The sequence below is a fragment of the Canis aureus genome, chromosome 2, assembly GCF_053574225.1.
Source record: "Canis aureus isolate CA01 chromosome 2, VMU_Caureus_v.1.0, whole genome shotgun sequence".
Taxonomy (NCBI): domain Eukaryota; kingdom Metazoa; phylum Chordata; class Mammalia; order Carnivora; family Canidae; genus Canis; species Canis aureus.
This window is the reverse complement of record NC_135612.1, coordinates 46138011-46210099: the sequence shown is the minus strand read 5'-3', so window position 1 is coordinate 46210099 and position 72089 is coordinate 46138011.

Sequence of the window (72089 nt, the reverse complement as noted above, 5' to 3'; positions counted from 1 at the left end):
ACTAACCTGTCTGCAGTTACTCTCACGTAAACAGATCCAGAATTCATATAGATTATGAATCTCTTCCTGATTCCAAACTATCCATCCTTCCTATAGTCTAGATGGTCTGCTGAACTTTCTAACATCGTGTTGCCTAAAAACACTTATTTTCATTCAGACCAAGTAGACTGTAACAGTGCACGTATAATTCAGAAGACCTTTGGGACAGTAAAAATGGTGAAGTGGTTTCTCCTAAAGCAAGACTGGGAGATGTGTTTTCCAAAAAGCTCGTCTCCAAAACTTTTCTCCTGTCTTGAGCACTTGGTGACCTGAAAGCACCCAGATAATGTTAGTAGAGTGATCGCTGAATGGAATTAACACAGAGTGACTCATCCCCTACTTAAGGAGGGATTTAATTGCTCTGCTTATGGGCTCCATAAATTATTACTTAGTACATTTTCTGGAATGTAATGGCCAACAGAAGGATAGACCATCTCATGACAAAATTTGGCTTATTCATCCAGAAACGTGGTCTCCTGCTGATATGCATATGTAATGTCCCTGGGGTTTGGGTGTTTTCTATTGATTTACTGGATGGACTTGAGGGGGAAAAAATCTGTTCATGTCTAAATGTCTCCTTCACATAAACTGGAAACAATGTCTTCTCAAAAGACAGCTAACATTTATAAAATAACTAAAAAGTCTCCTTAAGAGAATTGTGATAAAAAGACCTATTTGTCCATGCCCAACTATTTTTGAAACATGTATGGAGACTCCAGGAAGTTACCAAAACAATTAAGAATTGATGTAATTAACCTTTGTATTTTAGTTTTGACCCAGGCTTTATAACTGCTTCTTAAACTCTGGAATACACTGAGTCCTGAGTGTAGGCATGTTTGTTTGTACACACACACACACACACACACACACACAGACATATATACTCTTGCACAGATACACCAAATGCAATAGCATTTTTAATTGAAAAACATAAATTTGGACTGCTAAATCTATTAACGATTTGTTTTAATTAGGAACCCAGCTGCTTCCTGAGATTTTGCAGTCTGGGTTTCAGAACTTTTGCCATACTGAAAATGAGTCTCAAGTGGGTTGCTTTAGTCTTTCAGATCAGCATTTTTAAAGACTTGTTGGAAGGGGGAACTGCAAATGCTTCTCTGCTGTAAAATTACAGCTGCCTTTGTCCTTGGGTGAGGACGGGGTTGCTTTGTTAGTGTAGCCTGCGCCCTGCCCCTGACCTTTCGCTTGGGCATGTTAAGTCTAGCAAGCTGCCTGATCCCTGGATCATCTTGCTTCTAGACCTTGCCAACTTGGCTCACAGATATGCAGCATCATGGTTGATTTTGACGTCCCTACTTATCCCACTATCGGTAGGGGGAGCTGTTACTTAATTGAAATCTAAAGCATCAAAAATACCTTTTAAAAAACCCTAACACTTTGCTAGCTAAAAAAATAGCTCTATGCAATTCAGTTCGATGAAGTAGGGTCTGAGGAGCAACGGCGTTTTTTAATTCCTCTTTTCTGATGTTCAGCTAATGCCAGTGACATAACTCGTTATTTGGGTAACGTTAAATGGAGTATAACACATTCTGTTCATCAGTGAGTATGGAAGGCATTCATTAGTCTATTCATGCACTCGCTCATTTACTCATTTATTCATTTAATCCATATTGATTGCCTACTATGGAAAAATGCATAGAGCGAGGAATATGAAGATGGCTAAAACACTGCTTCTGCCTTTTAGGAGTTTATAGTCTAATGAATGGAACACAGAAGCAGAAAAAAATACTGTAAAGTGTGATAAATGCTAATGGAGGTGTATAAAATATGCAGTAGAAACATGGGGCAAGAATTAGCATGACTGGAATGGAGGGACAGGGCTCAGGTCAGGAGGGACTTTGTGTGTGTGGTACAGGAATAGGCTCATGAAATGTTTGTTGCATACATACTGATATGATGGTGAATGAATGATTAAAAGAACAAATGAATGGATGGAGAGAAAAATGAGTTGGTTGGAAGGTGTGGTGGAGGAGACCACATAGTAGAGAGCAAGTGGTATGAAGAAAAGCTTCATAGAAGGACCTGGTAACATTGGAAACTATGAGAAACTTGATATGATTAGAATAGTTAGAACAGCATACCATGGCAAGAAGCTTACATGATGCCAAGAGGTGAAGCTTGAAAGAGAAAAAGAAAACTTCATGGAAGGCTTTCTGTGCCAAGGTAAGGAACTTCAACTTGATTATCAAGAAACTTCTAGATCAGAGGAAAGATGGAGTCAGATCTATATTGGGAAATGATTTACATGATGTAAGAGTATGGGTGGAACAGAAAAGCACAACTGAAGATATGTGCAATAATACAAAAATTATGTAGAGGTCTGAACTAAAGATTGTGACAAATTAAAAAGATATTTAGAAATAAATCAGCAGGACCTAGCAGCTCACTCAGTGTGGGTCGTTAGCAATGTTTAAGGGAAAAATAATCCATTCCTTGTATTCCTTGATAAGTACAGATCCACTTTTCCTTGGAGAAGCATTTTCTGAAACATTGATGGATATATATCAATTGCAGTGGATTGTTTGCTAGCTATTTGAAGAAGTCACCTGAAGAAGTCATACAGCAATTAAAAACAAACAAAAGAATAACAACAGAAACAACAACAAAACCCCAAGGAGCCGTTAGAGTATAAAGCTTGGGCCTGCCAGTGTCAGTATATGTAGAAGTCCTCAATTCTGGATGGGATATTTAGAAATACTGTAAAGGATGTAAAGAGACATTTATCAATTTATTCAAGTATATTTATTTATCACTTAATTTATCAAGACATTAGCATTGATAGAATAGGAAATAACTATGGAATAGGAGTTGGTAAATGACAACCTGTGGGGCATATTTTGTGCCCATCCTTTCCCTTCTGTTTTTGTAAATAAAGTTTTCTGAGTAAAGTTTTATTGGAACACAGCTGAGGTCATGAATATATCCTCTGTGACTGCTTTTATGTGATAATGGCAGAGCTGAGTAGTTGCTATAAAGACTGTATAGTCCCCAAAAAACTAAAGTATTTACTATCTGGCTTTTTAATAGTAAGAATTTGCCAATTCTTTAAGTGGAATAACAGCTTTTACTCTGGAGAGAATTGAAAGCAGGAAAATCAAAGAGAAGAATGTATCACTTAGTGGAAAACTGATGTGTTATTGTCCCATTACTCCTGGGCTCTTTGGTGAAATAGGAGGCAAAATGTTTAGAAGTCCTTGGTAGAATGCTGATTCATTCAACTTGTGGATGTGAGATGTGAAGTATTTCATGCATGTGACACAAAGAGCAACAAGTAGGAACACGGAGGTGACCTAGTGAAAGGGTCACTGAATCCTGTAGGTATAAACCAAAATCTGGGCACCCCAAGGAGTAGCCACAGGAGGGCAGCAAAGTCACATGACATTTAAAATATCTACTTGAGAGCAATAGTCATCATTAGTGTGTACACTAGTGTGATGAGCACCAAGTTCCAATGGAAATTTCTCTAGCATAAATATGTATGTCCAAGATTCTCTGGTGGATCCAAATTATGAAGTATTCAGCAACAAAGCCAAATATGTAAAAGTAAGAAAGAACTTTGGTTAGAATGAGATGTGTCAGTGTAAGAGACTGAGAATGTATACTTCATAGGATAGCGTTGATACATGTCCATTTCAATAATTAGTATGCACATTTCAACTCTTTTACAGAAAAACAAGATGAACTCATTGTAGCACCTATCCCTTCCATGGAAAAATATAGATCTATTTTTATTTTTTCCATTGAGCATTAAGGAATAGCATTTCATTCTCTTTTTTTCCATTTTTTTCTTCTAACATTGTTTTTTTCTTTAATATATTTGAGTCAAACATTGTGCTAGAGAAAGGTGATATAACATAAGAATAAAAAGAGAGTGATGTAGTTATTTTATTACTTTAAAAGTATACCCACACAAAGAATAACAAATATCCCTGAGGAAAAAAAATGATTTAAAATTTTAATTTAGTTCTTCTTTCCTTTTGCTTGCTCTAATTTTGACCAAAAATGAAGTCATTTCTCAATTTCGAAGTGTAGGCAAATGTCTTCAAAATCTTTGGTTTGGTGAACAGTTCTTAATTTTAATGGAGACAAATGTGTCTATTTCTTCTGTTCTGGTTTATAGCTCTTGTTTAAGAATTCTTTTTAAAAACTGGTTTTAAAATAAATTTGTATTAAATATTTCATTAAACTTTGAAGCCGTTAGAATACTAACATCTATATTACAGCTTAACGAGTCCTTTCTTGACTGGGACCTGGCCACTGCTGACCTTTTTCTAATTAACTCTTGTCACTGGTAGGTGTTTCTTGTTTGCGTGTGGTACATCCATAATAAATGTTCACTGAAACAACTGGTTTTTATATCCCTGATATTTTGAGAGAAAAGTTAATAATTATTTGTACCTTCTTGATCAGGGTCAATTTTAATCAGACCTTCCCAACTAAAAGAAATGATTCCTTGGTGATTATAACATTTATAAATGTGAACATCTTTTTCTTTGATTATTCCAATAGCTAAAACCTGAGAGTTGGGGGACTAGCAGGAATTTGAGTAAAAATAATTAACTTAGTAAAATCATGGATGTGTGTGTGTATGAGAGAGAGAGAGAGAGAGAGAGAGAGAGAGAGGTGGTGGTAGGATGGGAATCTCACTTTGGAATAGTCATAAAAAGATGTAGGTATGTATTTATATTTCTATCCTGTGTTTATTGGCCATCATCCATATAATCTCTAGAAAAAAAGTTTGTAAGACAATAGGGCACTTGAATGCTAAATGCAACTCTTTCTTACTGTTTCGCTTTAAATAATTTCTCTAGCGTAGCACGTCTTTCTCATCATGAATCCTCCGAAATCTGCCTGTAGGATATTCTGTCATCCTGGCAGGGAGAAGGACTCTAAGTGTAGGCACGATCCCTAACCAACCCAGACTGTGTAGACTAAAAACGCCATTAGGCATTTAGTGAGGTTAAAATTGGATATTTGGATTTCCCCCAACCAAGTCACAGGTGGAAGACGCCCTAAACATGAACATGCAGATAGCAGCCTCAGTAAACAAGTAGAAGAGAAAGAATTTTAGCCAAGCATCTCCAGGTTTCAAAGAGACATGTTCACAGCAAAAGAGCACATTACTGAGTGATCCCCACAAAACTCAGTTTATCAACATGCAGGATAAAATATGTAATGTTCCTAATTCACTGAAATCACGGTTTTCCCAAATTCATTCCTCTGTGGAAGACACATATTAGAATTAGAGTCATATTTTTTTCTTATTTAAAACAGAAACAAAAATCAGGGGCATCTGGGTGGCTTAGTCAGTTAAGCATCTGACTCTTGATTTCAGCTCAGGTCATGGTCTTGCAGTCATGACATTGAGCCCCATGTCAGGCTCCTGGCTGAGCATAGAGCCTGCTTGTGATTCTCTCCTCCTGTCCCTCTGTACCCACCCCTAGTTCTCTCTCTCTCTCTATCCCTCCCTCCCTCTCTAAATAAATAAAAGCAAAAATAAAAATTAGATGAAGAAGTGAAAAAAGAAAAGTAAGAAGGAAAGTATTTTCCGGGAACGCGTGCACTTAACGCACCATCTAAATGTTTCTTGGGCCCCTTCAAATGGAAATGTGTTTAGAATAAAAGCAAAAGCTCTTGCTTTTGAGAGCCTTCCACTTTAAAAAAGATATATAGTGTTATTTCATTGCATGGTGATATGTGGCATTTGGACTTAAAAAGTCTCTTAGGCTTTATTTTTTTTTTTTTTGTCTCTTAGGCTTTAAATTGAGAAAAAAGATACAGTTATTAGGAAGAAGGAAAGGATTCTATTTTTTTAGCAGCTGATCAGCATTTAATATTTTCATTTACATTGCAGATAAAGATACAATCTCTGTGTTTCTATATAACTAGAAGAAAAAGACCATACTGCCAAAAACTGGGCCACAAACAGGCCTTATTTAAGAAATTAATTAGACCCTTAATGCAATAGCTTTAGCCAGTTATTTATGCTGCTAAGGAAACAATTAATAAGAGGCATACAGTTTTTTAAAATGAATTTTAGTTGCATTAGATCAAATTGAAATAGAAACTTCTGTTGATATTTTGATTAGAATTAAATTACTGTTATTTTATAGTATATGGAGATTTGACAAATTTACAATATTGTCTTCCGAGTTGAAGACAAACTATTTTCTTCTCATTTATTTATGCCTTCCTTTGTGGTCCTTAGAAGTGTATATATATATATATATATATATATATATATATATAATATATTACATTTATCTTAAAAACAATTTCTTTCTAAGCATGATACTTGGTCCAAAAAGGAAATATAAGCACATAAAATTTAGAGATTTTTGGTGATAAATATCACAAACAAGGTAAAAATACAAATAGAAAACTGAAAAAATATGACATATGAAGACCTAATTCCATCAACAAAAAGAGCTTCTACACACCAGTGTAAAAAGACAAAAAATTAAGTATAAAACTGGGCAAAACATTCAAAAGGCAATTTTCAGCAAAATAAAACAAAATGGCCAAAGGAAAAATGACCACCTGTTCATTTTGAACAAATACTAAATAAAACCAAATTATATAGAATTTTTTTCCTCCATGAGATTGTCAAACAGTTCAGCAGTTTAGTGCCTGCCTTTGGCACAGGTTGTGATCCGAAAGTCCCAGGATCAAGTCCCACATGGAGGTGTGGAGGGATAGGCACTTTACTCTTGCAAGAGCACAGTAAAATTTGGACAAGTTGGAAATATCTATTAAATTTATAAGTTCATATACCCTTTAATGCAGATATTCAGATTATGTTACAGACACATTAGTACGAATATTGAATGAGTGATACATAAACATATTTATTGCAATAGTGTTTGAAACATCTAGTAAAAGAAGGTTGTTTTGTACATGGATATGAGGCCACTGAAACAAATGATAATAGAAAACTACGTCTTCACTGAAGCATTAAATAAATGTATATCTGCATTGATTTAGAATGCTATCCAGGATATACTGATAAGGAAAAAAAGCAAGTTGCAAAGTAGTAGGTGTGTTTGATATACATGTCTGTGTAGTTGCCAAGGTCTAGGTATGAGATAGAGAGTATGATTACAAAGGGATAGCATGAATGAGTTGTCTGGAATGATGGAATTGTTTTGTATGTCAACTGTTATGTATCCTGATTATGATGGTGATAACATAAACCTATAGATATGCTAAAATCCATAGAACTGATAATTACGTCAGAAAAATGGCAAAGAAGCTGTAGGCTCTTGTTCCTCCTTGAACACACTAACTAAACAACTAGAAATGAACTGAAAAAACTTTAAAGAAGCTGATAGAAATTATCAAAGATCTACAGTAACTAAGCAAGCATCCAATGCAAAAAAAAAAAAAAAAAGAAAAGCCATATTCAAAGTGGTAGGAAATTTCATGGTGTTTTTACTTCGTCTTGCCCCTTCCCTAACCTAGCATGGTATAGCATAGTTTGGGAAGAGCAGCAGTCAATTTCCCAGTTACTTCTGCAAATCGGAAAGATAAGAGTGGACTAAATTTGCAATGTTCTAAACTATCTGTAGGCTGCTTGAGGGATTGAGCTCTATATCAACTAACTAGAAGCCCAGATGATCGAAAGTGCTTTGGATCTCAGGCTGGAAAAGGATGCTAGAAACAGCAGGCATGACTCATAGAAACTGTAAGGAGATTACAAACCTACAAATGCCTGGAAGCCAGAGATTATGAGCAGAGAAATTCAACAGAACAAGTAACACTCTAAGAAGTAAGAATGAGACTCTTAGGAAAATTTAAATGCTTAAAAATAGGCAATTAGGGAGGGAAAGCACCACACACAAGGCCATGGAAGACACATACCCAAAAAAGGCTGTAGAATAACTTAAGCTTTTAATAGGGCTGATTGGTAAACTCTTCCCTTGAACAGAAGCAGCCTTAAAAGAATGAAAGTGGTAGTTGTTTTTCCAAATGCCCAATTTTTAAGAAAAGATCACGAGGCATAAAAAGAAACAGGAAAATACTGGCTATTCCAAAGACCAAAATAGGGAAGCTGGGTGGTTCAGCAGTTAAGCGCCTGCCTTTGGCACAGGTCGTGAACCTAAAGTCCCAGGATCAAGTCCCACATCGAGCTCCCTGCATGGAGCCTCTTTCTCCCTCTGCCTGTGTCTCTGCCTCTCTCTCTCTCTCTCTCTCTCTCTCTGTGTCTCTCGTGAATAAATAAATAAAATATATTTTACAAAAAGATCAAAATAAATCTCCACAAGTTGTCCTGAAGAAGCACAGCTATCAGACTTATTAGACAAAGACTTTAAAACAACTGTCTTAAATATGCTTAAAAAGCTAAAAAAAAAAGTATGAACAAAGTATTAAAGGAAATCAGAGAAACAACATACAAAGTGAGAATATCCTCAAAAATACAGTAATTATTTTTAAAAAGAAATTAAATCTCAGAGATGAAACATATAATAATTAAATTGAAAAATTCACTAATGAGTTTTGACAGACTCAAAAACAGGCAGGGAAAAAATCAGAAAACTTAAAGAAATATGAGATTATTAAGTCTAAGAAGCAAAAAAATAAAAGAACAATGAAAAGTGAACAGAACCAAGGGAATTATGGGATATCATCAAAAAGACCAATACATGAACTATGGGAGTCCCAAAAGGAGAAGAGAGAGAAAGGGAAAGGGACAGAGAACTTATCTAAAGAAAATGGCCAAAAACTTTCCATATTTGATGAATGGCATGGATATGTATAAATACAATAAGCTCAGCTAACTTCAAGTAGGAAAAATCCAAAGAGACCCACACTGAGGCACATTAAAATCAAACTGTCAGAAGACAAAGACAAAAGGACAATCTTCAAAGCAGCAAGAGAAAAGCAACCTGTCATATACAAGAGATCATCAACAAATTTTTCAGCAGATTTCTCAACAGGCTGGAAAACAATGAAATAATGTATTTAAAGTACTGAAAAAAAAAAACAATAAACTGCCAACTAAGAATTCTGCATTGGAAAAATTGTCCTTCAAAAATGAAGGAGAAATTAAAACGTCCCCAGATAAACAAAAACTGAGAGTTTATTACTACTAGAAAGACCCCTCAAGAAATGCTACAGGGAACCTTCAACTTGAAATAAAAGGATGCTTGACAGTAACTCAAACCATATGAAAATATAGTTCTCCAGTAGAAACAAAGACATATACAAATATAAAAACCCATATTATAATATTGGTTTAAATTCCACTTATTACTCCTTTACAAGATTTAAAAGACAAAAGCATAAAGCTCTTTATGTCTAAGTTAATGAATGGAAAATATATAAAAATGAAACTTGTGACATCAATAACACAAAGTTTGATGGAGTGAAGCTATAGAAGAGTGGAGTTTTTGTATGCAATTGAAGTTAAGCTATTATTTTAAAGTAGGCTTAAAATTTTAAGGTGATACATTTATATTAGTAATTATATTTATATTTATTTATGTATAATCTTTATGGTAACCACAGAGAAAATATATATAGAATTTACACAAAAGGAAATGAGAAGAGAGTCATAAAATGTCACCATAAAAAGTCAACTAAACACATAGGGAACCAGCTAGGGAGATATTGAGGGACAAATTAAGCCATATGATATTACAGAGAACAAATAAAAAAATAGGTGAATCCTTCCCTATCAATCATTACTTTAAATATGAATGGTTCAAATTCCCCAATCAAAAGACACAGATTGGTAGCATATAAAAGACAGGATCCAAAAACATGCTGTCTGTAGGAGACTCACTTGAGATTTAAGGATATGTATAAGTTGAAAGTGAAAATATGAAAAAAGAAATTCCATGCAAATAGTAACCAAAAGGAACAACAGTGGCCATACTAATTTGAGACAAAATAGGCTTTACATAAAAAATTGTTACAAGACTCAAAGGAAGTTATATGATGACAAAAGGATCAATTCACCAAGAAGATATAGCAGTTATAAACATCAAACATCAGAGTTTTTTTTTTAATATTTTATTTATTTATTTATTTATTTATTTATTTATTTATTTATTCATGAGAGACACACACAGAGAGAGGCAGAGACACAGGCAGAGGGAGAAGCAGGCTCCATGCAGGGAGCCCAAGACTCGATCCCGGGACTCCAGGATCCCACCTTGGGTGGAAGGAGGAAGGCTAAACTGCTGAGCCAATCCAGGCTGCCCAAACATCAGAGTTTAAGCAAATAGTTACTGAATTGAAGGGACCAATAGACAGCTCTACAATAGTGGCAAGAAATGTTGATATTCTACTTTCAATAATGGATGGTACAACTAGACAAGAAATCAATAAGGAAATGATGACTTAAACAACACTGTAGACCAATGGACCTAGCATGCACATACAGAGTGCTTCATGTTACAGCAGAAAAATATACATTTTTTGCAAGTGCATAAGGCAAGGATATGAAGAAACTGAAAGTTGTATGCACTGTTAGTGGGATGTAAAATGGTGTAGCTGTTATGGAAAACAGTATGGTGCTTTCTCAAAAAATTAAAAAAATAGAATTACCATGTCATCAAGCAATTCCATATTAGCTTATATACCCAGAATAACTGAAAGGACTCAAAAATATTTTTGGACATCCACGTTTATAGCAACATTATTCACAATAGTCAAAAAGGTAAAAGCAACCCAATTGTCCAAGAGCAGATGAATGGATAAAAAATTATGGTATACACATACAATGGAATATTATGCACCTTTAAATAGAAGAGGAATTTTGATACATGTTTTAATATGGATGAATCTTGAAGACATTAATGCTAAGTGACATTTGCCCTTCACAAAAGGACAGATATTACATGATTTCCTTCATATGAGGTATATGGAAGACTGAAATTCATAGGTAGAAAACAGCACAGTGGTTATTAGAGGCTGGGTCAGGGAAGGAATGAGGAGTTAATATTTAATGGATATGAAGCTTTAGTTTAGGAAGATGAAAAATGTTCTGGAGATGGACGGTGTGATGATTGTAAACCTTGTGAATGTACTTAATGCTACAGATCTATATGCTTAAAAATGGTTAAAATGATAAATTTCAGGTTATGTATTTTACTACAATAAATAAAGCAAAAAGCATCATAAATGCATACAGCAAAAAGATCAATATTACTATATGATCATTAAAAATAAAAAGCATTTTTATATACACATTCTCAAAAATAAAAAAATAATAAAACATCATTAGTGGTTATATCTCTGAAATAGAAAAAATGGGCTTGGAGTGGGCTTGCATATTGTATTTATTATTATCTTGTTTCCTTATTTTTTAAATCATGAACATATTTTATTTCAGAATAAAAAAATACTAAAACATCCCTTCTTCACTTAAAAAAAGTGGTATATGTTTTAGTAATGTGTCTTATTTTCATTGGTCTCAAAGGAACTCAATTTAAACTTTATTATGAGAGGCTACCTTACACATGATTCTTTTCCTGACACCTAGGAAAATATTTCTTTTCTTTCTTATAAGTTTATTTTTCCCCTTCTTATGAGTTTAGAGTAGACATTATATTTGCCTTGGCCAGATGTATGAGATGTATGGGATTGGTGCTCATGCACATGTGTGCGTGCATGTGTGTGCATGAACACATGCATATATGTGCATGCATGCACATTTTTATGCACCTATGGAAGCCAATAGTTACTAACTAGAAATTTGAATATTAAAGGGTTATGTCTGCCATTGACTTGAGAACAAAGAGAACAGGACATAGATTTCTACTCCAGTCTCTTCTGCAGAATTTATAATAAATCCCAAGCATTCTTAACTTTTCTCCATGCTGTTGATTTCTAACCACAGTGTGTTCTGTTGCAGCCCCCAAGGTACTGTTCTGGACTAAAAATCTCAGACTCGAGAAGAGGTATAGATGGGAAAAAGGTAATAGACTTTGGAGTGAGGCTAGCTGCTGGATGGTATTTCATGAAAGCCAAATTGAAATTTGCTTTGCAGAATATATAATAGAAGCTCCCAGGACAATCTGTTCAGACATGCATTTGTAACACACCTCGATAATAGTGTAGTAGTTTGAATTTAGGTATATAGTGTACATTGGTGACATAAGAAGCATTTGCCTTTTAGCAATACCATTTGAATATATTGGTGATTTTCTTGTTCATGGGTGGATAAAGCTGTTGACAGGTTGGCCAAGTTCAATAAGAAACAAACTATGCAGTTTAAAAACGGCCTTATGATGGTTTGGGATAACAGGACATGACTTCTCTGCTACGTTTTTTTTTTTTTTTTTTTTCTGTTTCACCTGTTGGACTGCCGAATCCCTGCTTCCCACAGCCCCATCAAAAGAGGCAGATCTAGTTCCTTGGGAAAATACAGACTATCTGGACAAACCTGATGCCATGGCATCCATCCATTACCCATTGGCCATATACTCTGGCCACAATGGTGAGAGCCATAACTCCTTATTCTTCTCTAAGTTTGTATTCCTGTCTCCTTTTCCTCCCTACTGGGTCTTAAAGTAGCTAAGATGTCTCATGAAAGCTTTCTTTTGCTTTACTCATACTATGTGAGTCTTTTTCTGTGCAATTAGCAGTTGGGATATTCTTTTCAATTCTACCTTTGGAATAAGAAAATTAACTTTTAACCAATACAAAGCTCAGAAGTTAAATTTCACCACATTATCACAGAGGCCAAGATGGCAATGTTCAGCACTGGGATATGGTATACATCTGTTTGTTTGTTGTTGTTTCACTTTTGAGGATTTCCTTTCCCCTGACTGCTAACTGCCATACTCTATACCCACTTTTATATCAGGAGTGGACACATGGCCCAGCCTATGGACAATCATACAAACCTAATACTTTGAATACATTATTATGATTATATGCAGTCATTTTTAAAACAAATATAAAGAGCACTTAATATGTGCCAGGTACTGTTGTAAGCATTTTATGAATATTAACTAATTTGGTATTGAAAATAACGGAAAATGAAATCTGACCCAGGCAGTACAGGAAACTGCTGAAAGGCCTGATGGTGGACAGGACTGAAAGGACAAACAAGGTAACCAGAAATCAGCAAGAGTTGGTAGCCTTGGAAGAGCAAGAAAGAAAATAAGGTTAGCCCAGTACAGTGACACCTGGGGCTTGGAGATGGATCCTTCTTTGGAAACTGTTCCTGGAAAGACACAACCACTGTGGGGGATGTGGCCTGCAATAGGAAGGATGCAAGGAAGACCTATCACAATCTCTGTCTCCTCTTGCTTGTTAGTCTTCTTACAGGGCTTTCCACTGGTTAAGACCAACTGGAAGCCAGTTGCCAAGTAGTCAAGGTGATGCTGTCCATAGGAGTCAGCTTCCCTGGACACAAAACTGGGCAGAAAATGATTTTCGGATGAATGGCAAGTGGAAAGTTACCATCACACACCCCAAATCATTTTAGGAAGAGAACAAATCAGCAAAACAATAAAATGAATATTACTCTTTTTAATCTCTCCCTTACTTCAAAAACCCACTTCCCCCGTGGATTTGAACTGTTGAAATTGTACATTCTCTATAAGTATGAGGATCCTAGCTGCAAAGATTCAAAAGAGCATTCTAACACTTAGGCTGCCAGCTGATTGGGCATAGCTTTTACATTTGCCAGTTCTCTTCGCCAGATAATCCTAAAGTTAATCTCCTACCCTGGCTCACACCAATCTGGTTTGTGATATTGACACTTAAGAAACACAGTGTTGGGGATCCCTGGGTGGCGCAGGGGTTTGGCGCCTGCCTTTGGCCCAGGGCGCGATCTGGAGACCCGGGATCCAATCCAACATTGGGCTCCCGGTGCATGGAGCCTGCTTCTCCCTCTGCCTGTGTCTCTGCCTCTCTCTCTCTCTCTCTCTCTGACTATAATAAATAAATAAATAAATTAATTAATTAATTAAATAAAAATAAAAAAAAGAAACAGTGTTGTTTATACTATGATGGAGAGGTCATACTATCAATGGGCACATTAGTGAGGCCAGTTTTTGCTCTCTTCTATCAGGATCTACTGAGTGAAAACTGGAGGAAAAAGGAAAAGGAAAGAAAGAAAGAAAGGAAGGAAGGAAGGAAGGGAGGAAGGAAGGAAGAAAGAAGAAAGAAAGAAAGGAAGGAAGGAAGGAAGGGAGGAAGGAAGGAAGAAAGAAGAAAGAAAGAAAGAAAGAAAGAAAGAAAGAAAGAAAGAAAGAAAGAAAGAAAGAAAGAAAGAAGAAAGAAAGAAGAAAGAAAGAAAGAAAGAAAGAAAGAAAGAAAGAAAGAAAGAAAATAAGAGAACAGAAAGAGAAGAAAAGAAAAAGAAAAAAAATACTTAACTGTCTGGTGAAATGTTTTAAATGCATAAGGTTCACCTTGGGGTTGGCTGCTGTTCAGATTTTATCCATTAATAACAGACAGGGCTGCATCTGTACTCTCCAGGGTTGATAGGAAAAATAGTACTACTTATAGGTCCTTGCTTTGCCTGAGGGAGGATATTCTGAATGCAAGTTGTTAGTTTCTGTACACACACGTGTTCATATGTATGCACACCTAGTTCACATCCATGTAATGGTACTTTGAAAAAATGCTTTTCAGTTAAATGACACATATGAGGATTTTTTTCCTTTACAGAATGTTTTCTTCTTATGAAGCAATTTTTAAGAAGAAAGGTGGTGCCTATGTCAATGTTTGTCTAAGCCTATGCTTTACCTTCACACTCGGAGCTGTATCAGTATCTTCACTCATTTCAAGTTATTTGATATGATGTTTTGAAATGGAAGAAGAAGGGAAACACTGAAACTGTGATATTTTTCAGTTTCTGCCTTACTAGACCTTAAGCTGACATTTGCCTCTAAAAGAGAAAAATTAGAATTGCTACCAGAAGCCAATATATATGTATCACCTTGAGCTGTTGGCTAACATTTCTATTCTTAACAAACTGCTCTAATTATTCCCTCTCACTCCTTTGGGTGGTGGCGATGAGGGGGGAGCACATAAAGAAATATATATAGTTTTAAGCCCCTAACTGATTAGGTTTCTGCCATAGGTCGGTCTTCAGATGTGTCCTATGAAGAATTTGGCATCATTTTGCTAAGGAAGATTTCTACGAACAATTCCCTGAACACTGATGATGGAGTTATCTGAATTGTGTTGTATTGCTTTCTCTCTTGCAGTGTACACCAAACAGCCATTTGCCACGGAGAAGAGTTATTTAAATGTTATTTCAGATGATGAGTCCTTAACGTATGAAAGCACGTAAAGGATGGGGAATACTTATATGAAGGAGAGAGATGATTAGTAAATTATTTCCTGAAGAGTTTTGCTAAGCAATTACATTTAAAGCAAGAAAGGAATGACTTTAGCACTTAGCAAGTGAGAAGTGATTTGCTAATTTTTCTTCATCTCTGAGATTCAATCGTATCAAGTTGATGAAAAACTGTTCTATCAAGTAATTCTATGCTGAATATTTATCTAAACCAATCTATTGGCTCTAATGGTGTTCAGGGCTCAGGTTAAGGAAAGAGTTGCCCTTACCCCCATCCCTGGAAATCGAATTGATCATCTCAGAAATGTTATACAAGTTACTAACGCAATTGTCACCCTTGGATTATTGTGTTGGATTAAGCATTTTATTTTATAATTATCTACTCTAAAAGGTTAGTCTCAAGCTGAATTGCCTCTCTCTCCCTCTCCCTCTCTCTTTTTTTCCCCAAGGATTGTTTGCTGGATTAGCACAGGCTACAAAAAGTTGAGTCTGCAGCCAAAATTGCTATTGAGTCAAGGCTTAATACTACTTATTCACTAATTAACTAAACCCTGTAAATATACTAAAAGACCATGATGGCTTAGAAATGTTTCTACACATATGGCATGTTTATTTTTAGATGTTTGTTGTATTTTTTCCTTATAACTTGCCATAGAAGTGACATTGAATTCTTGGCTTTGACACTAACTGCATGACCTTGGGCAAAACACTTCGCCTTTTTAGGTATCAAGTTTTTAAATCTGTACTGTAGAGATAGTAAACACTTTACAGTGCTTATGTGAAGATTGAGAGAGCTAAAATATATTTATTCTTTTTTTAAAAGCTTTTGGTAAAATGTCATAGAAGAATATGTTTATGGTGCGAAAGAAAATGATCACACCTTAGAGTGAAATAAGGAAATAGACTGAGGGCAAAATTTTATTTCTTCAGCCAGTCTTCTTTCTATTTAATTATTAATTTCCACCATCCAAAAGGTCACAAAAGGCATAACCGCAACAAAAATATCATTAAAACCATGATATAAGGACAGGGGGCAAGTGGAGAAATGATGAAAATTCATCTTAAATCAAAGAAAGTCAGAGTTATGGGTACTAGAAGACGGTGTCACAGCCCAGCGACAGTGTCCTTATTATAGCACAAAACAAGATGGCAGGAAGAAAAATAGGCTCTTGGTGGAAATTATATGTTCAACATAACAATGAAAAAGATGATGCCTAACCTTCAAAATCACTCTGATTAACTAAAAAATATAAATAAATAAATAACAGAAACAAACAAAAAAACAAATCCCAGCTTAACATTTCTCACTACAACCCATCCCAATGTAAGAGTCCTAAGAGAAGGCCCTGTGGATTTTTCAGGGTACCTTAAAAAAAAGGTGGAGAATTATAGAAGATGAAAGCTAGTGAACAAGACCAAGTTTGTTCTTAAACTACCCAAGAAAAAACAAGTCTACCCTAAATCTAAAAAAAGTATCCAAGTGGATCTCAGCATGGAGTATAGAGAAGGGTTTTCAGTGCATGTATAAGTTAAGTGGCAGGGTAAATTTAACAGGGCAGGCATAATTTATAAGGACAGGTGTGAGTGAAAGGGGCCATCTTTGAAATACATAGATTGTAGGAGAAAAAAGACAAAAAGAAAAGAAAAGCACTCTTTGGCAAGTAAAAAGAAAAAGTATTTGGGTGTATATGAGGGGCTGGTTAATTTATGGGGTCCTAAAAGTTGAAAGAGAGCTTTAAATGGAAGGTTACAACTCCACTCTAGCTCTAAAACAAATTTTCAAACAAACAAAAAGACTAGCCAACATATCTGGACTTTGCTATGTTGATAGATGGGAATTCGATTAAACTAGGAATCATATAAAACACCTCACTACCAGAAAATTAAACAAATAGAGTCAAATCCATACAGAGCTATGATTACAGGATATCAGGAAACAAAAATCTCATACATATTAAATGATGAACAGTTCCCCTAGAAACAAGCCAACCATGAAACAAAAGACACCTATAAGTTAATATTTCCAACAAAATTAAATAGACCCAAACAAGCAATAAATATACAAAAAGACAACTCGAGTCAGGACTTTTAAAAGTAAAAATTAAAAAAAAATCAATCCCCAAAACTGGAAGAAATGAAAAGAAAGTTGATTTAATGCAAGAAAAAAAAATGGAAGAGAAAGACGGAATTGTCTCCCAAATGAATAAAACATTGCAAGGTGCCTGAAGAAGAGACACAAATGGCAAGTTAATAAAGATCATTAAAGAAAGGCAGGAAAACAGGTAAGAGAATGGAAATTGAAGGGCCAGAGAGAAAACAGAAAATGTGAGAGAAGCGCAGAAGGAATAGCATTTATTAAATCAGAGTCTCTGAAGAAGAAAAACAAGACAATGGAAAGGAGCTAATATGTAACGCGAGAAATCTTTCCAGATACAGAAAAAGACTTGAAAATCGTTACAGGAATTCAATTGATATATAAGAAAATCTAAGTTTTCTAAACTAATCCAAGAAAAATCATTTCTTAAAGATTTTATTTATTTATTTATTTATTTATTTATTTATTTATTTATTTATTGAGAGATAGAGAGAAAGAGCACAATCAGAGGGAGCAACAGAGAGGGAGAAGCAGGCTCCCTGCATGGCAGGAAGCCCGATGTAGGGCTCGATCCCAGGGCCCCAGGATCATGACCTGAGACAGAGGCAGGCAATTAACTCACTGAATCACCCAGGCGCCTCAAGAAAAATCATGTTTATGGCTTTGATATTTGAAGAACCAATTGTATGTAAAATCCTTCATTCACTGTTTGTTTTTCACATTATTTTTTTTAAACTGAGGGTTGTGTGTGTGTGTGTGTGTTTTAATATTGTTCTATGATTATCTTGTTTTATGTGTTCATATAGAAAAGTCTAATGAGGGGATCCCTGGGTGGCGCAGCGGTTTGGCGCCTGCCTTTGGCCCAGGGCTCGATCCTGGAGACCCGGGATCGAATCCCACGTCGGGCTCCCGGTGCATGGAGCCTGCTTCTCCCTCTGCCTATGTCTCTGCCTCTCTCTCTCTCTCTCTGTGACTATCATAAATAAATAAAAATTGAAAAAAAAAGAGAAAAGTCTAATGACTGTTTATATTCTTGCCTGCGTTAGTTGTTTGATATTTTTGCCTGGAATCCTTAAAGATGTTTTATTTGCCATTAAAATTTAATTGTTCTAGAAGGATGTTCTTGGAATTGATAATTTTGGAATATGATAATCCTACTATCTCCAGTGAAAATATAGATATTAATTAAATTTATACATCTAAAAATGAGAACACATTTTTTAAAAGTAAATATACTACATTTTAGAATCTATGGAGTACATTTAAAGCAGTAATCAGAGGAAAATTTATGATATTAATTAGCATATCTATTAGAAAAATGAGGGAGGGAAAATAAATGAATTAAATTCTCAGCTCAAAAGCTAGAAGAATGACAGAATAAGTTTTCAAAAACGTGAAAGACAGGAAATAAAAATACAGCAAAAATGGATGAGATAAGAGGTAGAAAAACATAGCTATAACTGACAAATTTAAATTTGGGGGTTTTAGAAAAATTAAGAAAATAGACAAACCAGGAACTAAATTTATCACCAAAGAAAGATCATCCAAAATAAGAAATAACAAGGAGAAAACAATCACAAGAACAGAATAAAATTTAAAAATCCTCAGAGATCTACTTGTAGATTTCTATGCAAAGTTGGATAAAAATCTAAGTACAAGAATCATTTCTTAAGGAAATACATTTGACTGAAATTGGCCACAATGCAAACAGAAAACTTGAAAAAAAACAATCTTTGTTGAAGGAATAGAAAATGGTATTGAGTAAATGTGCTGCCTAAAGCACCAGGCCCAGGATCACAGGGATTCTACAACAACTTCAAAGATCAGAAATCACTAAGTTACTTCAGCGCACAGTGAAAGAAGGAAAATCTCCTAATTTCTTTTATAAACTAACAGGAAACCAAGATCAATATTTTTTGTGTATGTCAAAGAAAAAATATTAAATAAAATCTTGACACCCAGAATACAGGGCCAGATGAAGAAAATAATATATCATGACCAAACGACATCCATGCTAGAGACCTGGTCAGTTCGCCTCCTGCACTCTCACCCTTCAGTGATCTCCTCCCTTCTCCCAGCTGGGACTTCCAGCTGTCTCACACTTGCTTACCATAGATTCCAGTAGCTTCGGCCAAGAGTTCCTGACTTTATTGGTCACATGACTTTGTAAGGTCACCAAAGAGAAAACATGGATGATCAGAGCACTTTAAGTAAGGGCAAGACTCAAGTGGACTCAACTTGATACTTCAAATGCAGTTCCAAATCCCATTTGGAATGGTTCTGCAAAGCTGCAAAATCTTGGGTGTTCTGAAATGACTTGTTAATATAATAATTTTGCCCTGTATATGCATAGTTGAGAATTTGATGTAGAAGTAAAAAATGCTACAGATAACACTCTGGAAGCATTCTTACAGTAGTCATTTGTCTTGGGCTCCCCTGTGGAGATCTTCACCCCTCTTCTAGCTATAATTTCTCAAAAACATTTTTTGATGTTGTTTGCATCTTAGATCATATAAATGTAAAATAAGTTGTGACCAATGAATAGTGAGTCCTTCTCTCATGTCCTTTTCCCCTTAAGTTTGTTTAGTTCAACGGGCCCAATGTTTGAGCACCAACTTTGTGCAACCATTGGACTAAACTCCAGGCCACTTCCATTTTCCCCTGGATTAAATCATTTACAAAACTCTATATCCTTTCTTTGCCTTTGGTTTAAACTTCAGCATGGTATTACATTTTATAATAATAATGATGATGATGATGATGATGATGATGATTATATATTATGTAATAATATGGACTCATAATTATTTTTTAAACAAAAAAGTATTTAAATTCATAAACCTTCTTTAGGTTTTCTCTTCCTCCATGGGGAGTATAACATTTGATTAAAACGCCCAGATTTTGTGATGGGATGATTTTTGCTCCTCTTTATTTATAGCAGGTCTGAAGTGAGAAATTTCTTTGAGAATTTCTTGCCAGGAAAATCTTTGTTTCCCTGAGGATTCCAGTGTGCTTTTTTTCATTCCGATGGTGAGAGCTATGTAAATTACTGTGTCACACATTTTTCCCTCACTCCTGAGAAAATCAGACTCTTATTTGGTATTTATTTACAACAGAAATATTAATCCACACAGTGAGAATGTGTCTTAGCTTTCTATTTTTTGTCTCATTTATCTGTATTATTCTATTGAATATGAGTTTTAATATCAGCTTCCTTATATCCTTTGGAAAGCCATAGTGAAAAAGTTAATAAATTATATTTAAAATTAAGATACCTAACATCTGAATGTCACTTAAGATTTACAAAGGGTGGGAATACTCTTTGTAGTCATATTCATCTATTTTTCTTTTATGTCTGGTGCCCTTTAACAGACTTCAGTGCATGTGCTTTATACTTAATATGCTCTGGAAAAGCAATATTTTCCTCAGTCAGGATCTTACACTTAGGAGTAGCAGGAAGACAATGAAGTGACACTACAGAGCAGAGGGGAGGCCATGACCATAGAAGACGTGGCACTGATGGAATAATTTCCACTTTCTTTTTAAAAATTCCAACAAGATGTTGGCAATAACAGATATGCAGACTCCAGGGTCTTCTTAGACCCTAGGCTCTTTCTTTTATCTTGAAGTAGAGTTTTGTTTTGTTTCTCATGTATTATGTGTTACAGTGTGGTTAGAGTACATCAGAGTCTCTGGGGCTGCTGGCGGTGGCTGTGTTGCCCAGAGTGGTAAGAAATGGAGTTATCATCTCAAGTGCTCTAGTTAATTTCCCAGACTGTGATGGACAGAGAAAACCAGGGTGGCAGCACATGGATTCTTTCCCTCACATAAGGGAGTTTGGAAAATGAGGCAGGTTCTTTTGCTTTGAAATATTAAAGAGATTATCCATAAATATTGGTAGCACTTTCTGTGTCTGTAAGGTATAAAAATTGGGGTGGGGGGAATGTGAATGGTCTTTATTGCTATCACTAAAATCTTTGTCTCATCCTATTCTTGAACAGTACATACTTGCCCTACTGAATGGGAAGAGGCAGAGATAAAAAAAAAAAAACACGGAAGAAAGATATCACTGGTTAATATGTTAAGACTTGTCACAATGCTATTTGGAAAGAAGATACTACTAGACATTGTTCTGAAGACCAGTGTCTTTTATAAAACCAGACCTAAAAGATGTCAGTAATGATGGCCAAGACAGTTTCACATGTTTGTTTGTGTGCTACTTTACTTATTTGACACCTACTATATCCCTGACACTATACTAGATGCTGAAATACATAAATATCAAATACAGTATTTTCACTTTCAGGAAGCTTCCTCCCATGGGGAAGCCAGCTACTGTTAAAATAATTGTGCCTCTATGTGAAAACTATTAAAATCAAAGCATTTTTTCCATTGTAATGAATGCTGTTTTTTTAAAATCTAATACTATTAAAGTCATTGTCAAATAGCATCCTAATTCTAAATATTCAACCCATTAAAATCAAATGGGAACATTTTTACTTGATGTCATTGTACTGCTTACATATCAGAAATCATAGTTCTTATTACCCATCATTCAAAACTTACAAGTTCAATGATATACCTATGAAACAGTATCATTCTATTAGTATCATATCACTTTCCACATAAAAATTCATATGCAGACACACTCACAAATACATAGGCATCATTATATTGTTCTAAATAGCAAATATCTCAGCCCAATCTATTGATCTTGATCTGTTTAGCAGGGACTTCTAACCCACTAGGGTGAGCTGTCAGGGAGTTATCTTCCTTAGTATTTTCCATAGACTTCTTGAGAAGAATGGCATGTAGACACATTAAAACAGGCAGTTGGCCTTTGGCACCAAGACTTCAACCAGGGGCGACATGTAACACCTGAAGCCCTGGTGGCGGCCTACGCTTGCTGGTGTGCTCACTATGAAGGTATCTGGACTCCATCATGGTATCCTGTGTGATGGTCAGAAGGGTACTGCTGAGTGGATCTTTGAGAGGCTCTTCAAGTGTCTTCTTACTTGGCTTCTGGTCTAGGTTCCCCTAAAGTGGTAATGAAGCACAGGGCCCAAAGACTGGCCACGAACACAAAATTTTACTTTTATTAATTTGTTGCATTTAAGAGGCATGCACCAGAGGATACTATCAAGTTTCCCAGAAAAATAGAATTGGGAAATATTTATTATAGGACTTGGGCTTCTATAGAGGATTTTGAGGAAAATTTAAGGAATCAGGAATTTGTTTTGAATTGGGCATTATCAGGAAGCAGGGGCAATTTGATAGGGCATATGATTTTTTTTTAATAGAAGTTTCCTTTTTTTTTAAAGATTTTATTTATTTATTCATAAGAATACACAGAGAGGAGAGAGAGAGAGAGAGGCAGAGACACAGGCAGAGGGAGAAGCAGGCTCCATGCAGGAAGCCTGATGTGTGACTCGATCCCAGGTCTCCAGGATCATGCCCTGGGCTGAAGGTGGCGCTAAACCGCTGAGCCACCCAGGCTGCCCGGGCATATGATTTTTATCTAGGGGTGGGTAAAGTGAGGTGCTGCTATTGCTAACAGAGCAGTAGGGAGGGGAATGTTTGGTCACTTTTGAGGTGGTATAGTGCCCTTTTTATGTCTATGTTGAGATATGATTACAGAGTGGTCTTGTGTGTGTCCTGTTCCATCAGGGTCAAGGAGTAGAGGTGTCTGATTGTTCTCTTCTGTGAGATTGTTTGTGTTCAGTGGAGAACACCAGTCTGGCTCAATGAGGGCCCAATGGGCAACTGTAAAGCGTGGTTACATTAAAGGGAATGAGCAAGACCACTGCTTGCCAGTCTTGTGTTCCAGAAAGCACTAGTGAGACACCTGCCCTCGATTACTCTGGTGGACATACAATGAATAGCAACATTTTCAGGGCATTGGCTACCTCATACATTCATTCTTTTTCATTCATGTATTTATTTATTCATTCATTCATTCATCCACTTACGCATTCATTTAAGTATTTGTTGCCAACCTGCCAGATGGGTATTTGCCAAGTAAAGGCCATAATCCTCAATGGTAATGAGGAACATGAGTATTGGTTGCAAACAGACACTGTGAGGTCAAAGACTAGAGATATGGTATAAAATCAGCCAGAGAGAATATGTCAGCCATCCAGAACCATAGACCTGAGCTACCCATGACTCCTTTGTCTGAGGCTCATTGCAACCGTAATGGTTATCCTGCTACTATAATAGTTACACACTTGGTATTCCCAGTTGAGAAGGCCCCTGGTTGACTTGGCAAAAAAGTCACATGGTAGTGGGAATAGGAATCTTTGGAGAAACTAGAATAGACTGAAAGGAAAGAACATGAATGAAAGGGTATAGCTTCTCTTAGCAAACAAGCCAGCATGACAAAGACAACAAGAAGTACAGATCGTCTCTCTTCTAATCCTCACTTACATTTGATGACTCTGCATATTCACTAAAATTGCTAGCTAGTTTAATAACTGTTTTAGTGAGAAAAAATATTAACATTTTATGGGACAAGAGAATCCTGAATCAGCCCATAGTACCATCATGAAAACTTGAGCAAAGAAGTATCGACAAATTCAGAATGGCCATAACCATGTCTTCATTAGCTCTGCTTGGTGTTTAGAATGTCTATAAAGTGTTCTTTAAAAAAAAATAGAAAGCTGAATTTCCTTGGCAGGAAAGTAATTGTGAAGTTTTTAAGTAAATGAAACGGGCTCTCTTTGCACTGAAATGTAAAGCTCCCATTTCCTCTCTTTAAATGTTTAAAGGATTTTTTGTCAGTTTCAGCATGAAGAAACATTAAAATTCATCTCAGCCGAAACCCATAGTGGATTAAAAAAAAAAAAAAGATGTTAAATATCAGCAAATGGATCTGATAATCTGCAGAGTATTTCTGCTGTCAAAGAACGACCGTGGGATAAAAAACACATGTTCTGGATTTGACATCCCTTGGCATCTTGTAAATAGCCTACACGAATCCATACCTTAAAACTGCCAACACCAGCAAAATTGTGCCCAAGTTTCTAGTAAGTTAAGCAAGCAAAGCAGAGAGAGGAAATGTAGCTAGATTGCATATAAAAACCCAAGGACCCCGAAAACTGACCTCAAAATCATTTTACCAAAAGATATTCTCTGCACTTTTGCAGAATTGTCTGTTTATTTATAAATCAAAGAGCATTTTGTGGTATGTATGTATGTATGAGTAAATAAGAATAGAGAGAATAAACATGTTAGGTGGGGTGAAGGATAGTTAGGGTAGGTGGGAAGAGTTTTCCAATTGAAGTAATGCTTGCTGAAGAATACAAAATAGACTTTTTCCATTATTAAAGTTTTCTGCTTCAAGAAATATTGAAGTGATCTTTTGGCCTGGATTTCTGATATTTCAACTCCATCTTCCTCAATAGGAGAAAATATATTCATTTATCTGTGTGTTTTCAGATTCAAAACTCAGAAAGCTGAGGTCCCATAATGAGTCTTATTGAGTGAAACTTTTGGTGACTACCACCACACATCAAATTGATGGTTTCCCCCCAAACTCAAAGTTTTGAAAAGTTTGTTTCATCAACCATTTTTATTAATAGCTCACTCCTTTTCTTAAACTATTAATCAAGCAAATTGGCAATGATAGCATATTTGTCAATTTCCTTCATATTAGCATATCATATGCTATCCTTGCCTACAATAAGTTGTCATTCTCATCAAAACCAAAAAAAAAAAAAAAAAAAACCTCACCGTTTTCCTCTGTTTGAAATTTTATTAGTATAAATGTGCATCTCAATACATGAAAAATGATGAGGGTATTTTTTGAGAATATATTGTACAATAGATGATTTATAAGCATTATTTTATGATATTCTTATAAGTCTACAAACTAGGGATTGGAAAAGGTTTAGGCTTGTAAGGGTATACAAATCTCCTATGGCCAAGGAAGTGCGAAGCTGAATTTTGAACACTGATCTACAGGATGCTAAAATTCCTCTTGTTGATTCCCACCCCCCACCACCACTCCCTAATGTCTTTTTGACAAATAGCTTAGCCACCCACGGTTCATGGACCACAAAGTTTCTGGAGACTTCAGCTTGGACACATCTGCTTCTCTGATCCTTCTCTGACCCTTCCATACTCTGACAAAAAAATAGGTAGACATATTCTACTACCACTTCGAGCAACACAAAAAAACACACAATGTTCAAAAATAAAATGATAATAAAGCCACTTTGCAACTTGTGTTTTCTGTTAAGATATACAGCTCACTCCCTTTTTTTTAAAAAAAAAAAAGATTTTATTTATTCATGAGAGACAGAAAGAGAGAGAGTCAGAGACATAGGCAGAGGGAGAAGTAGGTTGCATGCAAGGAAGCCCGATGCGGGACTCGATCCCCAGACCCAGGATCATGCCCTGAGCCAAAGGCAGACACTCAACAGCTGAGCCACCCAGGCATCCCACAGCTCAGCCCTTTTGATAGGTGTCTATTATGACACTGAACCATAATTTATTAAATATTTCTCTATTGACAAACATTTAGAACATTTCTATTTCTTTTGTTGTTACAAACGATTCTGCGATATATACAAACATTTTTTGTGGATTTGCATAAATATTTCTGACCCCTAGAATTCAGAATTTTGTGCATGTGAATCTGTGTATCTTAAAATTTAAACATCATTGCTAAATGGCTCTTCAAAAAGTCACATTGAAGCTTTTAAGAATTTTATTTATTTCTTCATTTGAGAGAGAGAGAGAGAGCACATGAGTAGGGGAAGGGCAGAGGGAGGTGGAGAAGCAGAGAATCTCAAGTAGATTCTACACTGAGCATGGAGCATGGGCTCCATCTCAAGACCCTGATATCATGACCTGAGCTTAAAAAGAGTTGGTTGCTTAACTGACTGAGCCACCCTGGCGCCCTGAGTCACACTGATTTTTATTCCAACTTGCACTGTTGAGGACAATCTTTCCTAGTTCATTGGCCAATCTTGGTAATATGAAATTTTTTATGAACATCATAGGGAAAAATGCAATTATGCATTTATTGTGTTTCTAATTTTTTTTACATTTAGTGCTATTTCATAGATATTTTGACTACTTATTTTTTTTTTTTTAGCATTTTGTGTTTACAGCCTTTCTTTATTTTGCTTTTTATTTGTAGGAACCAATAATGTGATATGGAAACTAAAGCTTTGTTAATCTTTGTCTTTAAACTTTATTTATTTATTTATTTACATTTTTAAAATTTAAATTCAATTTGCCAACACATAGTATAACACTCAGTGCTCATCCCATCAATTGCCCTCCTCAGTGCCTGTCACCCAGTTACCCCATCCTCTCACCCACCTCCCCTTCCGCAACCTTTGTTTGTTTCCCAGAGTTACGAGTCTCCCTCTCTAATTTTTTCCACTCAGTTCCCCTCCTTTACCTTACAATCCCTTTTACTATTTCTTGTATTCCATGTATGAGTGAAAACATATGATGATTGTCCTTCTTCGATAGACTTATTTCACTCAGCATAATACCCACCAGTTCCATCCATGTCAAAGCAAATGGTGAGTAGTCATCCTTCCTGATGGCTTAATACTTCATAGCATATATATATATATATATATATATATATATATATATATATATATGCTACATCTTCTTTATCCATTCATCTGTTGAAAGACATCATGGCTCCTTCCACAGTTTGGCTATTGTGGACATTGCTGCTATGAACATTGGGGTGCAGATGTTCCAGCGTTTCACTACATCAGTATCTTTGGGGTAAATACCATTTAAATGCCTTTCACATTTAGACAATACATTTAGACAAACATAATTAGACAAAAAAATGTATAGTCAAATTACAGGTGGGGCGCCTATCATTTAAGCATCTGTCTTTGGCTCAGGTCATGATCTCAGGGTCCTGGGATCAGGCCCTGCTTTGGGCTCCCTGCTCAGTGGGGAGTCTGCTCCTCTCTCTCCCTCAATCCCTCCTTCTGCTACTGCTCTCTTTCAAATGAATACATAAAATATTTTAAATAAATTAGAGGTGATGATCTTCTAGGCACTGGATCTATGATATATTTCTTTTATTTTCTATGTCATATGATTGACCAAACTGAAACTCACAGAGACCTCCCAGTTAACAAGTTGCCAGGATAGGAACTGGAGTAGTCTGACTCTAGGGCCACTAAATCAAATGGCCTTTCTGTGGATTTTCACTCATTAATGATTTCTGAGTCGAAGACATTTCAGAGACAGGTTAGCAGAATTACTAAATTTCAAGCTTGTCACAATAAAAGAGAAGGCTTCAGAACGCTGCTCATTTCCCACAAGAGATTGGGGCTAATGGTTAGAGAGGCTGTTGGCTTTGACTACAGCTCTGGTTTGGCATTCCTGTGACAAAGGCCAAATATCCAAAGCAGGCATGGACAAGTGAGTCAGAGAAGGTCTTGAGAGCATCAACTTGCAATGGGCAATATATTTAAAAGATCCACAAATATGAACATGCTCCTCCTCCACATACAGTGACAACTCTCCTGTGAAAAGTTGGCAAAGGTGAACATGGCCAGTGGACATGCAAAGCAAACAGAAACTTCCTGAGCGAAACTTCAGGCTGCTGGAGAAAATGAGAGGAGGCTGCTCTCAGTTGAAAGGGGATTTGGCTGCCATGCTGTAGCCCTGTGGAGTTGAGAGGTATGTTTAAGCAGCTTTGCTTGCCCTGGAGCACTAGCTCCAGAATCTGGGACCTGACTTGGACTCTGGTTGTTCCTTGCTTGCCTTGCTGCCTGACCCCACCCATCTTTGGCATCTTCCTTGGATCTCAGAGGGCCAATGAACTCTGCTTGGGCAGCATTCTCCTGTGCCCTCCATCTTTGCTCTTTCAATTCTAAGTTCATCTCATCTTGCCTAGTCACTCTGCCAGACACCCCATTTGGGTTCCTCCCCTGTGTCCTGACAATATCTCCAACCACAGCTCAGGGGGTCCTGCCAGCCTGAGCTCCCAGACTGTGCCCCAGGTAGTGCTCCTATCTGGTTAGTTTCTGCCCAGCAGCAAACAGTGGCTTTCTTTCTCTAGTGACACCTGTTCTTCCAAATATTCCCCAATTCTGTGTTAGTTCCTTTAAGCCTATCTGCTATATCTAATCAGCTGGTCTACACAAATATGATAATTAGCAACAATGGTTTAATGCTGCTCTGTCCTCCAAGGGGAATTCATGGGACCCCTCATCAGATAATGCTTTAACCCCTGAAACGACTCAAATTGTGGGAACAGAAACTTCTACTGCAGGTGGGCCCCTCAATGTTCATAAAGTTATCCTGAATATGTGGGCCACCCCCTCTGACTCTGTGTGGGGCTAGGTCTAAACCTAATATTTATGTAGGTCAGGGAATTTTTTTTTAAATCCCTTTCTCATTTCACAAATTTGAATTGCTCTTCTTTTATGTGTTTAATGTGTCTACGCCAGAAAAATGTCCATAACTCTCTGCTCTGCAAAGCTTGTTACACAACTCCCAACACAAAATTTGATATGTGAAAATTGGTTCTTTTAAAATTTTTATTTGTATTTTTTTGGCAGGCTTTTTGAAAGGCCTGTTTCCTGGCACTAAAAGTAGCCAGTCTTGGCGTGAACAGCCCCTGACAATTTCCAGCATATGGTAAGAGAAGACGCTTCTGCCTACCCATCAGGTAAGTGCCATCTTTCTGACTGGAGCAATGATAGATGTCGTGCTTGGAGAGCAATGACTGCTGGGAAAGGTGCCAAGCAGCCAACTGGCCGATACCACTGAGCAGGTCAGAATGTACCAGGCCTCTGGGTGAGGCAGACCTGCTCCTTCCCAACCATACTGAGGCCAGGCACTGGAAAAATGTACACAGAGAAGCTCTGATTTGGGCTGCCGGGCTGCTATTATTATTTGTTTTGTTAATGTAGTTGTAGAGTTTAAGATGAGAATGGTAGTATTTCAGGTGAAATATCCATGCAGAGAGCATTGCTTCAAGCTTTTAGGGGAGAACTCTGTAAGTTGTTCCTCCCATGTATGAAGTGGACTTAGCCATCTCAAAGAAGTGGGACTTAATAATCAAAATTTCACCTACCCAGTTTATCAAAGCATGTGGTCATTTTGATTGTTCTGGAAATTACTTTGTTGTTATATATATATATATATATATATAGTAGAAAACTGAAATGATCTAAAAATTGTGAACCACATAAACATCATTCCAAATACCACTATCTAAAAATAATCGTAGGTAATGCTTAGGAAAAGTCTTACAGAAATCTCTCTAATCACATACACAATATTTTATGAATGAGCTCTCACCATGCATGCTCACTCATAAACTGCATCTTTCATACAATGAGGTATAGTGATATTATTTTTTAAATGTGGCATCAGAGACCATTGCACATGTGCACAAATATTTACTTAATCAGTCCTCTAGGGAAGAAAGTTAGATTATTTCCAATTTTCTACTATAGCAGTGCTGTTGGGAATGTCTTGCTGTGCTTATATAATCATTACATTAGGAAAAATTCCTAGAAATTGGATTGTCGAGCCAATGGTAGAAACATTTGGCCCTTTGATGTACATTGCTAACCTTTCCAAAATAAATCATAAGTTGTATATTCAGCATATTTATAGAACATTGAATTTCATAAAATGTGGAATTAAGAATTAATTTTTATTTGCAATCTGGCAAAAGATAGCAGCTGGCAGTTTTCAGCCAACTGGAATAAAAGTGCATAGGAGATGAATTAGGGGCCCCTTGGGTGATATTGGTGTAGCCATTCATAAGAAGCTGGCAGAAATTTCTTGAAATTTTTAGGGAGCAAGACTACGAATCGTCAGGATCAGCAACCTCAACTATGGCTAATATGACACAATCCCACTGTTTTGTTTTGTTAGCATGCTCTCCCACTCTCCCTAAGAACCATATCATATTCTCTCTCCTTAGACTTCCCATTCTTTTTTTTTTCTTTCTTCCATTTCTTCCGTGGATGAATTCTCCTAAAACTTTACCAAGACAAAATAGAAGCCATCAGAAAAAGACTTTTTTTTTTTCACCAACACATTTATGCACAGAAATAGTGATGGATTTGTTTTACATGACTTTTTCTTCTTTTATTGCATTGACTAGGGCATCTACAGCAATGGTGAATCATGTAAGTCAGAATGCAAAGATGTTAATGGGGATAATTTTAATATTCCACCTGAGTGTAATACTTGCTTGAGGATTCTGGTGCATATCTTAGACCTGTGATTCCAACCAATATTCCAATATTGCCAACTCGGCCCTAGAGACATTTCTAAAAAGATCTAGGGAGGACTACTACCAGAATCTAGTTGGTACAGGGTGGTAGCATTGCTGAACATTTTATAGTGCACAGTACAAAACCCTCCACAACAATTATTTGTCTCAAAATGTCAACAATCCCAAGATTGAGAAACCCTGTCCTAATCCACTGTATGGTTCAGTCTCTAAGGAAGTGGACTTGGGAGTCAGACTTCCTGGGTCTGAATCCTGGGTTTGCAACTTATAAGTAGTGGTGTTTGACCAAATGAGGGTGAGATTTAAATATGGCCTGAATTATGTGTATATGACCTGGCATTGCTTTTGAAGATCATGCCACATGCTACTGACAGTGTAAGTAGAAAATAGCATATGTAGAGGCACCTGGCTGGCTCAGTTCATTGAGCATCTGACTCTTAATATCGGCTGAGGTCTTAGTCTTAGGTCATGAGGTTGAGCCCTACATCACTCTCCACACTCAGTGGGGAATGTGCTTGGGATTCTCTCTCTCCCCCTCTCTCTCTGTCTGCCTTCCCCCCTACTCATCATGCACATGCACTCAGCTTCTCTCTCTCAAACAGATAAATCTTTTTCAAAAAGAAGATATCATATGCAAAATAAGTAATAAGTAAGTTAGAGCCATTTGTTGTCCATCTTGCTGCATTTTGGGAAACATTTTTGGAAGGAGTGTGAAGTGGGTTTGTTGTACAGGCCATAAACAAAGTCAGGAGGCAATAATCTGAGTCAGGCATGAAATGGTCAATTGAACTCAAGTGGGGAACTTCTAGGTGCATATCGCCTGTACTTTTTCTCCTTTTGACTTTAGTGACATCCAAAGTATATAAATATTCCTGTGATTCCACATGGTTTTTGTCATGCTTCTATACATTGGCAACTCTGCCTGGATAGTACTTTGAAATGACAAAATGAAGAAGCTCATTTTCTCATAGGAAATAAATGTAGCTATACCCGCTCTCTGCACAACATACTCTCCCTACATTTAATTTTTTTTTAATTTTTTTTTTTTTTAGAAAGAGAGAGAGAATGTGAGGATGGGAGGAAGGGACAGACGGAGAGAGAGAATCCTAAGCAGACTCCCTGCTGAGCGAGGAGCCAGATGCAGAGCTTGATCTCAAGCCCCTGAGATCATGGCCTGAGCTGAAATCAAGATTCAGTCCCTTAACCAGTTGAGCCACCCATTTTTCCCTCTCCATACACCAAATATAACTTGTAAGGTTTAGAATGATTTCTCCAAGAATTAGGGGGTGGGTGGGAAGAGTATCATAGCATATCTCATATTGCTTCCTTTTCTCTCATCTTACTGATTCTTTGAGCTGTGTTCTGGAACAGTTCCTTTGGTTTCTGCCCACTGAAAATTTCTCTTCAGCTATGTGCAGTCTGTTTATCCCATCCATTAAACTTCTCATTGATTAAACTTCTCATTAGACTTAATTTGTTTATTTTGACAATCATCATTTTGTTTCTTTTTTATTCAGTTCTGTTGAGAAATAATTGCCATACATGCCTGTATCCATTTAAGATGTAAAGTTTGGTGGTTTGATTTACATACATACTGTGAAATGCTTGCCTCAATAGGTCCTGCTAATATCCATCTTTTCATTTACATACAATAAAAAGAATAGAAAGTATAAGAGAAAAAAGAAAAAAAATGTTTTCTTTTGATGAGAGCTCATAAAATCTACCCCCATCAACGTTTCTATATATCATACAACAGTGGTAGCTACAGTCAGGTTGTATATTACACCCCTAGTACTAATTTGTCTTGTGACCTCAAAGTTTGTACCTTTTGACCACCTTCATGCAATTCCCTCTTCCCTCACCTCTGCTTCTGGTAAGCACAACTCCGATCTTCTTTTCTATGAATTTGGTATTTTTTATTCCAAATATAAGTAAGATTTTATAGTATTTGTCTTTCTATGTCTGACTTATTTCATTTAACACATTGCCTTCTGGGTCCATCCATGTTGTCAGAAGTGGTAGGATTTCCTCATTTTGTTTTTATGGCTGAGTGATTTCCCATTGTGTGTGTGTGTACATATATATATAATAGATATATTTATTTTTATGTTTATTTATTTATTCATCCATCTATGTATCAATCAATGGATCCTTAGGTTGTTTTCATGTCCTAGCTATTGTAAATAATGCTGGTACAAACATGGAGATGCAGATAACTTTCTGAGTTAGTTTTTTTGTTTCTGTTGGATGCATTGCCAGAAGTGGATTTGTCAGATTATATGGAGTTGTACTTTTAATTTTTTGAGGATCCTATGTATTGTTTTCTGTAATGGCTGTACCAATTTACCATCCCACCAACAATCACAAGGGCTTCCTTTACTCCATCTCCATGCCAGCATTTGTTATCTCTGGTCTTTTTAATGAGGGCCATTCTAACAGCTGTGAGGCGATATCTCATTGTAGTTTTAATTTGCATTTTCCAAATGACTAGTGATTCTGAGCATCTTTTCATGTTTACCTGTTGCCCTTTTGTATATCTTTGGAGAAATGTCTATTTGGATCTTATTAGCTTGATGTAGTCCCGTTTGCTTATTTTGTTTTTTAAATTTTTTTCTCACTTGTATATTTTTAATTTTGTTGCTTATGCTTTAGGTGTTATTTCCAAACAATAATTGCCAAGACCCATGTCAAGGACCTTTATTCCAATGTTTTGGGTTTTATTCTTCCCCAGGAGTTTCATGGTTTCAAGTATTTAAGTCTTTCATTCATTTTTGTGAGTGGAATAAAATATGGGACTGATTTTCTTCTTTAACATATGAATATCTGATATTCTCAGCACCACTTATTGAAGAGTGTTTTGCTGTTGTTAATGTTGTTGTTGTTGTTGTTGAGTATTCTTGGCTCCCTTGTCAAATATTAGTTGATTATATGTTTGGATTATTTGTGGGCTCTTGATTCTGTTTTATTGGTCTACTTGTCTGTTTTTATACCTGTATTATAGTGTTTTGATGACTATGGTGTTATAGTAAAGCTCAATCAGGAAATGTGATGCTTCCCGCTGTTTTGCTTTCTCAGGATTTATTTGGCTACTTGGGGTCTTTTGTGGTTCCATATAAATTTTAGGAGTGTTTTTTTACTATTTTCATAAAAATGCCATTGGATTCTCAAAAGGGATTGCAATGAATTTATAAATGACTTCTGATAGTATTGACATTTTAACAATATTAATTCTAATCCATGAACATGGGATACCTTTGTACTACGTTGTGTCTTTGATTTTGTCAAGGTATTGCAGTTTTCAGAGTAGGCAGTTTTCAGTTCAGTTTGTCTTTCTGGGTATATCTGCTGGTGATATCCTTGGGCAGGTGGAATGTGCTATTATGGCCTATTTTTGGGAGGCAGTTGGAGGCAACTGTTTGAGTTCTGAGAACAGGGATGAAGGGATATGCTACTTCCTAAGAACCATTGGAGGAATGCTGGCGTAATTCCCTACCCAGGTGAGGCTGTAGGATGGGCTCTGTATTTGCCTGGGTTTTCTAGTCAGGCTGACTAGGTGGGACCAGGTACTATATTCAGTGATAGATGGGTCTATGAATTAGCCTCCCTACACAGCAGGGCAGCAAGCCCTGGCCCAGGGTCTATACAATTTGTTGCTTGGGGACACAAATGAGTGCAGAGTGTGCACTGAATTCTCTGGTCAGATGAGACCACCAGTTTTGTTCTGCAGATGGGGGAAGCCATGGGCTGTTTCATTGTTTCAGTGCCAGTATAGGTAGGGCTGTTGAGTGGGCTACAAAACTTGTCATGTGCTCTGGTTAAGTTCTCTGGTTTGACAGTCTGAAAGCTGTATTCAGCAATAAGCAGGGCTATGAATTGGAATTCCTACCTAGGTGCAGCAGGAGAAACAGCTCTAAAGCTGGGAAAGCTCTTTGTTGTCTTAACACAAGCCAATCTGCACCTCAAGTTCCCTGATTAAGCAGGGCCAGTGGTTTTGTTCTGCAAATTATAGCCTATGCCAGTTTGCCTCCTGGCTCAAGTTTCACTGAAGCACAGGTTCAACGCATTCTTGCCAATCCTTCTGGTCAGATGGAGTCAAAAGACACTCTCCACAGTGGATGGGCCTATGTTTCAGCCCTCTTGCCTAGGTTGAAAGAAAAGGGTCTGCTCTAGGCTGCTCTCAATTTCCCAAACAGGCTCTCTTATTTTTTTTAAAGATTTTATTTATTTATTCATGATAGTCACACACAGAGAGGAGAGAGAGAGAGAGAGAGAGAGGCAGAGACATAAGCAGAGGGAGAAGCAGGCTCCATGCAGGGAGCTCGGTGTGGGATTTGATCCCGGGTCTCCAGGATCGCGCCCTGGGCCAAAGGCAGGCGCTAAACCGCTGCGCCACCCAGGGATCCCAACAGGCTCTCTTATTAAGAGTGGATGAGAGCTACCCTCCAGCCTGTCCATAACACAGAAATGTTCTACATCTGCTGCTGGTTTTGCCCTGGGGGCCATCAGCTCTGCCTGCCCACCTCTCAGCTCAAGCGCCACTGAGCCTGTATGGTTTCCAGGAATTTTCACCAGCCCTTCTGTCTAGATATAACTGGAAGACATGCTCCACAATGGGTGAGTGATTCAGCTCTTTGCCTGAGTAGGAGCAACCTCTAGGGTGGAAAACTTGTTTGAGGATTTCAATCAGACAGAATGTACACCCCAAGTACCTTAGTCAGAGTATGTTGTGTCTGTCAGTGAGCAAAACTACTTGTTGGAATTATTACTTGGGCACTGCAGGTATGATGTCAGTGCCAAGATCTATGTGCTGGTTACTGTAAACCCTTTCCCACCTTCCAGGTCACACTCAGATTCTCAGTGTTTGAGCCCAACAATTTTCCCTGTAGTTTCCACGGTGTGAGATCAGAGTAGGGGTTCCCACAATTGCAATCAGCAATTGGGAGTAGCTGGTTGTTCTCTTTTCCCAGTGGAGGGACTGGCAGCTCAGGGGCGACCTCTCTGCTTGGTGCTACATTTGACTGGGGAAGGGAAATGTGTTCAACTTGTAGGGGCTTCTCCTACCCTTTTAATGTAGTCTGTCTTGGCCTCTGTGGTATAAAGGGATGCCCTCAGCCTCACCCTTGCATTCTAGGATTTTCTCAGGAGTGTCTTGTACTGGAATAGTTGTTCTTGTGAGGAGTAGCAAAGTCAGGAACAACCTATGTCACCATCTTGATGACATCCCTCTCTATTTTCTTTCTCAGCATCTTTAATTATCTATAGTTATATATAACATATATAACTAATACATTATATATAATAACAGTGCAGGGATTAGGGGTAACTGACACCCTGCACAGTCAAGCAGCTCAGTATAAATTTTGTCTCTCCAAATATTTAACTATTAATTTAACTGTTGCCAAGAAACTTATGGATAGTATGATTAGTCAATTGACACATATTTTGTATATTCTATGTACTCTATGCTCTATTCTTACAATAACCTAGAGAAACCTACTGTAACCTAGAGAAAATACAATATTAACAAAATCATAAAGAGGCAAAAATACATTTACAGTACTGTATTTACTGAAAAAATCTGCATATAAGTGGACTCATGCAGTTCAAAATATGCTATTCAAGGTGTTTATAACAATACAATATATGATACATACATATTATATAATATGTCATACATGCACATATAATATAACATAATTGATGTATTCATATTATATTATATTATATTACATACAATTGAAAATCTTAAAAAATATATTCTATTGTTATTTAAAATATGATATATAGGGATCCCTGGGTGGTGCAGCAGTTTAGCGCCTGCCTTTGGCCCAGGGCACGATCCTGGAGACCCAGGATCAAATCCCACGTCGGGCTCCCGGTGTATGGAGCCTGCTTCTCCTTCTGCCTATGTCTCTGCCTCTCTCTCTTTCTCTCTCTGTGTGACTATCATAAATAAATAAAATAAAAAAAAAGATTTAAAAAAATATGATATATATTAGACTGTATTTTCTCTCTCTAAAGATATTAAGTTATCCTTTAGTCTAGATCCACATAAGGGAGGTATGAATATGTGCATGTGTTATGTTGCATATACATCCTATATCCTTAGCCTCATCATCTTATTCCTAGACTATGGCAATAGCCTCATCCTATTCAATTCTCTGTTCTGTCTTTTGTCAACCTATAATCTCCAAAGAGTGGCCAGCATTATTTTTTTTAATATGAATTGGTTCATATTTCCAAACTACTTTGAATATGTCTGTGGCTTCTTGCTGTACATGGGACAAAACCTTTGTTCTTTGACATAGACCAGCACTCTCAGCATTTTTTGCCCTACTCTGCATACCCCAGCCATGGAGGCTATCCCTCAGCTTTTTTGATTCACTGAGTCTGCTTGAGATTCTCTCCCTCGGCCCCTGTCCCATTCTCTCTTTCTCTAAAAATAAATAAATAAAATCTTTTAGAAATAAATAAATAAATAAATAAATAAATAAATAAATAAATATTCTCTTCCCTTCTTCTTCCCTTCCCAGCCTGGGAATCTTTCATTTCCTTTTCATGTCTAAGGTTTTAGTGTCTCTTCCTCTGACAAAAGTTCTTAGAACCTTTGCTTTAAATCATACCCCGTTATTATATTATCAGCACCCTCTGTTTTTCCTTCTTATCACTTATAATAAGTGGGGAAAAATCATACATAGTGAATGATGTCTATCTTGTCCTTGCAGGTAGCTCCATTAGGGTAGGACTGGAATTTATCTTGAGCACCTAGCTCAGGTCTGATCTCATTCCATTCAATCCCACTTCCTTCAGTCTCCCTAAAAATGCACTCCTGGCTTTTTTCCTTGCCAGATCTTGCAGAAGGGTGTTTTTCTACTGTCTAGAGTATGCCTGGCTACCAAACCTCACCCAATGAACAAGGAAGACTTTACTTTTGTTTTCTGCCATCTGTAGGAAAGGGATCCTTTAGGAAACCCCTTTAGGACAGCACATGACACTGTAGTTTTTGTCTGGAGGAAGCAGCATTCTCAGGGAACTGGAACACAAGCTGTCCCCAGGTGCTAGTACTCACTGCTGCCTTGGGGTCCTATAGTTGGCAGGAAAAGGGAGTCTGTTCTTGAAGGCCCTTCCTTGTGTGGCCTTTCTGCAGATCTCATCAGCAGACACACCAATTAGTGCTCATTAGAAGGGTGTTTGGGGTTTTTCATTTATTTCGTTTTCCTGATGTGGATACCAGGCTTGGAAAGAGTGGACTGAAAAAGCAATGTGTGTTTCAGGAAAGGACACATGGTGAGGGAGACAGCTGCTTTCCAGACACCACAGAGTGAGACTACTGTGGGCTTTAATGAGGCCTCTACCCAGCAGACCCTTTCCACAAAGGAAAGGCTGTGAGTGTGTAGGGCTGCAAACTGCCATTGGATCCATGGCTATAAGGAAACACCCTGCCACAGATTCCTGTCGCTTCATAGGGACTCCAGTTTCCTCCATGGTCCCTGATGAGGAGCAGTTGATACGTTATAGAGCTGAGATGGTTACAAATTGTTAAATTACTTACTCTTTTTGGATGTGGTAGGATAGGCTGGTCTGAGTGAGTTTCCTTAATGGGGTTCCATCTACTGTAGGGGTCTTGTGGGAAAGTAAGTGAGAATAATGAACATTTGTACTTTTTTTTTTAATGCATACCTGCTCCCCATCTGCAGTCTTTTAAAGGGTAAATCCTACTTTTTTCTTAAATAATTTCTATGTTGCCTGAAATAGCACTATGTGGATATAAACTGAAAATCAAGGTTATCCAAGAACACATTGTTTGGAGTCAGAGGAGGTGAGTTCCAGTCCCAATCATCTCAGTTCCTAGCTGGGTGACCTTAGGCTAATCCCTAATCAATGTGAGCCTCAGATTCTCTAATAGTGGAGTTTAGATAATTATGCCTGTCATGCTTATACCATACAGTTGTATCTACTAGCAATGTCTATGCACTGAATATCTGTGCCCCTCCCCACAATCCATATGTTGAAATCCTAATCCCCAATGTGATGGTATTAGGAGGTAGGGTCTTTGGGGGTGCTTAGGTTGTGAATGGCAATGATGTCCTTATGAAAGTGACCTCAGATCTCCCTTACCCTTTCTGTCACATAAACACACAGCAGAAGATGATGGTGTAAAAATCAGGATGCTCTCACCAAATACTGAATCTGCTGGTGCCTTGATTTTGGACTTGCCAGCCTCTAGAAGCCTTCAAAACATCCAGTCTATGGTATTTTTTGTCACAGCAACCCAACAGACTAAGAAACAGGATATTATATGTAAAAGTCCTCTATAAATCTAAAAAAACTATGAATATAAGGCTCCGTAAAGAGATGGTCAGTAGTTTTACTACCAAAAGCTTTATTTAAAGTAGTTTTAAAAAAGAGAGAGAAATACAAACCAATATCCTTCATGAATTTAGATGCAAAAATTCTTAATGAAATGTTAGCAATATATATACCCTCAAGAGACATAATAACTGAGTTACACTGAATTGTAAAAAACTGATTGCCAATTATGACTCTGTGTCATGAACCTAGAAGAGAGGCCCAGAGATACAGTTGATAAGAGGGAGAGAGGTACCAGGTAGTGGAATATAGCACCAGAAAAGAAAATGTAGCTACAGAACATGGACCAGCTAGTGGGCGACTTTGCCTCTGAGGGGTCCTGATGTAAATTTTTAACACTCAGTTTGGAAATAATATCTACATTTGAATTACTGCTTTGCTTTTTCACTTATTCACTCACCAGCAAGTTTTATTAAATAGGTTTTTATATTGGTGCTATTGTGATCAGTGATCCAGGAGATCTAGAAATGTGTAAACCAACCTTCTGACTTTGAGGAGTTTACCATCTAACAGGGAAGAAAAGTAAAGTTGGAAAAATAGGTATAATTCACCAGGGTGGTGAGATGGATAGGAAAATCCTTTACATTGTGGAATGCAGGGGAAGTAGCTTCTGAAAGGTACCTTGAAGGTAGATCTGGTTTTGGTAAAAGAGGATGGAAGATTAAGCGTTCTCCAGGCAGAGGGAATAGCATGAGTATGACCCTAATGATCTGGCTTACAAACAGGCCTTCGACTGGGCATTTACCCTCTTTGTTCACCAGGTCCTCCGAGCTCATCTGAGAAAACCCACTCTCCTGCTGCTTCAGAGGATCTTCTCTTTCTCCAGGAGCAGCCAGGATTGCAACCAAAGGGCAGCTCCTCTGGCCTGTGCTGATGAGAGTAAGATTGTCCCCCTGCTTCTCTCTTTTCACTAGTAAGGGGTAACCCTAAGCCCAGGTGTTTTCACTTCAGAGACTCCACTAGCCACCATACGCTCAACACTTGGAAGGTAACAAATTTGCTATGTCACAATTGATAATCAACTCTAGTAAAAGAATGTCCAAATCAATTGAGCTTTAGCAAGGGCAAACCTGCTGGACGCAGGCGGGCTCCCAGCTAGAGCCGGCTGGGCTTGATAAATTTGCCCTTATTATGGCTATTGATGTTTAAATTTCTTCAGGGATGTTGTTACATGGGTGCCTGGTGGTGACAGAGGTACGGTGACCTCCTTCGATCCTTAATCTACACCTGTTAGTTGGCTCCCCGGTTGCCTCTGAGTATACTCGGGCTTAAAGGTTAACAAAAGAAAAACAGGCCAAGTTTACGTGATGGCAGCAGTGGATCAATGCAAGTAAATAACCTTCTCTGTCTTATTTCCCCAAGCATTATTGATCCAAGTTCTTTGTTCTTTGTTATGTTTCTGTCTTCTTTTCCCAGGGGACACTCAACGATCCGCTTGTATTGGACATGTTAACTGGTGCATTATGACAGCTACCATTTTGTCACTCAATGTAGTGAGATATATATAGATATAGATATATAATTATTTTACATTGGTGTTTTCTAAGCTGTAGACTGCTAAGCAAGCGAATCTCCAACATAAATTTCCTTTGCTCCCATTTCTTTTCTTTGTATTGTGGGTTGGTAAATTCTATGAGTCTCTATCATCTGAATAAGTTTGTTAATTTGTTTTAAATGCCAAGCAAAATGCAGAATGGTCGGACAGTTTAAAACTGAAGGCACTAATCCTCTGAAGCTTGCAGCATATGCCAGGTGAGTCATGCATGTTGAGGTCTGTTCGGACCTCCAGGACTTATCTGTCTTTAGAAACCAGGTCCTTTTCTTTAATTTCCCTGGTAGGTTATAAAGGGTATTTGTCATCTTTCCTTCCTTATCTCTCTGGAACACTAAGGGATGGTACAGAGATAACTCTGGCCATTCTGAACTCTTTTTTTTCTGCTGGCACCCAAATAAGATTTCTACTCAATGTGGTGAGTTCTAATTTGAACATGTATGGCTTTCCTACCAAATTCATTGGTTTCTCTTTATACATATGCGATGGATGGATATCAATTGCAAAATAGAATTTTTGCATGTAATTAAAAGAAAAAGTTCTACAGAGGCATGAGAGCTCTTTGCTCAAAACCATTATACTTTAAGACCCATTTGTTTAGTTAAAAAGAAAAAAGAAAGGTTTCACTTTCAGTTACCAAATAAGTAAAGCTAGGTGAAGGGTAAAATCATGATAGTCAGTGTTGTATCTCTACCTGTCAGTCTCCTCAGTGGTAGCACATGGCTTAGTTCTGAAAAAACACTGGAAAGAACTTAAGATGTTTTCATGGTTGGCATTCTGGGAGGTAAGCTCGCCACTTTTAGGTTAAAAACTAATTTGAATGGAAGAAAACAACTACAGACCCCATGTTTGTAAATCGTGGCCCTTGAACCAAACATTTATTATGTTAAACAAAACAAAACCAATACTAGTTATTTTCAAAGAAAAACATAGTCTGTTAATAACTAATATTTCCAATATTTCCTCTATAGGCAACTTAAAAAAAATAAGTCTATATGATCATCCAGTCTCTAGGGTCACATGGCATAAAATCTTGTTCTTTAAATCATTTGACCAAACTTCATTCAGATATGTATGCAAATTGTGTGCTTTCTCCCTTGCATTTGTCAATCATTAAAATGCCCTATGTATATAATTAATACCATTGTAAACTCCCTTGTCTCCTAGTTTCCAATTTGGTATTCTGTTTAATCCACTAAAGAGTCACCTTTTAAGTGATGTGTTAATGCAATATGAAAGCTCATTTCTATCATTACTCTACATGTAGAAATCACTGCAGGCATTGCTGGAGAATGTGAGATTGGTTATCATTAATGTTTAGAGCTTTTCATCCTTGGTGTGCTTTGCAAACACTAATTAATGAATCCTCCTATGACACACCAAATGGAGTTGTTAATGTTCTAGTCAGCAGAAAGGAACCCTTGGCTTTTGTTCACTTACTTAACCTACTTCACTATTTCAGAGACAGTTAGCAGGACAGGTAAGAAGGACCGTAGGCTCCTTCTTTTATGTATAGTATATGGAGATACTTTCTGAAATGGCAAATGCGTGTGTATTTCTCTTGGATGTTCTCATCTTAGAGCATCCCCTCTTGTCTTTTTTAGTGTTAAATGTGCCATCTTTCTATTTCATGTAACCACGGCACTAATGTACCAATATGAGCACTTGGTTTGCATATGTTATTCAAAATATTATACTATATATTCTAGAATAATTTTGAAATTAGTCCCATTATTTATTTATTTTTTAAGTTTTCTTTCCAACCACTGCTCCTGCTACAAAGGTCAATGTAGTTTTAAGAAAACATGGTCAAACTTTGAACAGAAATAAAAATGAAATCAACTGAAAATATTTCAACCTTTGGATTTCTGCCAAATAACCTCTTCTTTTCTATCCCCCAAACTGTTGTTGGAAGTTAAAGGAGACAAAGCACTGTTTTCAAAGCTTTAAAGTATTCGGATTTATAGAGTCTGTTTGGGAATTGTTTCTTCCCCAAAATGAGAATTTTGTCAGCTCACACCATATTCTGAAAGAACCAAAAATGTTCCAAAGATGGCATTAAAAGACGTCTTTACTGTAAAGAATGAAAACATAACCATTTATCATTTTTAGAATTTATTACAAATTTACATTTGCTGAAAGACTTCTAATTTATTTGTTTTCCATCCCTTTCAAGATATACTTTTCTTTTTCTTTCCCTTGGGAATTCATTTTATTTTATTTTTGTTTTTTAAAATTCAATTAGCTAACATATAGAATATCATTATTTCAGATGTAGAGTTCAGTAATTCATCAGTTGCATATAATACCCAATGCTTATCACATCACATGCCTTCCTTAATGTCCATCACCCAGTTACCTCATCCCCCCCCACCTCCTCTCCAACAACCCTCAGTTTCTGTTCCATCCGTGTCAGTATAAATGGTAAGATTTCATCTTTTCTGATGGTTAATAATCCATTACACACACATACACACAAACACACACATATATGTATGCCACATCTTCATTATCCATTCATCTATTGATGCATATCTCAGCTCTTTCCAGTTTGGCTATTGTGGATTTTGCTACTATAAGCATTGGAGTACAGGTGCCCCTTTGGATCACTACATTTGTATCTTTGGAGTAAATACCTGGTACTACAATTGCTGGGTCATAGAGTAGCTCTATTTTTCTCTTCTTGAAATATACCTTTCTTATAGGAGTTTCAGTGTTAAAATAAACCCCATAGAGTTGTTAGATATTCCCAGGGTTTACCCTAATCAAGAAACAGATCCACAGAAGCTTTACTTGGGGATTATATCAGTGGCAGAAATTATAGACATTTATCTAATATAAAATTTATCTAATAAATGTCTAGTTATAGACATTTATCTAATATAATATAATAAAAATCACTTAGATAAATTGGAATCTTTTTAATACACACATTTTTTAATTTCCCCAAGATATTTCAGTACATTTGTTGTGTACTGTCATATGCCACAAAAGGGTATGCATGCTAATTAAATCTTTCCAATACATCCAACACAGGTCAGCACCTCTGGGTCCTTTCTACTGGTTTTCTAATGGAAGACCAAAGGAAGGAATCCAATAAAGATAAGATGTTCTACTTTATGAAAGTTAGAGTACATACAACTATTATAACTGTACTCCCATAGAAAGAGAGTCTACAAAAACCAGAGGTATCATTGACTAGAACTACAGAACCATGGTGCCAGAATTTATAGGATGCATATTAGATGATAACTATCATGAACATTCACACTGAGCATGACCTTATTATCAGTGTACGTAATTTTGCGCCCTTCTTTTCTGCATATTAAAGACCACTGTGAACCCACTTACTTATTTGTTTATATCAAGCAATGTTTCTGAAATGATTGTGAACTTCATGACAATAGAGGCTGTGTCTTGATCAGTTTTATACTTCCTGTGCCTAGCCATATCTGTACATAGAGGATGTTTCATAAAAGTACATATGAAGACTGATACTTATGGCTACCAGTATTAAATAATTATACCACTTTATCACTTGTTGACAGTTACTATTAATAGTATCTGGAATATTGGGAATATACTAGGCCACTGAGCCACATTAGAAAGGGCCTGGAATCACATGTTTGAGATTTGTGGCAGCTCCAAGCACAAGTGAAGCATTGGCCATATTTGTAAGTCACTGCTAAAATATGCCTTGCTCCTTGGAGAGATTTCAGATTGGGCATGCCCAGGATTGAAAAACCAATGCTCAATTTTGCCCTATTTTATCTTACACTTAGATATGCAAATAGGGAGTGGATATGATGAGGTAAAATTTAAGGCATTTGGTTATACATTAAGACCCTATTCTTTGTTTCTGGATGGTGGTCATGTAGGTTAATTTAACTATTGTCAACTGCAGACACAAACAACAAATATGACCAGTCAGAATAGGTTAGCTAGTGCTGCCATAACAAATAACCTGAAATATCCATGGTCGAAAGGGTAACAATGTTTAATTTCTCATTTTTATGCTACCTGCCAAATTTAGGTCAGGATGGTAGGGTGAAGGGATCCTGTTTATCACAGTCATGAAGGGGCCCTGGCTACTGGGGAGTCAACATCTTGACCATTGTTATTGCCATCCTAAAGAGAAAGAACTCTGGAGGATCTTGCATTGGCTATTAGATATTGGAGCACACGTATTCTTCACAAAACTCACTGATCTGAACTAGACACATGGCCCCATAGAACCAACTCAACAGGCAAGATCTGTAATCCCACCATGTTCCTGGAAAAGAAATAACTAGAAATAGTTGACAAACGGTTCCAATGACCACTGGATTTACTTTATCGAACATACATCTGTATACTTCCCCATATTCCCTGAACTGTCTCCACCGGTGGACTAACCAATTGCTCATTCTGGAAACAACAGGCCCTCCTCCCCGATCTCGGCATGGCAACAACTAAACAGCCACATGTTTGGGTACTCAGACCCTCCTGTCACGATCAGACTTTGAAAGCCGTGTGGGTAGTCTGGAATCCCTAAAAGCTGCAGAAGGGAAATGATATTGCTGATCAGAAATGTGCTCAGGATCTAACTCCCACCATAGAGTAAATTTAGGTCAATGACAAAGATAAAATTTCTCTCTTTCCTATCTTGCAAAAACTACTCTGAGATTTTACCTTGGAGTGTTACAAGCCTGCTGAGTCAACTGCTGTACCTCACAGTAGCTCATCACCAAGCAGCAGCTGGCATCTAAAGGTCTCACTTTGAAACACATCAGATTTTCTTTTGCCTTAAGTTTCTTTTCCTCATCTTTATCAATTCGGGCTTGTAAGTCCTAATTAAAGCATAACACCTTAATCTTTGCATTAGGCTTTGTTTTCTCAAAAACTTAGGTTGAGCCATCTAATACATTTGCTTCAGGTTCTGCTTGTATACAGTAACATAATGAAAGCCTGACCAATCAACATGGTTTCAACATGGAACCTGACCAGGTCATATTTATTTAGTAGGTGACCTCCAGTGGCCTCAGAATTGCCAACCTAATATTTTGGTCATTTCATATTTGACATCTTGAGGAGTGAGCTTATTTAATTATATCAATAACTGATTCAATCATGAGTAAACATTTAAAAATTTCCTTGGCACTAGTGGCATTTTGGGGTGGATGTTTCTTTGTTGTGGGAGATTGTTGTGTATATTGTAAAAGGTTCAGCAGCATCTCTGGCCTCTACTCAGTAAATACTAGTAGCAGCTCTAGTTGTGATAACCAAAAATGTTTCTAGATCTTGTCAAATATTCCCTGAAGGGCAAAATCAGTCCTAGATGGGAACCATGAATATAAACAGTTTGGAAGCTGAAACTTCCTGAAGTAATTGCTTTTCTTTAAACCATGATGTAAAGATACTGAATTGATCTTTCATATTATTAAATTTAATATGACAATTCTATTTATAGAAATATGCATTGTCTAACAACTTCTATAGCATATTTTCCCCAACAACTTAAATACTAGTAAAATGAAAACACTCTAAATTAGTGAAGATGTGAACTCAGTTATATAGAAGGGTAGGAAGATGATAGATAATTTTTTTAATTTTTATTTATTTATGATAGTTACACAGAGAGAGAGAGAGAGAGAGAGAGGCAGAGACATACTCAGAGGGAGAAGCAGGCTGCATGCACCAGGAGCCCGACGTGGGATTCGATCCCGGGTCTCCAGGATCATGCCCTGGGCCAAAGGCAGGCGCTAAACTGCTGCGCCCCCCAGGGATCCCTAGATAGATAGATAGATGATAGATAGATAGATAGATAGATAGATAGATAGATAGATAGATTTACAATACACTATTTCTAAACAGATGTTATATTAAATATACTTTAAAAGCAGATGATATCACTTCAGGGCATAGTCACTATATTTTTATACACATGAATAATGCTAATTTTTTAAAAGATTTTATTTATTTATTCATGAAAGACATAGAGAAAGGCAGAGACGTAGGCAGAGGGAGAAGCAGGCTCCAGGCAGGGAGCCCGATGTGGGACTTGATCCTGAGACCACGGGATCACTCCCTGAGCCAGGGGAAGGTGCTCAACCGCTGAACCATCCAGGCATCCTGAATAATGCTAAATTTTTGAAAATTTTTGTTCTTTTCCATACTTTATATTTATAATGTAGCCCTGAGATCTTGTGGGGTAATGTTTTCTTTCCCTGTTGGGAACTTTTTTTCCTAGGTAATGAAGAACAACATACCTTGTTCAAATTGTCATGAAATTCAAATGAAAAAGACTAAATTAATGAGGTTTTACTATGCTTGAACATATGCTTGAAACTGATATCAGATCATCTGCAGACTCTGAACCAATAGCAATTATACTTGTATCTTCACTGGTGTCAATTTGAATTAAAAATTGGCCAGCTTTATTAAGAATGCCCCTAACAGACTTCTTAATTAATTTAGAGATACAATCAAATAATGTAGTTCACTGCAGCTTCTAAAATGATAATGTAGAAACACCATTCTACCTTTTCCTTCTTTATTATAAATTCAAGCTTTCCTAAAGGAGAACATAATAATTGCTCAATATAAGTTAGATCCAGTGGGAAAAAACTCACGTTATAGTTTCTTTGTTTAAATGTATTGCTAATTCCTTTATCCCATAATAATCATTTCTTTACTGTTAAATTAACTACACTAATCAATTGCAGTCTATGTGTTCTACTTGATCTTTCATAGTCAGACGATGTTATGGGTTTCATTAAATTGATTCACTTACTTGAGTAACTTTTTCCATGCATGTGGTCCCTAGCAAACAACAGCTTTAGCTAAAGATATATAAGTGCATAATAATGTAGATGTATATAAGATGGAAAAATATGTGTAATATGTCTGAAATATGTTTTATATATGATTAATAGTGGCTCTCTCAGAGTGGTGGGATTCAAGACTTTTTTAACTTATTCTTTTTACTTTATTGCTTAAATTATTTATAATAATTATCTACTATTTTCCACAAAAAGGTTTAAAATGTTCTTCAAAGCATTGTTTAGTGATTATAAGAACATTTTCAGTAAATGATTTTTCAAAAATGCTCTTAATTTTCAATATACATTTAATTTTTTCAAAATATCTCTTCAGAAGTGGCAGATGGTGCCCTATATTTGAAAATAATATACAGGATGCCTAGGAGTTAAGTATCAAACTCTTGGTTTCAGCTTGGCCATGATTTCATTGATTGTTCACTCAGCACAGAATCTGCCTGGGATTCTTTCTATCTCTTCCTCTTCCCCTCCCGCACCCATTCTCTCTCTCTCTCTCTCTCTGTCTCTCTCAGATAAATAAATTTAAATTTGAAATTTTGCTAGTTAAACCAAAAAAAATATCTAGGACTTAAAAAAATGTAATGCTGCTATTTTCCAGTATTTGTGTTTGAATTTAGCATTCTGGTCTTCTTATATCTATTCTGTTGCAAGTGAGATTAATTTGTTATATATACATACATATACAAACACATTTTGTGAACAACAGCAATAATGTCATGAATTCTTTATGGATATTTTATAACTGTGTAACTATAGCTCATTTAAAAAATAAGCTTGTATATAGTAAATATGCAGTATATAATTATGTTATATATAAAATATATACTGTATATGAAATATAAATATATAAAATACATATATATACTATATCTAATTATATATAACACATATAAAATAATAATTTCTTTAATGGATTATTCTCTCTCTCCATATGTATACATATACGTATATATGTATAAAGTATATACTTACATAAAGTAAAGTATGAATATATACTTTATAACAGATACATACAGAGATGAGAATACATCAAGGACGTCAATCCTCAAAGGACACAGTATTGATTTAACTCCTCTTTTTTTACAACATTACATACAAATATAAAACTATGTACAAAATTATTATCCTTTGCCTAATAACTAAAATGTCTAAGCTATTCTAAGTGCATTAAATGAATGCAAAACCATAAGGCCAGTAAAATTCAATATGGTATTATTTTTAATATAGTGGATGATTTTATTTTGCTAAAACTAAAAACTTGAGGTATATAGTAGAAATATGTAGTCTCAGGTATGGTTCTGCATTAAATTCATTTCTGTATTTCAACTTCAGCATCATCATTACTGACTTTGTATGTCATATAACAATATATGTACTGAATATAAAACAACTGCTCTAAGACTCTGTTCACTACTCTGGGATTATTGAAACTCAAGATTTATCAAAGCACTACACATAAGCAATGCCCAACCACCAATTTTAATGAATCATTTGCTTATATGTAAGGCTTTCTTGTTCACTTAAATATAATGTTGGTGTTACTGCTTTATTGATGACTGCATTAAATAGGCATCAGATTCAATTGTTGCTGCAACTGAGAATAGAAAAATTCTGCACTGTCTTTTTAGCACCACACCTACTGCTAATGAAATGGAGCATGCTGTTTCCCATAAAACCATGATCCACTCAATACATCTGTCTCCAACGTAAATGTGGCATTTATCCTTAACACAATTTTGTTTAAACAATAAACTCAGATGCAATTTAGCTTTTATTTCAATTTAATATATCAAAAACAAGAAAATGCAAATTATAGCATTGAATTTGAGTGACAGAACTTAGTTTACAGATAGTCCAGAATATCCTCATGTTATTTTTTTTCTTGGATCATTAAAACAATTAGAAAGCCATTGTAAAGGATTATAGATCCTAGAACGAACATGGATCTGCAGAATGTGTGGCAGTTTGAGAAATCTTAGTTTAGTGGGGGAAACATGAGTTTACAACTCAACTTTCTATTCATTACTTCAAAATTTCTACCTAGTACCTCTTAAGTCCTAAAAAAGTTTAGGTGCTGTTAGAGTGGAAAAGACTTGTTCCAAGCCTTCTTGGAAAGTGAAACTTAATAAGAATTAATGTAATGGGAGGAAAGTTAGACTCTTTCACTTACCACGTGACTTGAACAAGCTATTACCTAAACTCTGAACCCCAGCTTGGTTGGATATACAATGAAAGTGGCACCTACTCTCACCAACAGATGATAGTCTTTCAAAGTTTTAGAGTACTGGACCAAAGGAAAATGTTATCAGTCATGCTCACTTATGCCACATTAAACCTAATTCAAGATAACTACTGGTAAAGCTATTTACAAACTAGTTCAGCTTCCATCACAGTACAACCATTACAGTCAGCACTATTAATAATTTGAAAGTTGTTGCTCCCATTGAAACTAGCCTGTTTGAACTCTAACTCCCAAATAATGGTTGCAATGACATTAGCATTCTCATTGTTGAAATTAATTGTATCTGGAGTGTGACATGGCAATGGGCTAGCAGCTGTCTAAAGCACTACAAACGGATGTGGATGGTACAAAAAAGCCACTTCTGTAGCTGAAATTTCCAGAAACTTTTCAAGAGAGGTAGCATATGGTTTCCTAGCTTGGAGCACCACCAAGATTATTATAATTGCCAACCATCCTGCACTGGTTCAACATAGCCTGGGTGCCGTAATGATCCTCTTGACTTCTTCTTCTTTTTTTTTTTTTTAAGATTTTATTTTATTTATTCATAGAGACAGAGAGAGGCAGAGACACAGGCAGAGGGAGAAGCAGGCACCACAGAGAGCCTACCTGGGACTCAATCCCGGGTCTCCAGGATCACGCCCTGGGCTGCAGGCGGCGCTAAACCGCTGTGCCACCGGGGCTGCCCTTGACTTCTATTTGAAAGACATCATCTCTCACAGCCAAGGGTCGGATGATTACATCACAACACATGACGAATTAGCGAGGTAGTAAATCATTGCAACTCTTTCTGCAAGACAGAGTTTGCTCCAGTTTGCTTTTTGGGTAGAAAAGAAAGAATCTAAAGAACTTGAACTGCTAATGCCCTGAGCTTACTTATACTCCAAAGCCACTTTCCCCATCATTACTAGCTTTGTGCTTAGAGAGTGCTAACTAATTTTAGTATTAGCTTAAGAAAAATGTAATTAGAAAGGTAAATCTGCTGAAGGCACAAATTATATTTTCTGTGTGTATGTGTGCATGTGTGTGCACGCACCTGCACGTGTGTGTGTTGAACCAGGTACTCCAAATGATGACCATTCTTCTAGGACAAGGTTCAGCACATAGTAGGTACGCAATAAATATTCGATGACTGTGTGAAATAAACTCCTCTGATATTCAAAATAATTGAAAGATGAATTTTATGGCTATCCATGTCTCAAATTGCCCACTATCAGTTTTTGGATCAAGGGAATTTTTACATAAATAATTTTAAATTATATCTTTTTATTTTGAACTTTTTTGAACTTTTAAATCAATATATATTACTTTCTGAGTTTGAAAGTAAAATAAGCTTTCACTGGAAAACATTTAAAAATATGCAAGCGTCATAACTGGATTGGTAACTATCAGTAATCGGCTTATCCATTAATAACACTATGATGGGTTTAACACTTAGATGCATTTCCCAATGTTAATACATGTATGTAATTTAAATTGCACATATGTTTGCAGTGGTATTACAATGTAATCATTGATTGCACTAGGCTATTTTGTTGCTGTTGCTTCCTCATGCTACCAAGATTGCAATCTACTCTTACTGAGAAAAAGGGAAATATTGCCCACAATAAGTCCAGATATAACATCAAATAAATTAAATTAAATGTTTAATATAAAAGCACATTAGTATGTTATGTCTTTAAGAAAAGTCTGCTAAGCCAATTTAGTCTTGGGTCAACACAATTCATCAAGAAAGGGCATACAGGACTAAAAATGCTATAAAATGGTTTTTCTCCCCCCGCTTTAGTATAAACCACTGCTCATTTATGTCCTTTATATTCAATCTCATTCTTTTGGCTTTGCAGCATAAAGCAGAGATGCCTGGAAACCTTATTTAAAAATTTGGGAAAAGAAGTGCAGGAAAGTGTAAAGATATTAATGTGTTTCATTAATTGTAGAGAGTATAACCTCATTTATTCAACTGCCCTGGGGACATTGTTGCTGCTTTAAATGGAGAGCAACTGGTAAATTGGGAACCAAAAGTCTTAATGCTTAAAACAGAGCTTCTAGTTCAGAGACAGAAAGTCATGTTCCAAAGAAAGCAGAGTCTCCACTTTGCCCATTTAAAGCTGAACAAAATGCAGTGCAGCTGAAAAATGCAAGGGAACAAGAAACAGCTGTGAAATCCTGGGGGAAAAAAAAAGAGTCTGAGTAAAAGTGGAATTTTCGATAACTGCATCAGCATTATCTTTCCCAGTAGTGATTGCCAAAACTGTGTTTGTTTATAGTTACTTGAAGATAAAGAACTAACTTTGAGCTGAGGGAGAAATATTCTATTTCCCTGAGAAATAAAAGTGTTTGAGATTCTCTTGCAAAGTCTGGAAATTGTGCCAGACGGGCCTGCCTGTGGGGTATTTCCTGCCTCATTTTGCAGTCTTGAGGGCTCATGATGTGCTCCAGAAAAACAGCAATATTAAATTGTACTATTAATTTGGAAAATTTTCAGGGGAGGGGATGAGATACTCAAATGCAGTTTGCCCAAGTAGATTTGAACCTGAGTGTCTTGCTCTGGCTGATTTTCTTCAGATCAGTCTTGTGGTTTGGGGGAAATAGTGATGACCCATAGCTTGTGAGCCTATAATTCAATCCCTTGTGAGTCATGAAGTTTCCACCAGGTTATGTCGAATTATTTTATAGAGCTTTAAATAAAGACAAACTCTCATTCCGTGTACAAGATCCTCCATGGTCCAGCATTGGCTCTGAAAACCTTTGCCTTCTCCATCAGCCTCTTTCTCATGAGTCAGTAATTCTAATGAGGTGGTTTACTACTGGCTCTAACTGAACCGTGGTATCTGGGTGTGCAGATGGTCTAGAGCTTTGTGACTGCTGCACCTAGCACAGATCTTTGCACTCGGCAGGCACCAATGCATGTTTATACTCTGAACTTCCAGGCCACCACAGGCAACTGTGAAATGCTCATTGTCAAACACATATACAGCCCCTGTGGATAAAAACTGTCTCTGGCCGCCTTTTGGAAATGTTTCATAGTACCTAATTTGCTTTTATACAGCATATGTTTAATAAAAATTTTTCCTTCCCTGTAATCTTCAAAGGCAACAATCTAACAATATGGGAAAACACCTATGGTGTGCAATCAAGCATCAGATGAAAGAGATTCAAGCTCTTCTTGTAATCTATTAAAGGCCATGTTCAGTGTTTGATAACAATGAGTAGGAAATAATTCCTTCCTTTAAGGAGCTTACAAGATATGGCAAAAGATAGACATGCCCACTACAGTTGATTTTTATCAGATAGATTGTGTTGGTTATTGTGGAACCCTGAAGAAGGGTGATTGGTTCTGACCAGTTCCACAGAAATGTGACAGTGAACTGTGACCTTGAAGAACAGGTGGATTTGATAGGTGGAGTCAAAGGACGGGGAGTATCAGGAGGAAGAGATAAAGTGGGCAGAGATCCAGAAGCACCAAAGGGTATTTGTAGCTATATATGAAGGGAGTTAGGAAAATAAAAAATGTCAGGAAAAATGCTGAAGGGGTGGAGAATGAGCCTTCATTTTTCTAGGAGCATTTTTGGGATATCATGAGGAAGTGGCAGCTACCATTGATCCTGAGGAGGCAAAGCTGACTGTTCTGTGATGCTGTGGGGTCCAGAAGTGGCAGGGTTGTGGCTACTAGTGAATAAGAATCCAGGATCACCGAGCTCTGTGGGACTGCTGGGCATTCAGGCTCTGCCTGGGGTCCACCCTCACCTGCGAAAGCAGAGCGGGTACCCTGTGATAATAACACGATTTAACACAAGTCTAGAGACATTTGATTCATCTAGGGAATGACTGAATGCCATAGGGAGAGGAAAACAAAGTACACAAGAAATGTGCAAATTAGTCAGCTTTTATTCTAGATGGGGGAGATGTAACACCAACTTAAATAACAGTTCATTTGTTTCATTATCACAGAGCTAGTGAACATTTACTGAGCACACTTACGGAGCCGGGAAGTAGAAACTCAAAGTTCAACATAGCACTTGCCTTTAAGGATCTCCAGGTCTACTGGTGTATAAAGAAACAAATTGTAATTTAATAGGACAGGGATTTTCAAAGACTTTTGTTTCAGGACCATTTTATATCCTTAAAAATTACTGAGGATCCCCAAAGATGTTTTGTTTATATAGATTATATCTATCAATATTTCTCCTATATTACACTTCCTAATATAGGAAAAAACATTTGAAACAGGAGGATAGGGTAACTGGGTGATGGGCACTGAGGAGGGCACTTGATGCAATGAGTACTGGGTATTATACTATATATTGGTAAATTGAATTTAAATTTAAAAAATGTAAAAAAAATAAAAAAAAATAAGCAGATTCCCTTGAAAAAATAAAGGCCAAAGAACTATTAAAAAATAAAGACAAATAAAATATTTATTTATGAAATTTATTTTTAAATGACAATACTCATCACATGGTACATCAGAGTAATGATACCATCTCATTTCATGTCACTCCTGGGAACTCCACTGTATAGTTGTGAGAATATCAGAGTGAAAAAGGTAAATCCTATTTTAGTATTTTTTTATGAAAATAGTACTGACCTCACAGATCCCCAAAAGGATGTGGGGAACTCTGATAACTTCTTGGACCATAGTTTGAGAATCATTACGACAGGACAAAAGCTCTAGTAGAAAAAAAGGGTCCACTGCTACTGAACCCTCAAATTATGGAACTGTTTATACAGTTTGAAATGAATGAATAAGAAGTGTTATAGGTTCCAGCCCCATATCATCTCATTTAGTTTTCAAACAACCATATTAAGTATAATTTAAATACCTATATTTTACAGATGGGAAGCCTCTAAAGATTTATAGATACATTGATCAGAGAGCAACAGCAAGTTAGTGGCAGGTCTGGAATCCAAACCAGGCCCATTTTACCCCAACTCCACAACCATGAGTCTATCTAGCAGGTCAGTGTATAATTAAATAGCAACATCCAATTCTTAATTAGTCCTTGCTATTTACAAGTCACTGGACTAAGCTTTTTATGTCCACTATCTGCCCCATTTAATTCTTACAACCTTAGAAGGTAAGTGCTATTATCCCATTTTATATATGGGTAGTCCTGGGGTGCCTAGCTGGCTCAATGGCTGAACATCTGCCTTCAGTTCAGGTCGTGATCCTGGGGTCCTGGGATTGAGTACCACATCAGACTCCCCAGAGGGAGCCTGCTCTTCCCTCTGCCTGTGTCTCTGCCTATGTCTCTGTTTCTTTTGTGAATAAATAAATAAAATATTTAATATATATACACATAAATATACGTATTCCTGTGGTAGAAGTCAAGTAACAGGTCTGAAGTTATAAAATTACAGAATCATAGAATTAAGATAAGTATCCAGAACTTTCTGATGACAAAACTATATGCTTGCATTTTAACTCTGCCTTTCAGAAGACTAACTATACTTTCCTGTTTTTTTTTTTTTTTAAGATTTTATTTATTTACTTATTTTTAGAGAGAGAGAGGAGGGAAGGAGCAGAGGGAGAAGGAGGGGAAAGAATATCCAGAAAACACCAAGCTGAGCCCAGAGCCCAATGCAGAGCTCAATCCCCAAAACCAACAGATGCTTAATTGACTGTGCCACCCAGGCGCCCCAAGAAGAGTAACCATCCTAATAAAATAATAATAAAATAATCATTAAGATGAATAAAGTGCAAAGCCCTTTTTATGTTAAAAAAACCTCATTTTCAAAACAAAAAAAATTGCCAGTTTTCTATGTTTATTCCTATTCTGTAGATGTGTCCTTGTCAAAATTAAAAATGCCAGAGAATTAACAGAGTAAGGGACCTGAATGGCACATAAGAACAGAAAAGAAAAGGAATAACATGACAGAGAAGCTATGAGTCAGGAAGAGACCGTGCATAAGCCAGGTATCAAGTGAGAGTTAGGTTGGAAATGGGATCCACAGGACTGATCTCTGTACTGGAGGAAATAGTTAGCTGGTGGTTTGAAAAGAACTGTGACCCTAATATTTTTTAAAAAAAATCAATATTCTTTGTGTCATTCAGAATGAGACCGGTCCAATTTCTTCCTGTCCTATTCTTCTCTTTTGCTGCACTCAATTTGACTACAAAGTGGATTTCTCCACCCATAGCTCTAACCAAGGAGGATGCCTCAGTTTCTGCTCCCAGTGGTGAAGTGTCACCACGGTCGGCTATCTGCAATGCAAATCTCCAGGCTTTGGCATCCAAGATTGATGTCCCCATAAGAATGTGCTTGGTTGCTGGGCTGGATCTGAGTGGAAACGACACAGCTCTCTTCCCAGCCTCGAGTGCTTGTCAGGGGTAACAAAGCAGGGCAGAGGGAGATATGAGCCATGTGCCCTTTTGGCACCATCCATTAACAGCACGTGGTATTAATGCATCTAAATTTGGTTGGGGCCACCAAGTCTGAGCTGAGGGCAGATGGCATACCGGAGCAGGGGCAGAGGGCAAGGGGACTTTCCACAAACTATTCTGGAGACTAGTGAGAAGATGCAGAGCCCCGTGAAGCAGAGCACCTGTCCTGGGTCAGGCTCCCATTTACATTCCCAGCGTTTCTGGGCAGCTCAGAGTGGTGTCCGGTGGTCTTCGGGCAAGGACCAGAGTTCTCCGGGAAGCCAATCTTGACTGCTGAGATCCCGCCAGGTTCTAGCAGCACTGGGAAGGCAGGAAACTTGTAATTGGGCCAGGGCCTTTAGGTGCAAGAAATTCATAAGAAAGCCTGGAAATGATCTGGAAAAAAAATTAAAAATCCATCTGAAACTCATCTTTTCCTTTATAAGGCAGTTGTTGCAATTTGGGAAAAAACAATGCTTTCATTTAATCTATTGCCTTCTGTAGAGAGTTTGATTTGCTGGCAGTGATGTGGGAGAAGGAAACTCTCTTCTGCCAGGGCCCTGGAGATCACAGTTGTGCAACAACGTCTTGGCTCATTTTCTAGTGAGTCTTTCCTTAGAGGAATGTTTCTAAGTACTACAGGAGAAAGAAAACATACACCAGTGCAACATAAAGTGTGACCATGTATCTTCTTTGGTAATTATAAATTGTAGAATCGATATGGAAAACAAGGAATCAGAAAAAAATAACTTCTTTGGGGAGTTACTAAATATCTAGAAGTAATGGCTGTGAACATTTTGTGTATGACTTTCTAAATACACACACATACACACATATGCACAGGGCTTATAATATAGCATGGACACACTATAATTACAAAAAAAAGCAGGATATAACAATGTCCCATCATTGCTTTTATCAGCTGCTGAGCATTGGATTTTACACATGCACCATGATCAGGCTTACTAGCCTCCTTTCCCCAGAGCTGTGGATTTAGATTCATTTTGCTATTAAAACATAGAATAAATATTATTGTGCTTTTATCTTTAGGTATTTGTCTGGTTAAATGTTTCTATTTCCAAATATAAGTATTTTCGGATAATTTTTTATTATTATTTTCTGTTCATCTTTCTCATTTGTCCTCTTAACCCCCAGATCCTTTAAATAAAATGATTTGAAAGAACTGTTCTTTTTTGGCTGACTTAGAGTTGCAACATTTCTACCAACATTCAAATTTGGGCCACCTTGGGAACATGCTGAAGTCAAAGGATGAGGTCAATAATGAGATCCTGGCATTGCTTTTTTCCTCCTACCATCTGTAGGCTGAGTTTACATATCCATTAGTGCATGTACTGTATGTGAATGTGTATCCCAGAAACTCATTTATAAATTGGCCACTTGGACCTGGGAAAGTGTTTTCCCATATAAATAATATAAGAAATATACATATAAGTCTCCCAAGAGAGTGAAGCTTGCAGAACCCTGGCAATAATGATATTTAACATTATTGAGCACCTTTTGTATGGCAAGCAATTTATATACAACATCTCTCATCTGTATGGCCCCTAAATTATATTTGTAATTTTTCACTGTAGACAGTGTGGGGTTGCTTTGTTATTTTATCATCATAAGTATACTTAATTTATCAATTTCATGGTATATTAGAGAATATAAAATATCTTGAACCTTACTATGTTCCATTCTTTTATACTCCTATAGCACTAAAAATAAAAGGTAGTGGGAGTATATGGGAAATAGTCTTTATTTACCAAGAGAGCTAGTATTTGAAGTAGGAAGTGATCCTGTGAAGATCCTAAAGAGGACCCCTGAAATATTTTCAAGGATGTTACTGAGAGCCAAGACCAAGGATAACCCTAATCCTTCACTGTCAATTTTTTTTTTTTTTTTTTACAATTTGTGAAACTTTATTCCTTGATTGAACAATTAACATAAGGTCTACTGCTTATTGCCTGCCTGTGATAGTGGGCTTTCTGAGACACATGGATTAAAGGTGGACTCTCTTCTTACAATCAAGAAAAATATCCTTGGGGTGCCTTGGTGGCTGAGTCAGTTAAGTTGTGGACTCTTGGTTTTTACTCAGGTCATGATCTCATGGGTAGTGGAATAGAGCCCCTCATTGGACTCGAGGCTCTCAGCCCAGAGTCAGCTTGAAGATTCTTTCCCTTTGCTCTTCCCCCCACAAATTCCCATTAAATGTTTCATAATTTTTTTTAAGTTTATAAACACACACATATTTAATTAATAGTGACTCCCCCTACCAAAAAAATCTTCTCTTGTTCTCTTATTTGTATTTCTCCTATCCCCTCCCAGTATTCCACTCCACCTCCTTCTTTGCCTCCTTTCTTTGGTTTCATATCTTCACCTGCTTCCACCAGGTATTAGCCTTCTCCTTCTGTCCTCTGACGTGAACTCTTGGCTCAGTGAGAGAGCAGAGGACAGGGGACCGGAGCCTACATCCTGCTAGGAGCCTAAGTCCATACTCTAGAATGTTCCAGGACTTCTGATTTCTCAACTTTGTAGAAGACTCTTTTCTGATTATAGGGTTAATATTGTTTTTGAGTAATTAAAAAATAATCATAAAATATACATATCTATTTAAAACACTGTATTTTGTCTTAAATCATGGAAACTACCCAATGAATGAAGGACATAAGCCACATCTAAAATATATTATCAATGATTGTCAGTTTCATATTTTTTTAAATGGTGCAATAACATACAAAGCTTGCCGAGCATAAGGACAGAGTCTTTCTTTGTGTTTACTATTATTTACCAATAGTTTCATCACCTATACAGAGTTCCCAAGAAATACTTTTGATAATTATTATAAACTGCATATTTGTGTTTGTGCCTCTTGCTATACATATGTTGAACCCCTAATGGGATGGTTTGTGGAGGTGAGGGCCTTTGGGAGATGATTAGGTTTAGATGGAATCATAAGAGTCCAAACTTAATGATGAGATTAGTGTTCTTATAAGAGGAGGAAAGGATTAAGAAAGAGGCCAGGAGAGCTGTCTCACCTGGCCATGCATGGTCACTATGAGAAGAAAGCCATCCACAAACCAGGAAGAGGTCTCTCATCTGGAGCTGAATTGGTGAGCACCTTGACCTTGGACTTCTGAGCCTCCAGAACTGTGAAAAATAAATATTGTTTAAGCTTTCTGGTCTGTGATGCTTTTGCCAGAACAGCCTGAAATGACTAAACAATAATAGTCCTTCTTTTTCTCCAAAACTATCAACTTAGCTTTTATAGTAACAACAAATCATATTCATACTTCATTTATACATTCATTAAAGTATGTGTTTGCAGTAATGATAAACCTGAAAAACACAGATTTCAAGTTAACACAACTGATTTTTGGTCAGCATAATTTTCAAGAAAGATACTCTTCCAAATTTGCCATTGAGCAGAAATATGCTGGTGCACTAAGAATTCTCCTCAGCCCAGAAACATAGGTGCGTAGGGAGAACTAGAATCCTGCAACTCACTTGGAGTCTGGTTCAAATCTTTAGCTCTTCCTTTGATTTGGGAGGTGCCAGAGAAAGGAAGGTTCTGTTCTCAGAGGAGAAGCAATTGAGAAAGGGAATTATTAAGTCCTTCCATATGATGTAGCATACATACTCACTCTATTCTCAGTAGAAGCATGTATTAATCCGATAGGAGATGAAAAATGGTAGAGAGGATCTATGAGACAGGGTCATGGAGAGACCAGGAATAAGAGGCAGATGTGTCAATCTCCAATGGCTGTCCAGGTGGAATATAAATCTTTAGTAAGGGGAGATAAGGGGAATCACTGATAGAAGGAGGTATTAACAAGTAACTTTCATAAGGAATGGGTTGGGTGGAGTCAGTCCTGCCATAATGGAGGTCAGAGAACTCCTATTAAAACATTTATCACAAAGTAAGAGTTGAACTCAAGTGGGCCTAGAAAATGCCCAATAACAAGAGGAGAATGAGGTTAGCAAAGAGAAAGCTGACTTTATAAGACCACACGATGAATGATTATGATGAGTTAGCTTGGGTATCCTGACTTTGGAGCCCATTATTTTCCTTTAATACTCAATAATAATGTAATAATACTCAAATTGCTTGTTACATACCTGTTAGGATTCTTCAAGATGTTATTTAATGACTTTAATAATTCTATGAAGGTGATGCAATTACCATCCCTATTATTAACTGATGGATCTGAGGCTTGTGGAACTTTAATAACACATCACAAATTGCCTGAAATACCAACCAAGGTCCATGATCCCAAACCCTTTGCTAGGAACCACTGTTATACTTGGTACTGTCCATATGAACGTGTACATTGAAGGTTCTGGTTTTTGTTTTTTTAAAGATTTTATTTATCTATTCATGAGAGACAGAGAGAGAGAGACAGAGACAGAGACACAGGCAGAGGGAGAAGCAGGCTCCATGCAGGGAGCCCAACGTGGGACTTGATCCCAGGTCTCCAGGATTAGGCCCTGGACTGAAGGCGGCGCTAAACCGCTGAGCCACCCGGGCTGCCCCTGGTTTTTGTTTTTAGCTCTTAATTTGGATGGTAGGGGAAATAGAGACATTTGGGGGAAAGAAAAATCGAGAGAAGTGCCTCCTTTGGATATAGCCAAAGGCATTCCCCTAAAAGGGAACCTGGCAGAGAGAGTGGATTCTAAATTCGTCTCCACTCTCTCTGTGGTCTCTATTAGAGATTCCGACAGTGACTAGATAAAGTTAAAGACTCATGTAGTGATCTTCACACTAATTGGACTGTAATGTATAGCCTCGGTCAAGCACATCTTTCCCAGCACTTCTCTCCGCAGACGGCAATCAAGCCATTTACAGAAGATGCATTGGCTGCCAAGACCCTAGAGCAACCTTAAGCTGTACTGGCCTTTTAGTGGAAAACACAATTAATTTTTATACTGAAGGGCAATTAAGACTAGGGTTAAAATAAAAATCTTTTGAAGCACAGAATGTCAAGATTAGATAGGAAATGTTTTTCCCACCTATATTTCAGAAGCCCAAGAGCATACCAACTTCTGGTTACTCCAAGTCAAGTTGCCAAATTTCTGTTTCATTTCAGTAAATGTGAATTGAAATAAATAGCTGTGTTAGCCATGTTGCTATTCTGAAAGGAGATCACTTACATCAACTCTTTTACCAGCAGTAGCTCTGAAAGCCACATGTGTGCCTGGACACCTGTTACATTCATACATTTGTAGAAACAACTACACAGATTTTTTAAACACATGCACACATCCATGGATAACACACCATGTGTTATAAGTTGCTCCAGCTAATTTCAGCTCAGAGAAAATCTTCCTAGAAAAAAAAAATGTTTTTGCTTAAATAAAAGGACACACCAAAAGCAGGGAGAATATACTTCTTTTACACACACATGATTAATTAGAAGGAAAAAATTTAGTGGAGAAAGCCTAGGGGTGGATTTGGGGAGATGTGCATTAAAGCTACATTGGATCACTAACTTACAAGTTTTCTAACTAGCAGTCGTTCAATTAGACTCTTTGACTCTACTGGTCCTAGAGATTTCCTTTTCATTGAATTTTCTGCTTACACTTATTTTCCCATTTTTAAAATGGATATATGTTTTCTTAACAGCTCAGAGAGTTTTAAAAAATGAATATTCTGAACGCTGATTTTTTAATGAGTAACTATCTTTTCCCAGGCTAGTTGTCTGATTACACCAATATATGATTAAAATGTGGGTAATCTTTATAGAAATGCACCTTGGTCCCATCCATTTGAGCTAGACATTTCAGATGCTAAAATGCAGGAATGTTATGAGATACACATGAGGGTGTTGCCTACAGAATAGCATTGTTTGTAATAAAAGCTAATTCTTGTCAAGGACTTATTATTTCCCAAGAACAGTTTCAAGATTTTCATTTGTATTACATAATTTAATCTTCAAAATGACTGTGTGATATGTACTATTGTTATATTCATATAAGTAAACCAAGGCACAGCAGTTAAACAATTTCCCCCAAATAACAGAGGAAATAGAAGTAACCCAATATGGATTAGAGTCCAGGAATTATGGCCTTTGAGCCCACATTCATAGCCAATATGCCAAACTGTCATCAGCATAGAACTAAATACACAGATTGTAGTTGATTATCCAATGAAATATGCATTCTGTTAAACTGTAGATTTACACATATCAGCATAGGTAAATGTCAAAATGATAATGCAAAAACAGAAGGAAACTAGTTAACTAGTTTTAAAAAGAAATATATAAAAGTAAAATATCATTTAAAGAGGACACAAAACTATTATGTAGCTATAGATAAATGCACATACATGTTTTGTTTATGCATTCATATATAAAAATATGCAAATATGACTCACATTAACATATGACAATAAATATATTTCTTTCCTTTAGAAATAATGAATCTGAAGCAAATATAGAAAAATATTACATCTGTTAAATCTGGGAAGTGGGTGCAAGGATAGCCAACATATTATTTTCTCTACTTTCTTGTTTAAAATGTTTCATAAATCAGGGACACCTGGATGGTTCAGTAGTTGAGCATCTACCTTAGGCTCAGGGCATGATCCTGGGGTCTGGGATCGAGTCCCACATCAGGCTCTCCACAGGAAGCCTGCTTCTCCCTCTGCCTGTGTCTCTGCCTCTCTCTCTGTGTCTCTCATGAATAAATAAAATCTTTAAAAAATGTTTCATAAATCAAAATTTTAAAGGACGCTAAGAGGTGATACGTGAGGGCCCTTTGTAAAAGCTATCATGATATACAAATGGAATTTATTTGTGGTATGGTCATCAAAAGTGAAGTGCAAGAGTTTGATTTCCAAATGGCTGAGTAAAGACTTCTGAAAATTCATTTCCCTTTACAAGCAATATGAGCTGTAGAAATTAATTAAAGGCTTGCAACAATTATTGAATTGTTGAATTTGAGAAATGTTTATTCAAGAAAAACAACTGAATTTTAATAAATACAGCAAGTCTTATCCCATCACTCTCTTTCCAGCAACAATGTAGCTTTGAAAAGCAATAGTCTCACAACTGTAATAGCTGTGAAATCAAGAAGCCCAGTAGGCAATGGAGGAACTTAAAATAGTTTGGAAGTCCCTAAAAGGCCTAGAGAACTATTTGTAGCTTGCTGAAGTATCCATCCACTTTCAGTGCTTGTCTGCTTCACTTGGAAGCCACTTTCTGTGAACAGCACTAACCTACAGAGTATTTGGTGAAAAGAACCAGTAGCAATTGTTTAACGTCACAGTTGTCTGAGGGAGTGATGTTAGTCAGAGGTAAAAGCTTAGGGTCTTCCCAGCTCTGCACAATCAGAAAGTAAAGGTTTAGGCAGAGTGGTTGATTGCCAGTCAGATCATTGAAGACGTGTCCAACAAAACCTTTCACCAATGACTGGGAGACTTACTGGTTTAAAGCATGGGAGGAAATCTCTGTCTAATCATTAGCTTACCACTAAGCTAAGTGAGCAGATGTCAGTTACCACACATGATAAAGAATACAAATTGTAATGAAATAGACATGGAAAAATCACTAAAAAACAACAATAAAACAAATAACAACAACACTGATAGGAGAGGGACTCTGGTTTCTAAAAATGACACATGTAATTCTTTTAAATGTTCACTTGCCAATAAAAAAATTTACAAAGGTAAACTTAGAAACCAGGAAGTATAACTTATATACACAAATGGGGGGAAAATTCAATAGACTGACCCTAAGGAAATTCAAATGTTGGACTTACTAAATTTTAAATAAGCTATCATAAATAAATTCAACAAGCTAAAGGAAAACATATACAAAGAAATCAGGGAGAGAATGAGAACTATGTGTCATCAAATAAACATATCAATGAAGAGATAGGAAATATAAAAAAGAACCAAATAGAAATCCTGTAGTGGTAGGGCACCTAGGTAGCTCAGTTGGTTAAGTGGGAACTCTTGATTTCTGCTCAGATCATGATGTTGGGGTTCTGGGATCAAGCCCCATGTTGGGTTCCACACTCAGCATGGAGTCTGTTTCAGGATCCTCTTTATCCCCCTTCAAATAAAAAAAAATAGATCTTTTGAAAAAAAGAAATTCTGTAGTGAGAAAGTACAATAATATAAAATATTCACTAGAGAGGTTCCTCAAGGAATTAGAATGACATAACAAAGAATTAGCAAACATAGGGATCCCTGGGTGGCGCAGAGGTTTGGCGCCTGCCTTTGGCCCAGGGCGCGATCCTGGAGACCCGGGATCGAATCCCACGTCAGGCTTCCTGGTGCATGGAGCCTGCTTCTCCCTCTGCCTGTGTCTCTGCCTCTCTCTCTCTCTGTGACTATCATAAATAAATAAAAAAAAATTTAAAAAAAAAAAAAAAAAGAATTAGCAAACATAAAGATAGGTCAATTAAGATTATACTCTGAGGAATAATATGAAAAAAAAAACTAAAAAAATTACAAGCCTCAGAGATTTATAGGACACCACTAAGCATGCCAACATTTGAAAATGGGAGAAGAAGGGAGAAAGAGGTAGAAAGAATATCTGAAGTTATAATGGTGCTAAACTTCCAAAATTTGAAGAAAAATTCTTCCATCCAAGAAACCCAATGAATTCTAAGTGGAATAAACACAAAAAGATCTGCACATAGAAATATATTAGTCAAATTTTTAAAAGCAGAGACAAAGAAAATATCCTGAAGTAATGAGAAAAACAAGAATCTTCTGCAAGGGATTTCAGTAAGATAACAGTTGATATTTCATAGGGAATAGGAAGGCAAGAAAGCAACAGAATGGCATATTAAAAGTGCTGAAATAAAAAAAATGTCCATGAAGAATTCTATATCCAGCAAAGTTATCCTTGAAAAATGAAGAAGAAATTAAGACACTCCAAAATAAACTGAAGAAGATAATTCCTAGAGTATATCCACTCCACAAGAAATGATACAGTGATTTTTGTAGGCAGAAATTGAAAAGTTATTAAACAGTATCTCAACACCATATGAAGAAATAAAGAGTACTGGTTGGAGGTAAATATAAAAGACATTACTGATATATGGGCATTTGTAATGCTTTTCTCATCCAATCTTATTTTAAAAATGCATAAAGCAATTACTAAAAACCGAATTGGAAGGCTTTTTACATACATGCATAACTGGGAGATATTGCAGGATTGGTTTCAGACCACCACAATAAAGCAAATATTACAATAAACTGACTCAAATGATTTTTTTTGCTTTCCCAGTGCATATAAAAGATATTTTACATTCCTCTGTAGTTATTAAGGGTACAGTAGCATTATGTCTAAAAAACTGTACATATCTTATTTTAAATTTATTGTAGAAAAAATGCTGACCATCAACTGAACTTTCAGCAAATCATAATCTTTGGGCTGTTGGAGGGGTTTCCCTCAATATTGATGACTGTTGACTCTTCAAAGTGCTGGTGGCTGAAGGTTGGGGCAGCTGTGACAATTTCTTAAACTGAAATGACAGTGAAGTTGGCTGTACTGTTTGATGCTTTTCATGAATCTTAATGATTTCTCTATAGTATGGGATGCTGTTTGATAGCATTTTACCTCTAGTCAAACTTCTTTCAACACTGGAGTCAATTCTGTCAAACCAGCTGCTCTATCAACTAAGTCTATGGAATATTATAAACTCTTTGTTATCATTTCAACAATCTTCACAGCATATTTACCAGGAATAGAATCCATCTCAAAGTCTGCTTTCTTTGCGCACACATAAGAAGTAGCTCCTTATCTCTTCAAGGTTTATGATGAGATGGCAGTAATTCAGTCACATCTTTAGGCTCTATTTCTATATTTTTAGAGACAGAGAGAGAGGTAGAGCTGAATGCTTTGGGGCATTGGTTTCAACTTGCATTAAGTAGGGAGGCCTGAGGAAGGAAAGAGAGACATAGAACGCAGCAAAGCATAATAAAGCAATCTATGTCTCTATTTCACTTAAATGAAAAGCTAGAAATGATTAAGCTTAGTGAGGAAGGCACTTTGAAAGTCAAGATAGCATCCTAAGACTCTTGTGACAGTAGGTCAAGTTGTGAATGCATCAGAAAAGTTCTGGGAAACTCAAAGAGCTCCTCCAGTGAAGATGCCAATACTAAGAAGGTGAAACAGCCTTATGGTTGATATGGAGAAAGTCTGGATGTTCTGGATAGAAGATCAAACAGCCACAACATTCCCTTAAGCCAAAGCCTAATCTAGAGCAAGGCCCTCTTTATTCCCTTCAGTTCCATGAAGGCTGAGAGAGGGAAGAAGCTCCAGAAGAAAAGTTTGAAGCTAGTAGAGTTGATTCATGAGGTTTAAAGAAAGAAGTCATCTACAGGGGCACCTGGGTGGCTTAGTAGGTTAAGCCTCTGCTTTCAGCTTGGGTCATGATCTCAGGGTGCTGGGGTCAAGCCCTATACTGGGCTCCCTGCTCTGATCCTCCCTCTCCTCCTTTGCTCCTCCCCTACCCCACACTTGTTCTCTCTCTCTCTCTCTGTGTCATTGAAATAAATAAATAAAATCTTATTTAAAAAAAGAAAGAAAGGTACCATCCTCAGAACATCAAAGTACAAGATGAAACAACAAGTTCTGATTTGGAAGCTGCAGCAAGTTATCCAGAAGATCTAGCTAACTCATTAAGGAGGCTCCACTGGACCACAGATTTTCAGTGTAGATGAAACAGCCTTATATTGGAAGAATATGCCATCTAGGACTTCCATAGTTAGAGAGGAGAAGTCAGTGCTTGACTTCAAAGTTTCAAAGGACAGGCTAGCTGTGTTGTTAGGGGCTAATGCAGGTGCTGACTTTAAATTGAAGCCAATGCTCATTTAGCATTCTGAAAATCCTTAAGGCTCTTAAAAATTATGCTAACTTTACTGTGCCAGTCTATAAATAAAACAACAAAGCCTGGATGACAACCCATCTGTTTACAACATGGTTTACTGACTATTTTAAGCCCACTGTTGAGATCTATTGCTCAGAAACAAAGATTCCTTTCAAAATATTACTGCTCACTGACAATACACCTGGTCACCCAGGAACTCTGCTGGGGATGAACAGTGAGTTTAATTTTTGTTTTGTTTTGTTTTATTCTTTGCCTGCAAACACAGCATCCCTTCTGCAGCCAATGGATCAAGGAGTAATTCTGACTTTCGAGGTTTGTTATTCAAGAAATGCATTTTATAAGGCTACAACTGCATAGACAGTGATTCCTTTGATGGATCTGGACAAGTTAACTGAAAAGCTGGAAGAATTCACCATTTTAGATGCCTTTGAGAAACTTAGTGATCCATGGGAAGAGGACCTTAAATAATGCAACAAATTTCTTACTATTTTGTTATTTTTTCAAACACTTTGTTTAATATATTGCTTGTTATTTGGCATTTCTAAATTCTATATGGTTGAAATAAAAAGTTTTCCTTTAATGGTAAACATACACACACACACACACACCACAATGCAGATACAAAACACTTTCAGTGGTATGTCAGTAACAGATAATATAATAATAAAGAAATTACAAAATCAAAATCTTAAAAACATTTTTAAAAAGAAAAATCTTATTCACACAATTTGTGTATACACAAAATGTACATAACTCATATACATACAAAAAGAGAGTTGCCTGATGCATCAGACAAGATTCCAAAAGAGATTAATCTGTTCATTTAGAGTTAATCTAATAAACACAACATGAAGTTTGAGTGAAGTTTGGTGTTTAGGGTATTTTCCCAATTGTTTTTAAAAAGTAATCAAAATTCATTCAAGTAAATATTAAATTACTTCTACAGACTTGTAATACATGCTCATGTTTTCAAAATAGTATACAAAAATGCTCATGTCATACAAAAATGGTCTATTTTTTTAAGATTTTTTTATTTATTAGAGAGACAGTGCATACAGCAGGAGGGGCAAGAGGAAATAGGCTTCCCGCAGAGCAGGAAAACCCAACAACTTGGGGTTCAATACCAGGACCCTGGAATCATGACATAAGCTAAAGGCAGATGTTTAACCAACTGTGCCACACAAGCATCCCTGGTCTCTATTATTTTAAATGTTTATATCCGGAGCACCTGGATGATGCAGTTGGTTAAGCATCTGACTCCTGAATTCCACTCAGGTCATGATATCAGGCCCAAAGTTGGAGCTCTGCATTTAACAGGGAGCCTGCTTGAAATTCCCTCTCCCTCCCTATCTCACTGCCCCTCCCTCCGTGCTATCTCTCTCTAATATAAATAAATAAATATTTAAAAACTATTTTTAAAAAAGTTTGTATCCATACCAAATTTCAATGGTTGAAGTAATAGTGGCCTTTTATGTAAATCAAAATACAATACTTATCCAAGTTTAGATGGTTTAATGATGTGAAAATAATACATTTATAAGAATTATATTAAATAATTATTAGAAAAATGCTCTCTGAAAATTATAATGCTATATCTACTGGAATAAGAGCAATTCTAGCATCAATTAAATATCAGTATCTCAACCAAAAAGAGATAAGTCAAAATTACTTTAATGATAGAAAACATGCAGATGTTGTGCATGGTTGTGGGGTTGTGGCTATGGTGAGTTCAGTCAAACCTGCAGGTGTCCCTGGATACCTGAGTCCCTGCAGCCTGGCTTTTCTCTTTCCTGGGGGTGCTGATGATGCAGGGGGTCCCCTGACACTTCTGGGCCTCTGTGGACTGCCAGTGAAACAGCAGGAGCGGAAGGGCCAGTTGGGAAGGGCTGGAAGTTGGCTTCAGCTTTGGCCAGCATCTGCCCGTTGTGATCATTTTCTTTCCTTAGTTCCTTGAGGTTTCTCTGTCAGCACAGCTGCCACCCAGCTTTCTTGAGCTGTTTTCTCATGAAAGAGGATCTCCTTTTGACAGTAGGAGGTATTTCTCTCCAATTTTCTGCCTATATCTTCACTCATTTTGTAGAAGTTAGAAATCTGATGCAGGAACTTCATGTTTCTACACGTGTTAGGAAGTTTCTTCTCAATTTCTAAGCAGTGCATTTCCTCCTCAAACAATTTTCTCTGAAGTTGAATGATGTATTCTTGATATAATTCAGGCAGAATTTGAAACTTCAGCTTCAGCTGCTGAATCTCACTTTCAAGCTGTGAATTTTCAGGCTGTGAAGATGCTTCCTCAGTCTGAAGACTTGCTGTTTGTCCTGTAAGCTCTACATTCATTTGCTTTTCTTCCCACAGTTGTCTGGCTATTTCTTGATTGTTCTCTTCAGCACTTTGAAGGGAAACATTGGAATCAGCATCAGCAATGATACCCTTCAGATCAACCTCTGACTGACAAACTAGGTGATTGCCAATTTCTGCTTCTCTTTTTTTTCTTGACTTCCCAGTTGACATGGCCCAAGTGATCTCCAAGAAGATCAGGCCAGGGGATGACCTTCAGCAGGCTTTCACTCACTGGTATTAAGTGGCTGACTTTATCTTTCAGGGCCTGCTGCATTTGTGCATTTGACTGCTTCAGCTTTATTTCTCTTGCTCGTTTTCTTGGAGTCTCTGCTTCCATCTCATAATTTCTTCAGCAAGCAGTTCTGGACTCTCTAGAAAATGAGTGTTTCCATTCAAATCATCCATTATTTTCTTCCAAAGTTGTTCTCTATCTTTCTCTGATGCTTTTAAGATGGGTCTGTCGCCAGTCACTTGAGGAAGTTTAGAAGACTGGCTCTTCTGTGACTTTTTCAGAAAGTCAGCAGTGTTCTGAAGTGACAACCTGCAGTGGTTTGTACTTATTGCTAATAAGCACATAGTTTGTAATGTGGGAAGACTGGCCTTCACCCTAGGCACCCCTAGAGTGTCACCAGCTTATGTAATTGGTCTCATATTCTCACTACAGTTTCCACAGACTTCAGCTTGGACAAAACACCTTTTGCCTAGTGCCTTCACACTTCTTAAAATGTGTCGTCTCTTCACCATCAAAACCAATACCATGATACATACCAGGATGTCCCAGGGACACTCATGGAGACCTGAAATGTGTCTCCAGAAATCACCAGCAGAGCCCCCACAAGTGCTCTAGGACCAACTGGAAAGTGGATCTGATGGCAGACATTAGACCCTCCATGGCTGTGTAGGGCTCCACAGCTCTGCCTCCAAGTACCAGTGTCCTGTGGGTCTCAACTGACACCTCAGAACCCTGGGGAATGCTCTGTCTCTAAGGTAAAATAGGTGCCTGACAACCAGAGCAGATTGCTTGGGCTGGAGGAGGAGGAGGCCAGCTAGTTTCTAGAAGACAATACCCCCTAACTTTGCCCTGAAATAGAAAGTGATCTCACTTATAAAGGCATGGGGGAGGTGGAAAGAATTGACTGAAGTCTGGAACATGGCCATTCTAGACCCACCTGGCTCTACAGCAAACCTAGGGGGTCAAAACAGGTCTAGGCTCTGTCCCTTTCTGTGTACAGAGCAAGTCAAGGCAGAGTGGTAGGGGCCCCATCTCTGAGTGAGTCTCTTTCTCTTGATTTTAAAGCTTCCTTATGCTGCTGAAAGCCTAGCACTTCCCACAAATGTCCCAGGGGGATCTGTCTCCTCTGAGGTTTCCTTTCCTTTGGGTGAGGTCACTGTGGGCAGGCAGGGGCCTGGGAGTCAAGGGTCTCCCCAAAGGTATTAATAGACCTGGATTCCAAATCTGTTAAGTCAGGATAAACCAGTTGAAACTGAAGATTCATAGTATTTCATGGATTTTCTGTGGACCCTGAATATGACCTGACCCTGTTCAATCCAAGTGATCCAGAAAGTAGGTGACACTGCTCCAAGGGTGACACGGTGACTCAGGCTCCTTCCTCATGTGGCCCCCCATCTTCAGCCTGTACCCCCAAGATGGCCCCCAGGAGGGTCTCTGGTCCACAAAATCATCTTCAGAAGTGGGCCTCTCTGGAGAGGCTGGGTCCTTCTTTGGGCTCACCTTTAATTTCATGAAACCACATCTTATTCTCCTAGCATCTTTCTGGACCTAGCTCAGAGCCTCCTTGTCCATCTCCTGGGGCTCCATCATGAGTGACTTGTCCTCAATCCCCTTAATTGAGAGAGAAACAAGGAACTGTAAGCTGAGGCCAGTCTGGGGGTCCTGAGGGCTGCCAATGTTCAGACTACGGAGATTCCATGGGTGGAGAGGACAGAGGCTCTGACCAGGATGGTGGTGTGGGGAGGAGGCAGCCAAATGCCCACAGAGAGAATGGTTTCTTTTCTTCTTTTTAATTAGATTACTTTTTTAAAGAGCAGTTTTAGGTTTAAAGACAAAAGTGAGCAGAAAGCATTGACGATATATATATATATATATATATATATATATTATGATTTACATGCTTTATTATGCTTTGCTGATAGTATTTTACAAATCGAAGGTTTGTGGCAGCCCTGTTTCAAGCAAGTTGACTGGCACTATTTTTCCAACATTTAAAACAACATTTGTCGGGGTCCCTGGGTGGCTCAGCAGTTTGGCACCTGCCCTTGGCCCAGGGCGTGGTCTTGGGTTCCCAGGATCTGGTCCCACATTGGGCTCCCAGCATGGAGCCTGCTTCTCCCTCTACCTGTGTCTCTGCCTCTCTCTCTGTGTATCTAATGAATAAATAAATAAAATCTTTAAAAACAAAACAAAACAACGACAACAAAAAACATTTGTCTCACTGTCACATTTTGGTAATTCTTGCAATATTTAAAACATTTTCATTTTATTTGTTATGATGATCTGCGGTCAGTGATCTTTGATGTTACCATTGTAATTGTTTTGGGATTCTACTAACCATGCCTGTAGGAGATTGTAAGCTTAATGGTAAATGTGTGTGTTCTGATTGCTCCACCACCTAGCTTTCCCCCATCTCTCTCCCTCTCCTCAAACCTCCCAATGGCCTGAAATACAACAATATTGAAATTAGGCCATTTAATAACCCTCCAGTGGCTTCTAATTGTTCTAGGGAAAAGAAGAGTCAGACATTTTTCACTTTAAAGGTAGATATGATTAAGCTTAGTAAGGAAAGCATGTCAAAAGCCAAGATAAGCCAAATGCTAGGCCTCTTATACTTAACAGTTGGCCAGGTAGTGAATACAAAGTAAACATTCTTTTTCTTT